Source organism: Nyctereutes procyonoides, unplaced genomic scaffold, assembly GCF_905146905.1.
Source record: "Nyctereutes procyonoides isolate TBG_1078 unplaced genomic scaffold, NYPRO_anot_genome, whole genome shotgun sequence".
NCBI classification, from domain to species: domain Eukaryota; kingdom Metazoa; phylum Chordata; class Mammalia; order Carnivora; family Canidae; genus Nyctereutes; species Nyctereutes procyonoides.
In genome coordinates, this window is record NW_026575049.1 from 29,461,582 (window position 1) to 29,522,529 (window position 60,948).

Consider the following 60,948-nt stretch of genomic DNA (forward strand, 5'->3'; position numbering starts at 1 on the left):
TTGGAATGAGATGCCATCTCCTGAGTAGATAATGTCAGAATTGGACTGAATTCTTGGACCACTGCTGGTTACACAGAATTGCCTGTGGATGTGTGGAGGCCTCCCCCAGTGCATACACATGTGGAACCGAACCCGAGTTCTATCCAGTGCACAGCACAGCCAGTCACTGAGACATGGATTATGCATCAAGGAAAGAGTTTATTCACGAGACAACTAAACAAGCCTCAGAACTGCTACCCAGAGGGTTGGAGGTTGGGCATGTGTAAGGACAAGGGGTCAGCATGTATGTTGAGTGAACTATGCTAACTGGATATAGGGAAATGCAGGTGGCTTCCTTTCTGAGCAAGCACATCTCTTCATGGGATACATGTTCAAGAATGTAAGCATGACGAATTCAGGGAGACCTCGGAGTGTGTCCTCACTCACAGGGATAACTTTTGTTCACTCCCGGTCCCTTCTGCACAGTTTTGAGAATCCTTCCTGGATTACTCCCATCTTAGCCACTCTGGTAGTTGGTCAACTTCTGCAAAACAGGGTCATAAGTCAGTTATGTTAGCCTAGGCTCTTCTTACAGTAGAACAGTCAAGCATTTGCCACCTTACCATGTTGGTCACACACACATACACATCCATTGGAATTGGGTTCAAGAACCCAAAAGACTTAGACTTTCTGGGTCTCCAGCCATTGCTAACATCATGGGAACCAGTCGTCCCAGAAAACAGTTTCCTTCTCTTCCCACTATGGTTTCATTCAGTGGTGAGGAGGAGGCTGTGTTCATTCAAGTGATTTAAGAAACTAAATTAAGACCCAAAGACTAGCGGTTGGTCTTCCTTTGTAAAAAAAAAAATCTGTTATTTTGATGTCAATACTTATCATCTATTCTTTCCATTTCATAAAATAGTAGTGCACCTAATAGAAAACTTGACAAGTATAGACAGGCGGAAAGAAGGAAAACATAACCACATCCCCTCCAGATAGAGGGGGCTGCTGGGGGCCTTACTCTTGTCTCCCCCGCTTAGATACGAGGTGAACAAGTATATATGGCACTTTTATCCTGCTTTTCTCACCAAAGTTGGCATAGATGTTTTCCATACTAATCCAATGACTAGCTCTCGGGAACACCTTTTTGACAGGTACTACCTAAAGTTCTCTCAAGTGGAGGAACAGGTGTCTTTGACCAGTTTCCTAGCGCTGGACCATGTTAACCGTGTCCGGTTTGTCACAACTATAAATTCTGCAGCATGAAGGGATAACTTTCAGTAACAGCCTTTCACAAATCTCTGACTCTTCCTTGCAGGGCTCTGGGGATGGAGGTCGAATCTGGGCGTGAGAAATGGACTGCAGGCCAAAGACCCCTGAGTCTGGGCTGATGAGAGAAGGGGTGAGGGCAGAGGTGAAGGGGGGAAGGAGTTACAAATCAGAGTTTATTTTAAGATTTCATTTTTGGTAATGTCTACACCCAAAGGGGGGCTGGAATTTACAATCCCGAGATCGAGACACATGCTATACCAACTGAGCCAGCCGGGTGCTCCAAGCACAGTTTATTTTAAAATAAAGAGGTTTGGGGGGAGCCCAGGTGGCTCAGCGGTTTAGCGCCACCTTCAGCCCAGGGCGTGATCCTGGAGACCCAGGATCAAGTCCCAGGTCGGGCTCCCTGCATGGAGCCTGCTTCTCCCTCTGCCTGTGTCTCTGCCTCTCTGTGTGTGTGTCTCTCATGAATAAATAAAATATTAAAAAAAAATAAAAAATAATAAAATAAGGAGGTTTGGGGGGCACCTGGGTGGCTCAGTCAAGTGTCTGTCTTCAGCTCAGTTCATGGTCCCAGGGTCATGGGATTGAGCCCTGAGCTGGGCCCCCTGCTCAGTGGGGAGTCTGCTTTTCCCTCTCTCCCTGCCCCTAGCCCTACCCCCCCCCCCCGCTGGTGCACTCTCTCTCTCTCAAATAAATAAATAAAACTTTAAAATGAAATAAAGGGGACACTTGGGTGGCTGGCTCAGCAGTTGACCGTCTGCCTTTGGCTCAGGGTGTGACCCTGGGATCTGGGATCGAGTCGCACATCAGGCTCCTCTTGGAGAGTCTGCTTCTCCCTCTGCCTGTGTCTCTCTGTGTGTCTCTCATGAATAAATAAATAAATTTTTAAAAAATAAAACAAAATAAAGGAATTTATTAAAGTTTTAATTCTAGGAACACTTGGATGGGTTAGTCTGTTAAGCTTCCAACTCTTGGTTTCAGTTCAGGTTATGATCTCAGGGTCATGAGATGGAGACCCTTGTTGGACTCCACACTCAGCTGGAGTCTGCTTGAGATTCTTTCCCTCTCCCTTCGCCTATACCCTTCCCCTGCATGCATGCTCTCTCTCTCTCTCTCTAAAATAAAATCTTTTTAAAAAAGTTTTAACTTTAAATGTGCCAGGTAGTTGTATACAATTTGGAAAAGAGGGATGCGTGGGTGGCTCAGTGGTTGAGTGTCTGCTTTGGCTTGGTGCGTGATCCTGGAGACCCAGGATCGAGTCCCATGTCAGGCTCCCTGCATGGAGCCTGCTTTGCCCTCTGCCTGTGTCTCTGCCTCTCTCTCTCTCTCTCTCTCTCTCTCTCTGTGTCTCATGAATAAAGAAATAAAATCTTTAAAAATAAATAAATAAATAATTTTTTAAAAATTTGGAAAAGAGATATTCTAAATGTGGCCCAAGCTCAGCCTAAATTAGCATGAATATTTAGGCCTTCTTGGCCTCCAAGCCCATCTGTTCACACAGAAAATCCTGTCTCTCAGAAACTTCCCAACCCAAGCGTTTCTGGAGTCCCCAGGGATTGTCCTGGGCCCCTACAGGTCTTCCTTCTATCATCATTCAATCGTTGCAAGCAGAAATCTCCCTACCCGGAGTTTTCGTAGTGGGAGACTTGTATTTTGCCTTTGCTAAACAGGGGTTCCCTGGAGGCAGCTAGACCAGGTCCGGCGGAAAGGAAAAAGAAGTAAGTTTACTCACCATTGGGACCTTCCCGAAGGTTGGCCCCTGGGCGTCTAGACACGTGGGAGCTGGCATTGGTGGCGCTCTTGCTTCCCGTGCCCCATCCTTGTGTGTCCCGTGCGCAGCCAGGCCTGGCGTGCTGCGGGGCACAGAGGTGCTCAGTGAGAGTCTGTGTATCTACCGGCTTCGCGAACGACCCCCCCCCCCGCCCCCGCCCCAGGCTGCAAATGCACCAGCCCGGGTGCGCACAGGGCTCAGGGAGGTGAGTGGCAAAGACACAAGCCCAGGAACGCTTGGAGGCACCAGCTTCCCTCCGCGCAGCCTGCCCACCCCGCAGGTGTGAGAGCCTGGAGGGGCCCCTGCGGTACCCCATTATCTTCGTGTCCTTCCGTTTACCTCTCTTTCTCGTTAATGGCTTGTCTAGGGTCTCTCTCTTGCTGGGTCCCCATGGCTGTTAGAACAGAGACTGTGTCTTCCCTCAAGCTGACCTGAGCTTGTACTCTGTGACAGGCAAGGGGGAAGACAGGCCAGGCCCTTTAGGATATGAATCCTAGGGGATCCCTGAGTGGCTCAGCGGTTTAGCGCCCTCCTTTGGCCCAGGGCATGATCCTGGAGTCCCAGGATCGAGCCCTGCATCAGGCATGGAGCCTGCTTCTCCCTCTGCCTGTGTCTCTGCCTCTCTCTCTATGTCTCTCATGAGTAAATAAATAAAATCTTAAAAAAAAAAAAAGAATTTATGATTATGAACCTTCACACCCTCAGCAAAGGCTGGTGTGTCCCTTTCCAGGATCCCAGGCAGTGGCTCTGCTACCCAGTCCTAATCCATACTCCCTGTAAAATTAAACAGGAGTTTTGAAATTCTCCTTACTTTTCCTGGGAGTGGTTTTCAGTTTCTACAGCTGCATATTTAATGTCCCTAAATAAGAGAGTCTAGAAATAGAAACTGTTTTTCAAATACAAATCCTATCCCAACTCATCTGAAATGTCACCTGTATCCTGGGATGTCGCCCTTGTGCCATTCGAACCCCGTCTGTGGCCCCCCCTGCGGTGTGCCCGGCCCTGCTGGGTGCTGGGGCCGCATCCCTGCCCTCCCAGTGGGTACACCGGACGGGAGGACAGACAGACAGTGATACCTACACGAAATGGGTGATTTCAGAAGAGTGCTGGTCAGCACTTTGAGAGAGAAAGAAGGGATTCTGGAGAGAACAGGAGGGGCCTGGTTTAGCTGAGGGGTGTGGGGACTGTCCTCTCCGCAGAAAGCTCTGATCATACATCTGCTGATGCATCTACCTATTCAGCGCCCCAGATGCTCCGGGGGACCGTGACCACATGGGCCCTGAGCACCCCTTCCTACCTCCTGACTCAGGAGCGGGCTCTTCAGCCGGCCCTGCCCCCGGATGATCAGCTCGTAGCGCTGGGTGAGCTGGTCCAGCTCCTGCTCCAGCGCCCCGGCAACGGCCCTCAGCTCCTCAGCAGTCTCGGCCTTTGCTCCCTCCTCCAGGTGCGTCCAGCTCTGCCGGAGGCTTCTCAAGTCCTGCATAAGGGAGAGGCCAGCCCCAGCAGCACCCAGCAGTCGAGCAACTTTGGTCATGGGCATAACCGAGGCTCCAACAGCTCTCTGCAGTCCTCCCGTCCTCCAGAAGGGGATATGGCTCATGGCCATGAATTTATTGACCTTGGCCACGAAGCCAGAATTGGCTTTGGCCATCTGGTAGGCCCGAAGTTCCTTGAGGTTCTTGAAGGCTCTGACACACTTATCAATACACAACAAAGCAGCGCTGATTTCAGAGCACCCCCTTTCTTCAGAGCTATCATGTACCGTCATGGCTGGAACAGGCACCAGTCTGCTGGCTCTGTCTCTGGCTGCCGAATTGCTGTTCCTTTCTAAGATACTCGTCAACGTGTTGGTGGCAATAGCTGCTACCCCCAGGCCCAGCCCAGCCGCTGAGAGCATCAGACTCCCCCCTACTGTCACGGGTGCCAGGGCAAAACACAAGATGCTCATGACTCCAGAGACAGTGCCTGAGGAGCTGGCCACCAGGTTGGTCTTGGTGAGCATCTTATGCATTGCATCAACTTGGTCTGCGAGAGCATGGAGTTCTCTGATATTCTTTTTCAGCTTATTCTTCTGCAGGGGAAACCAGAAGAGAAATATTTTTTCCTCCTCTGATAGGTTTTCCAGCATGGATGCTTCCTTATTTTGCATCAGCTCTTCCATCAGGATATGGTGCAGCATGTTGGCCTCATCCCTGTGGACAGTCCACATCATGTGATTATTTCTCCTCCTCTGGGATTATTTTTCCAACTCTCACCAGTAAGCTAAAAACTTCTAGGTCATCTGAGTTCTCTGACACATACAGGGAGCAGGGCCCTGAGAATTAAGGTACAATGGGGGAGCATCGTGAGAGAGGGTCCCTCTCTGTGGCCGGAACCCCTAGGTGACCATGTGTCACACAGTTGAAGCAATCCCTCTGCACGTCCAGACTGGCTTCCTAGTCTGTTCACCCATGGGCAGCTCTCCTCTGGCTGATATGGAGAGTAATGTGATGAATACAATAAATCCTAAGAGCATTCCTGACTTTTATAATATTTTCTTAATGAATCTATATGTATATATGTGCATACATATATAACTTATGAATATACAACAGCTTGTGAGATAAGAGTCCTAACAACCTATAGAGGAGATGGCTTGATTTTCCTTTTCTATGTTAAAAGGGGATCTATCTGGGGGCACCTGGGTGGCTCAGTGGTTGAGTATCTCCCTTTGGCTCAGGGCATGATCCCAAGGTCCTGGGATCGAGTCCATCATCAGGCTCCCCTCGAGGAGCCCGTTTCTCCCTCTGCCCGTGTCTCTGCCTCTCTCTATGTGTCTCATAAATAAATAAATAAATAAATCTTTAAAAAACATTTTAAAAAGGCAGGGGTGGATCCACCTGGAAATTGTGGTTGCTTCTGTGGAAAAGAGCTGGGGAGCGGGGAAAAGCTCTGAGGGAGATTTCCTTTTTACTGTTTGCCTCTCTGTTCCTTTGAGGTTTTGTATCATGGGTGTGTATTAGAATTAATTCAGAAAATTAACAAAAGTAACCTACACTTCCAAAGAAAAAGGAGGGAGACCCTCTAAGGGGACCCGAAATATGAAGCCTTCCATAGAGGAGGGCTCATTGTTTGCCAGTTGGTTTGACAGTTTTGTGTCATTTTGGAAACTGAAAGTGGATTTCTAACAAGAGTGGTCATGCCTAGACACAGCAGCTTCTACTCTTTTCACGGACAAGTGGGAGAAGCAGGTAGTCTTCAGAAGAACTGATGAAGAATGGAAAAATGTACAACTCAGAAAATTCCCCCCATTAACTCAAATGTCTCTTATATTTTGGAGAAAAGACCACCATCATTCCATTTTCCTGCGGAATCGGTTTGGTCTAGCTCCTGGAACAGCAGAGTTCTGCAAGCACTACGTTTCAGAATCACTGCTGGATTGGGGGCTTCCCAAGTGGACACGAGGGGGCCGTGCGGGACGCTGTAACCAGAGGCCTACAGCACGAAACAGAATCCCTGTTTTGTATGATTTGTATGACCCTTACGTGTGTTCCGGTCTGTCCAACTTGAGTACCTACCGCAGACCAGGCACAGGCTCCAGGGATACTGGGCTTTGGGAAAGATGGCAGGGCTCATGGGAAAACCACACCAAGGCCAAGCAGCCCCAAGGCCTCCAAAAAGGAATCGTTGACAATGGCTTTAGAGTCCTCTGCTCCCTGAGCAAGGCCATCAGCAGCCTCAGGTGGACCAGCCAACTGACCCCTGTCCAGGGAAGTGGCAGGAGCCCTCGGACATCCCTCCCTGTCACCACATTGCTCTTTAACAAAGACTTAGAGTTTTCTTTGGGACATCTCCATAACCCAGAAGTTCAGCCCACCTCCAACCCAAATCTTAGAGTTAGAAGCAGAAGGCTCCCCAGCTCATCTGGGCAGAGGTGGTGAAGAGGCGTCCAGGCCCCTGCCATAGCTGGGAGAGTGGCCAGACTGCTTTCACAGGAGCATCTCGACACATATCTGGGCTCTGAGAATGAATGCTGCATTGGCCCGTGATGCTCCCTGCAGGTCCACCGAGAAGGCCAGTGGCCAGCTGCCACCTGTGCTCCATCAGTGGGCCCAAGCCTCCATCACTGGGCAGGCCGCTGGCCTCCCTGGGCAAGGGGACTCTCCTACGGGACGATCCAGTGTGTGATGGAAGCAGGGTAAGAGCACAGGACGCCAGCTTCCCAGAAGCCTCTAGTTGGCCTCACCTGCTGGTTGAGGTCACTATTGCCTCAAGAAAGGGAAAACCACCTTTCTGCCTCCCCCAGAGTGGGGAGACCGGCCGGGGCGCAGGCGCAGTGGAAGCGGACTAATCAACGGTGGTCCAAGTTGGGCTCAGCCGCCAGCAGCCAAGGTGAAGGGCTTTGTTCTGAGTGATCCTGGGGATTACTGAGCGCCGAGAGTGGGGCTCTGACGAGTGAAGAGGGGCGGATGGGGGGGGGAGCTGGGCCCAGGTCAGAGGTGCGTGGAATGGACTGCTCCCATCCTAAAAGAGTGGGCAACTGCAGTTTGCACGTCTCAGGAAGATTTTACCACCAAGAGCTTGGGGGAGGTCCTGCAGCTCATTTTGTAGGACTTACGGACACTTGGGCCTCTGCTAGGCCGGCCGCAGGCTCCATCCCAGCCCGTAGAAGGCTGCAGCCCGGTGCTACCAGAGACCCCAGATGCCCAGGCAGAGGCTGTGAAGAGGAGTCCCAGGAGTTTGGGTCTCAAGGCCTCAACGTTCTGGTGACATGAGCAAGGAGGGAGAAAAGGAAACCAATTCTGCTTCTAGGAATCCATTGGCCAAGAGGCCGGGGACCTCGGCACCTATTAATGTGCTTACCAAAGGTTTTAATCAAAGGTTTTAAATTTGCTTTCCTAAGAAAATGTTTTATGAGGATGTGTAAATCCTCCCCCCCCCCCATTTCCAATGGCAAAGGGCGGTACACGAGACAGCATGACCAGCTCTTCAGCCAACTTGGATGGAGCACATTTGCCCTACCGTGGAGCTGGCAACAGCCTAGTAACAGAATCTGGGATATTAACAATCAGATTTCCTTCCCCCATTCAAATATCCTGGGAGTCGGGTCTGTGCCAGACACTATTCTAGAGGCTGGGATTTGGGCCCCGAGCACATCTGCCCAAACTCCTGTCCTCACGTTCGCACGTTCTGGTGATTTCCCCGCCACATCACCGTTCTAGGATTACCTGTCCAGACCACTTCTCTGCACCAGCATCTCCCAAGCCTTTGCATCAAAGAGTATGTAGTGCATTTCTTCTTTAGTCATATTGTCCCGAAAATGTTTGATGATGGGCCACCAAAATGGACTATCTAGTTATAACATTGGGGATAAAAAAAACAAGGTTAGGATACATAAAAGATCTTAATGTCCGGAAAATTTCACAACCTTTTGGCCTAATGATTTTAACCAAACAATTGGTGAAACTGGTGACCTCTTAGGTTTCTAGTGGCAAAGCAGATTGGTGAAGGGCTTTTCAAATTGTGATATTACATGTTAAGTCACCAAGTCTACTGATATCATCCAATAACCCAATGACAATCACAAAGATGATCAAAGTCATGTTATTTTTTAGTGGGTTTCTTTTTTTTTTTTTAATTATGATAGTCACAGAGAGAGAGAGAGAGAGGCAGAGACACAGGCAGAGGGAGAAGCAGGCTCCATGCACCGGGAGCCCAACATGGGATTCGATCCCTGGTCTCCAGGATCATGCCCTGGGCCAAAGGCAGGCGCTAAACCACTGCGCCACCCAGGGATCCCAAGTCATGTTATTTTTTTTTTTAAGTTTTTTTTTAAAATTTTTATTTATTTATGATAGTCACACACACACAGAGAGAGAGAGAGGCAGAGACACAGGCAGAGGGAGAAGCAGGCTCCACGCACCAGGAGCCCGACGTGGGATTCGATCCCGGGTCTCCGGGATTGCGCCCCGGGCCAAAGGCAGGCACCAAACCGCTGCGCCACCCAGGGATCCCAAAGTCATGTTATTTTTATCACAATCTACAATCCTGGCAGAGTTGTCCAGTCTCTGCTTAAACCTCCGTAGCCATGAGTTCATTGGCTGGTTAGTTGTTTTAACCAGGTAGGTGAAAGGTGACAGAAAATGTCACTGTGAGACATGCTGCTTTGGGATATTGATTATTTTGAGCTGAAGGCACTCGAAATACAGCAAATGCAGGGAGAGGCTTTCTATGAACTCCCCTCATCTGCCTAAAAACAGATCCTCCAAAAAGAGCTCAATTGTCACAGATCGCCAGCCCTGGGAGTGTCAGCAGCCTCTTCTCCCAGGAGAGAAGGCTGGAAGTCAACACCCAGACACACTCTGTCACAAACCATCATACCTCCTGCCTGTTCTTATTAGGGCCCATTGGTCTTTCCCAGAAAGCATTTACTCCCCCCTAAGAGACCTACCTCCTCCTCTCCTACCCCCTTTCCTATTAAATTGGTATTTAAGATTGAATTCTAAGCCACACCCGGGAATTACTCATTTGTCCCCTGGATCACTCCCACATGTACATGAGCTATACATGTTGATAAACTTCTGTTCGTTTTCGTCTTGTTAATCTTTTATTACAGGGCCTTGGGCTAAGAACTCAGAAGGGTAGAGGGAAGATGATTTTCCTCCCTACACAGGCAGTGTGGCACACTTACGCTTGTTTAAAGACTCTTATGTTGCAGCTTTTCTTCTGGTTCAAAAATCACTTTAAATATATATTTCCTTTTTTTTTTTTAAGATTTTTTATTTATTCATGAGAGACACAGAGAGGCAGAGACATAGGCAGAGGGAGAAGCAGGCTCCCTTCAGGGAGCCCGATGCGGGATCCCAGGGTGCTGGGATCACAACCTGAGCCGAAGGTGGACGCTCAACCACCAAGCCACCCAGTTGTCCCCAAATAGATTTCCGTGTAATTTGATGAAGATTGCCCCCACTAGTACCATAACATAACTATCGATTTTGTTCATTTACTTCCCATTATTTTCAAATGCATATTCTTTTCTACAGGTTTTTAATAACATGCCATGACTATATGTGTTATAGTTAAACTATACTGTTGTCCACACGGCTACTCCATGCTATTTCATGTGTACCTTCATGTTTATAGAAACAATCCCTTATTGTGGCACTTCGGGGGCTTCATATTTTTGTCATTCATATGAGTCCTTCCATGTATAATGCCACCAACCCCGTCCTGTCCACTGTGGCGGCTCTGGCAGTAACAGGGCCGGTGATGGGCTCCTGTGTCCCCCTCTGCTTTCTGGGTGCAGGAGCTCCCCTGCAGGGACCAGGAGCTATTTGTGTTTCTAGTTCAACTTTATAAAGGATGTTTCCTGCCGTCATAGTAAGTGTAGTATGTGTATATATATATATATATGGGTCATTGAGGAGGCTCAGGATAGATTCCTGATTAAATCCAAGGACCTGCTACTTTCCTGCCCAGCAGCACCAGATGGCTTCCCAGCAGCTCTGTTTTCATTTTTCTTTGAAAAATGAAAGAATTGTTGCCTCTTTGCGTTTTGTATTCACTTATTTCCTATGTACCTCAAATTGTTTTGGTGCTATTAGGAATAGTATCTTTCGATGTCGTGTTTCCTAACTCGCTTTGTTACTCTATATAGAAATATTATGCATGTTTAACACTCCTCTGTGCTTCAGAAGTTTTACTGATTATAATAGTTATTGAATGAATGTTTCATGAATACATAATGCGAGGTTGCTTTCTTATTTTTTCAATACTGATTTTTCTTATTTTGGTTCCATGCCTTGTTGGGTTAGCTTGAATTCTTCAATTATTTAATGTTATGAAACTGGCTCTAGTATTTCACCGTTGCCAGCTGTTTTACAAAAACTGCTCTTCATCATGTTAAAGTTTATGTTTTATTTCTATATTTAAATATTTTTAGTAGGGTTATTTTCAGACTCTAAGGAGATGATCATAATTTCTTTACTATTTATCCCATGAATATAGTGTATTGCATGCATAAATTTCCATATATCGAATTGTCCTTATATTCCGTGAAAACCCCAACTTGGTCGTTGCAGATCTCTGTAACTATGCCACAGATGTATATTCCCTACTGCATTCAATATGTTCTTCTTAGGGTCATAAATATTGAGTTACAGTTTTCTTTTCATGTAATCAAGGCTTATTATTAGTGTTATATTCATTCATTTCATAGGATATACTCAATACATACTGCACTTTCTGTTTCTTAGGCAATTCATATTATGTGAGAATTGCTTGTTTTCTGGAAGCTTAAAAGAACTTGTAGATTTTCTTATGTTTGCCACATCTTCATGGGATGCTTTTGATTTTTATTTTTTATTTTATTTTTAAGATTTTATTTATTTATTCATGATAGTCACACACAGAGAGAGAGAGAGAGAGGCAGAGACACAGGCAGAGGGAGAAGCAGGCTCCACGCAGGGAGCCCGACGCGGGACTCTATCCCAGGTCCCCAGGATCGCGCCCTGGGCCAAAGGCAGGCGCCAAACCGCTGCGCCACCCAGGGATCCCCTGCTTTTGATTTTTAAAGGTTTTTAATGTGATTAGTAAATGTCTCTTCTCCCTGTGCCTGAAACCTGGCCCCAGCCTTCACCCACACCACTTCTTTTTTGAAGATTTAGGGGTAATAACAAAATCCTTGATATTTCAACTTTGGTTCTCATTTTCCATAAGCAAATGTTTCTTATGTTCTTTGAAAAGATGTTTCACAGAGGAAGAACTACAAATGGCCAATAAATATATGAAGAGATGCTTAACATCATTAGCAGCCTCCAAAAATTCACATCTAGACCACAGCAAGATAACCATCTCGTTGACCACTTAGGCGAAAGTTAAAAGAATGAAAGCATCCCTGGGGCACCTGGGTGGTATAGTCGGTTAAGCATCTGACTTGGCTTTGGCTCATGATCTTAGGGTTGTGGGATCAAGCCCCGTGTAGGACTCCACATTCAGCACAGAATCCACTTGTGTTTCTCTTGCTCTCTGCCCCCCCCCCCGCTCTCTCTCCCCTCTCTCTCATTCTCAAATAAATTAATCTTAAAAAAAGAAAAGGGGATCCCTGGGTGGCGCAGCGGTTTGGCGCCTGCCTTTGGCCCAGGGCGCGATCCTGGAGACCTGGGATCGAATCCCACGTCGGGCTCCCAGTGCATGGAGCCTGCTTCTCCCTCTGCCTGTGTCTCTGCCTCTCTCTCTCTCTGTGACTATCATAAATAAAAAATTTAAAAAAAAAGAAAAGAATAAAAGCATCCCATGTTGCTGAGAGAGAGGGGAATATGTATTCTGAGGCACTTATTTGGAGCAGGGAGCAATACTTGGAAGACTGATTTGGAGTATCTCAAAACATGAAGTGCATATGCTGAAGCTCACATCCCACACAAACACAATGGCTTCTGTACACAGAGGAGCGTGTGTAAGGCCTTCACCAGTTCCTTGAGGTGATCAAGAGAAATGGAAACAGTCTGAAATACCATGTAGGGTATTGGTGTTTACATTAAAACACACTGATATAAAAGAAAGACAGACAGGAAAAAGAGCAAAGCCAATCTATGCGAACTGACCTGGAAAGAGATACAGGATTTGTTATGTAAAAAAATAAATAAATAAAAAGTCAAAGAACATGATCTCCATTTTCAAAAAAATTATACGTGGTCTAGGACTAGGGGAAAATTCTGGGAGGAGGTATACCCCGTGGTGAGCTGGCTTAGCCTCAGGGAGAGAGGCTGAGGTTGGGGGGAGGGAAGACCTACACCTGTACTTTTCAATCATCCGTTTTACTGATTTGTTACAGAAACCATGAGCTCCATTCACAATGAAAACCAGTAAAATAAAAACACCTCCATAACGAGGCATCTTTAGTCCTCACCCCCTGGTCACGACAAACTCTCCAGCTAAATAGTAAGCCCTCTAGCGCCCCTCCCTCCTGCTTGTGCTCTCTCTCTCAAATAAATAAAATCTTTTTATTTTTCTGTTTTTATTTTTATTTATTTTTAATTTTATTTATTTATCTGACAGAAACAGGGAGAGCACAAGCAGGGAAAGCAGCAAGCAAAAGGTCAGGGAGAAGCAGGCTGAGCAAGGAACCCAGTGTGAGGCTCGATCCCAGGACGCTGAGATCACAACCTGAGCTGAAGGCAGACGCTTCACAGGCTGTACCACCCAGGAGCCCCTAAATAAAACCTTTTTAAAAAATTAAAATAAGGGCAGCCCGGGTGGCTCGGTGGTTTGGTGCCACCTTTGGCCCAGGGCCTGATCCTGGAGACCCGGGATCAAGTCCCACATCGGGCTCCCCACATGGAGCCTGCTTCTCCCTCTGCCTGTGTCTCTGCCTCTCTCTCTGTGTGCCTCTCATGAACAAATAAATAAAATCTTAAAAAAAAATGATTAGCCCAAAATAAAAAACCCTATCTTAGAATCATTAAAAAAAAATTTAAAATAAAACAGAACTGCTGCTGACTATCTTCCCAGTTCTGGCCTAAAATAGCTCTTGGGGAGATGAGTTACCTCGTTTTGTGGGAGAAAGTGAGAGGGAGTGAACAGGACCAAGGCCCGGTAGTGTTGGGTCTCCTTGAGATGGGCCCATATCTTTCCAGTTTTAGTAAGCATCTCTGAGACTTTGTGATTTATACCTTTAGGATTAGAGGTAAGTCTCATTAATCATCATATTCCATATTCCATATCATTTCTTTTTTTAAAAAAAGATTTTATTCATTTATTCATGAAAGACTTAGAGGCAGAGTCACAGGCAGAGGGAGAAGCAGGCTCAATGCAGGGATCCTGACATTGGACTTGATCCCAGGACTCCAGGATCACGCCCTGGGCTGAAGGCAGGTGCTAAACCATTGAGTCACCCAGGGATTCCCTCCCATTTCTGTAGTTAGAAATGTACTTTCTTGCGGGAGAGCTCAGAATGTCATACTACCTGGGAGGAAGTAGCAACTCTTCTCCCAAAGAGGGCCTCCTCTGATTGACTTAGATTCCCCAACACTGAGGGGCCACGGCTGTGGCCACCTCCATTCAAGGATCCCACACAAATGCACGAGCCCTCTCTCTCTCAGCTTCCTGTCTCTACCCCCCAAGAGTGAGGTACTGGCCTATCCGTGTTGCCCCCTTCTTCTCTCATTGGTTGGGCACTTCCAATTCACCAGCCAGAGGCCAGGGTGCTCCTGAGATCTGGGTTTGAGTTTACAGGGAGAGAGGCTCTCTTGGGTTAAACCACATAATGAAATCTACATTGCCAGAGAATTCTGCTCTGGAGATTCAAGCCCAAGCCAGAGAATGACAGGTGCTGTTCTGCTTTCCCATTGCCATGGTCTCGTGCTAAAATCTCTTTCAAGAATCACTGATTGATGGGTGTGGCTGGACTGAGGCCCAGTGCAGGCATGTCGGGGTTCCTGAACACACAAGGTGACCTCCAAACTCACCACAAAAGCCTACCAGTTGAGAGTTGCAGGGATCAGTAGGGCCCATGCAGACATTGCATCTCAATCTGAATCTATACTCTGATTTGAGGTTCATAAAATATGGTCCCTGTAGCTAAGGGGCCCTGGATGGGATGTCTCAAATCATGAGAGGGGTATGAGCTGGATCTTGTGGGAAAGAGAGTGGAAATGAGGCCTTAGACCCTCACCTTCTCTTTAGGAACTGGGATCACTCATATTGAGGGCCCCAAGTCACTCGCCAATCTCAAGCATGTCTCATTGTAAGTTGAGACTGTGCTGTGAGCAGAAGAATCTACTGAGGGAAGGGGAATGTTGCCTGGGCAGATTCCAGGGGATGCTGTAGTCAGGATGCTCTGATGGCTCCTTGGCACTTCTCTCTCTACAGATGATAAAGGGTCCTGAGCCAGAAGTGATGCAGCTTTACCTCATAAAGAAAAAAATAGACCCCACAGTCATTCAGAGGGGCAATAGCCAGAGACGGCACCTAGGGAGTCAGACCTAGGAATTTGTAAACATATGGCATCCATGGAAGATGGTGAGCCAAGAAGCAGGGAGAGAGACAAGGATGGAACCTTGGGAGCCTCTAAAACTCAGGGGAAGTTGCCCAAGAGGTGGAAGTAGAGGGAGGGACCCAGAAATTTCTTTTCTGTCTCCATTATCCTGCGGTGGTGCTGGACTTCTGGATAAATGGATGCTAGATGAATGGATCAAGTTGTCAGCTTCTCTTGGCAATTATTCAAAAGCAACAAGGAAAGGATACAGACATCATCTATTAGAAACTATGGAAAATACTCCCTACTCAGCGGGGAGTCTACTTCTCCCTCTGCCTGTCCCCCTGCTCATGCTCTCTCTCTCTCTCTCAAATAAATTTTTAAAAATCTTTAAAAAAAGAAACTATGAAAAATAGGTAATATTTTTCCTATTTTTCTAAAGGATGCCAAAGCCAGAAAAATAAGTAGGACTTTGGCAGGAAAAGGAGAAGTGATGCCAATAATTGTAAAAGAAGAAGAAAGAGAAAGAAAGAAAGAAAGAAAGAAAGAAAGAAAGAAAGAAAGAAAGAAAGAAAGAGAAAGAAGAAAGAAAGAGGAAAGAAGAAAGAAAGAAGAAAGAAAGAAAGGAAAGAAAGAAAGAAAGAAAGAAAGAAAGAAAGAAAGAAAGAAAGGAGTCCCTTTTCAAGGTGAAGGGCATTCCCAAAGTGCAGAAATAAAATCCCTCTTTAAAATAGTGAGAATATGGGCAGCTCACGTGGCTTGGTGGTTTAGCACCGCCTTCGTCTCAGGGTGTGATCCCAGGGTCCTGGGATCAAATCCCACATCGGGCTCCCTGTGTGGAGCCTGCTGCTCCCTCTGCCTGTGTCTCTGCCTCTCTCTGTGTCTCTCATGAATAAATAAAATTTTAAAAAATAAAATAAAATAATGAGAATAAAGTGTACAAGTTGGCACCAAATTCGAATGGATCCAAGAATCAATGGACTAAATGAAGTAACACAGTGAGACCAGCCGTATCTGTAGGAAGCAGTTTGTCCTCAAAATGGAGAGGAGAAGAGAGTCTGCATCGTGAAGTTTGAAAACTACCTGATTCCACTGTCTGCGGGAGACAGAAACAGGAACTTATGTAGAATGCCCACATCAGAAAGAACTGTTTCCCTGGCATGGAACAGTCCTATCCTCTCCCTTATCTGAGTCTCCCATAAACAGCTGTTCCATGAAAACAGGCAACCAAAACAAGGTCTACACACAAAAAAATTATTAACTCAACGACAAAAAACAATCAGCCTCCCATGGGCAAAGGACTTGAGTAGCTATCACTCCAGAGGAGACATGCAAATAGTCAAGAAGCCCATGAAAAGATGCTCAAGTCACTTATCATCAGGGAAATGCAAATCAAAATCACAATGAGATACCATCTCATGCCTGTTAAGATACAGATTATTAAAAACAAAACCAGAAAAACAGAAAACAAGTGTTAGCAAGATTGTCGAGAAATCAAAACACTCGTGCACTGCTAGTGGGAATGTAAAATGGTGCAGCCAACAGCTTGTCAGATACCCTAAAGATTAAAAACAGAATTACCATATGGGATTACCAGCAATTCCACTTTTAGGTATATATGCAAAAGAACTGAAAGCAGGGACTCCAGCAGACATTTGTACTGGCATGTTCATAGTAGCACCAGTCACAATAGCCAAAAGGGTAGAAACAACCCAAATGTCCACCGATGGATGAATGGATAAACAAAACATATGGGATATGGAATAGACATGCAGAATGTATACAATGAAATATTTTCCAGCCTTCAGAAAGACCGTGAAGTTCTGACATGTGCTGCAACATGGATGAACCTTGAAGACATCAGGCTCAGTGAAAGAAGCCAGACACAAAAGACAAATATTGTACAATTCCGTTGGTATGTGGTTGCGAGAGAAGTCAAATTCATAAAGATGGGAGGTAGAAGAGTGGTTGCTGGGACCCGAGGGGCAAAAGGGACGTCGGTGCCTAATGGGCACAGAGCTTCCCTTTGGGAAGATGAGAAAGTGCTGGAGATGGCGGCCGAACACTGTGAATGTACTCAATACTGCTGAGCTGTACATCTAAGAAATGATGAAAATGGTCTGTTTTATGTGACATATTTTACCACAATAAGAAAAATATGTTCAAGGGCAAATTGGAAACTGTAAAAACAAAAGCAGAAACAAATGGCAGATAAAGAACACTCTCCAGAAAGGTGTTGCCCAAAAGATGATGAAGATTGTGAACAATTAAAAACAAAAAAAAAGAAGGCGCCTGGGTGGTTCAGTCAGTTGAGTGTCCAACTCTTTGTTTTAGCTCAGGTCGTGATCTCAGGGTCCTGGGACCGAGCCCCACATCCTTCCTGCTCAATGGGGAGCTTGCTTCTCCCTCTTCCTCTGTCCCTCCCCTGCTCATGCTCTCTCTAAAATAAATGGATAAAATCTTTATAAAAAATGCAATAAAGGCAAAACTCCAACTTCTGCTAATTGGAATTCCCAGAGAAGACTAAAAACCATGAAAAGAACAAATATTTGAAGTTAAATTGCAGGGGGCACCCAGCTGGTTCAGTCAGCAACTCTTGATCTCGGTCGGGGTCGCGAGTTAGAGCCCCACACTGGGTCTGGAGACGACTTAAAAATAAAACCTTTAAAAAATAATACTTACAATTCAAGAAATCATTCTGGACATAAAGGAGCAAGCAAAGTAATCAGACTCAAATAGAACAAAGGGACCCCTGGGCCACCAAGCATGTGGGCTTCAGCCTTTCCATAACAGCCCTCAGGCCTAGAGCCACGGAGCGGGGCCTGCAAGCTGTTGGTGACGATCTGAGTGTGTCTGTGTGGGACAGTTTTGCAATGTCTATGTTGTGGTTACATATACATATATTTTGGCATGTTATCCCTTCTTAGGAGCCCAGAGAGGAACATTTTGATTCATTATATCTTAGGTTTACTTCTTAGAGTCTACCCAGAAACTGATAAACCGTCTATCCTTTTAGCCTTTTATTCAAAACCTACATACTTATACGTTTTACTTGTAAGAAATGCAGACGCTTCAGATGCTTAGAATAAACATCAGAAAGAGAACATGCGGCATCAGGGGGGCTCAGCGGTTGAGCGTCTGCCTTCGGCTCAGGGCGTTATCCTGGGGTCCTGGGATCGAGTCCCACATTGGGCTCCCCTCGAGGAGCCTGCTTCTCCCTCTGCCTGTGTCTCTGCCTCTCTCTATGTGTCTCTCATGAATAAATAAATAAAATCTTTGGGGGATAAAAAAGAGAGAACACAATCCCTCTTGATGCTGCCACCCATGATAATCACCATGCAAAGCAGTATCTTGACTAGTGGAGTGTTTCACACAGGCCTTCCCATGCATTTTCTCCCATGTGGCCTCAAGCAATATTTGTAAGGCAGGTGTGTTTCTGTTTCTCACATTTTACAGCCCAGGGAGGTATATAGTTCAGTCTGGTGAAGTACTTACTCGGGCTTGTCTCGCTATGCGCAGAGCAGAAGAGTCCAGGTTCGTCATCTCCAAGGTTAGTCTGCTCTGAGCCTCGATGCAGGGTCCCCATAACTTCTAGGACCTTCTCTCTAACTTTGCAATTGTAGGCAGATGAGGTGAGGCACCTTTGAACTGGGTTTCCAAGGGTCCCAGGGAGCGGCTGACTCCTGTCCGCTGTGCCACCTGCGTAGCTGACAAAGAGCTCAGTGACTATGTAGCCATGTATCACACCAGGCTGGGAGGTGCATAACTATTTTGGCTCTCTCCTCAGGAAAACACACACACACACACACACACAGGAAAACACACACACACAGGAAAACACACACACACACACAAACCCCTGTTATGTGAACACCTCAAAGGAATGAGTGTATTTACCCTGGAGCAGAACCGGGACGTGGATGGATCCCGAGGCTCCGTCCACCAGCACTTCCCAGGCTTGAGCATGTACCCACGTCCCCATGACTCAGTTTCCCTCATCTCAGACAGGGCATGGAGCTCTGCCTTTCTAACCAAAGTCCCAGGGAGCGCTGAGGCTGCCGGCGCGAGACCACACTCTAGTCCTGTGGTTCTCAAGTCCAAGTTCCAGCTCTTTCCCATGGCTCCAGGCCCAGTCGGCCTCACCCTATTTCCTGCCTCCACCTCTGTGTTTATTACTGCACAGTATCCCGATCAACAAAAGGCCCATATCCAGAAAATATAAAGAATGCCGATAAATTAAAAAGAAAGTGACACAGGGGGGCGTCTGGGGGCTTCCACGGAAGGAGTGTGCCCTGCGTGGGGCACTGGGCTGCCACGTGTCCCCAGATGTGGAATCCACGTGGCACATCCTCCTCCATCATCACTGTCAGCTCTCCGTCACTACCCTGGGACCGGCCAGTTTCCCTGGCCTCTCCTCCTCCTCGGGCAGAGGGCCTCTCTCTCTGCAAGACTGCGCCTGGCAAAGTAAGGAGCAGCTTTACTCCTTCATCTACTGACTCTCAGGCCTGGGCTGTCCCTAAGCTCCCACTGCATAAACGGGCAGGACTCGGCCTCTGTTGGCCCCGGCTTGTTTATTTCTCCACCACAGGCTGAGATCTGTTAGCTCCAAAGCCCACTGGCAGCAAACTCGAATTTTTACACATCCAGTGATTTTTAAAATAGCCCAGACAAGCAGATTTTTCACCATTTAGGGCCTGCCTACCTCGTATGCCCTGTGAAGCCTTGCCAAACAGCTGTGATCTATTGGCAACACGGGACCTTGCTGCTATAAGACCCCCAAGCAGCTGCAGATGCCCCCCCACCCCACCCCCTGGGGGTCCCCTTGCCCTCCTTTCCTCCCACATGGGGCCTACCCCCTTGCCATGAGCCTCCATAGAACAAATATTTAAAGTCATTTAATAAAATCTAAATAAAAACTCATATTCAGGGCGCTTGGGTGGCTCAGTGGTTAGGCGTCTGCCTTGGGCTCAGGTCATGATCTCAGGGTCCTGGGATCGAGCCCCACATCGGACTCCCTGCTCCGTGGGGAGCCTGCTTCTCCCTCTGCCTTCACCTGCCACTCCCCTGCTTATGCTCTCTCTCTGTCAAATAAATAAATTAAAATCTTAAAAAAAAATCTTGTATTAAGCTGGAAAAACAAGGAATAACTATCACTAAATATATCTGAAACCAACAGCAAAATCACACTTTCACATAAGACATAAAAGCGTAAAACATCCGAAGAATATTTTTCATAATGTTGGATTCATAAAGGCCATTCCTAGCATGGCATGAGCTCTAGGTACCTGGAAGGAAAATACTTGACTATGTCAGATTTTTAGCACTAGTCAAGTTCAACGACAAATGAGTTTCTGAAGAATACGTTTGTAGCACATTTCATTCCTGGCTGCTAACAACTTCAGTGGACGCCACCCAGTTTAATCAGGAAAGCAACGTAGAGAAGAATATGAGCCATCTCAGGACTAAAGAGAAGGACATCAATCAGGAGACCCCCAGTACCCAGGACAACAGTCCCAGGATCACCTGAGGAGTGGGCTGGCCAGAAGGCCCTCACACCGTGCTGGGATCTTACTTGCTGGTGGCTCTGGATGCCCAGTGGAGCTGGTGCTGTTATCCTCAGAACGCCTTCTGGATGGATCTTACAATCAGAAGTCTAGCGCCGGTGCATCAGTTTGGTGGACTCTGCATGAAGAGAGGCTGGGAAAGAGTGTCTGAGGTCTGCGGTGTGAGGCAATCTCTCCAACCGGAGTGTGTTCACGCAGGGAACTCCCCCAAATAGAGGCAAAGTGTCTAAGAGGCAAAAAGAATAACAAATGTCCACTATGGCCAAATCCTTTGGCTGCCCAGTGTCAACACAAAACACACACACACACACACACCTTTAAGTAAACAAATTCACAGGAAAAATGTTAGATGCTTTTCTTTTATATGCTGCTTTTATCCTTCATACAAAGATTTTCTCTTTTCTTTTAAAGATCTTATTTATTTGACAAAGAGAGAGAGAGAGAACACAGGCGGGGAGAGCAGCAGAGGGAGAAGTGACTCACCGCTGAGCAGGGAGCTCAATTCGGGGCTTAATCCCAGGGTCCCGGGATCATGACCTGAGCCCAAGGCAAGTGCTCAACCAACTGAGCCATCCAGGTGCCCTATAAATTCCCTCTTTTCACAAGGTGATCAAGACTCATGGGTTACTGCATCCAGCTCCAAACCAGCTTGCAATTCCAACCCAGCGTAGAGCACCCGTCTCCACTCTGGCTTCTGGGGAGGCTGAGAAGTGAGGGTGTGGTTCCAGTGCTCAGTGGCCAAAAGTTATGCAAATATCTACCAGGGTCAGTTTCAGTTTCCTTTCCTCCACCCTGTCCCCCCGCCCCCCATTTCCTTCTCTCTCTCCCCCTTCCTTTCTCCACAGGGCAGTCGCCACTCTCTCTTAGAGATATCAGAGAACTCTGTCCTGCTCAAGACAAGAAAACAAAACACAAAATATCTCAACACAAAATATCTCCACAAACAAACAAAAAAGCCCTGCTCTGGTCTCATTCACTTGCCTTTCTCATCCTTAGGAATTAAGAAAAAAGGAAATCTCCAAATCTGCTGTGCTTTGTCCCACCATTGGGTCTGCCTCTATTTGGGGGAGTTCCCTGCATGAACACACTTCGGTTGGAGATTTGGTCTGGCTTCTGGGGGTGGGAGGGATGGCCAACAGCCTCTCTCTAGTTTCCTGCTTGCTTTGTGGCGGATCCCGTCACCGGTGATGAATCACTGTGAGGGGCTGTGGGAAGAGTCCGTTTTTTTTTAAAGATTTGTTTATGTATTTATTTGAGAGAGAGAGAGAGCATGCAAGTCATGAGAGGGGCAGAGGGAGAGAGAGAGAATCTCTAGCCGACTCCCCAATGAGTGTGGAGCCTGATGCGAGTGCTCGATTCTCTGACCTGGAGATCATGACCTGAGTTGTAATCAAGAGTCAGATGCTCAACTGACAGAGCCACCCAGGCCTTTGGGAAGAGTCCGGTTTTGTTTTCCTGAAGTCCTCATTTTGAAAAGATGTTTTCACAGAATATCAAATCCTAGGTTGACAGTTCTTCTCTCTCAGCACCCTGAAGTCCTCATCCTAATAATAGCAATGTTCAATAAATACTTCATCTGCTCTATATGGCTTGGCCCCCCACAGCTGAATGGACCATATGATTGTTCCGGGCCAAGGAAATGTGAGCTGAAAATACACAGATCACCTCTAGATAAGAGCAGTGGATAGCCCAGGAGTGAGTTTCCAGCTGTGGCAAAAATTTTCACTCTTTGCAGATGATATGACATGATATGATATAATAGCCCATCAGCATATCACAACATGATATAGATATATATGTAGAAACTCCAAAAGAACGAACAGGTAAACCAGGAAAATTAATAATGAATCGAGTAAAGTTACTGGATATAAGGTCAGTATGCAGAAAGCAGTTGCAACTCTTTATACTAAGAAATAAACAATAATGGATGAAGTAGACAATTTACAATAACATCTGAACGCACCAGATACCTAAGGAGATAGGCAGCGCAAATGTTGCGACCTCAACACTGAAATCACAAAGCACTGCTGAATTAAACGAAACACCTAAATAAATGGGGAGATACCAGGATTTAAATAGTCAATATTGTTAAGAAGTTCATTCTTTCTAGGTTGATCTGTAGATTCAGGGGCGCCTGTGTGGCTCAGCCTGTTAAGTGTCCAAGTCTTGGTTTCAGCTCAGATCGTGATCTCATGGGCCGTGAGACTGAGCCCCACGTTGGACTCCATGCTCATCGAGGAGTCTGCGTGAAGATTCTCTCCCTCTGCCCCTCTCCCCACTCCCACACACGTTCTCTCTTTCTTCCAAATAGACAAGTACATTTAAAAAAAAAAAAACAACCAAACTGATCTATAGATTTAATGCAATCCTAAAAAAATCCCAGCAGGTGTTTTGTTGAACTGGACAAGCTAACTCTAAAATTTACATGGAAATGCAAAGGCCCTAGAACAATAAAGATCATCTTGAAAAAAGGACGAGCTGGAAGACTTGCAATTCCGTCATCACAGTTTGTTGTGAAGCAACAGTGGGGTATTGCACAAGGCTAGACAAATAGACCAAAAGAACAAAACAGAAAATCCAGGAAGAGGGGTGCCTGGGTGGCTCAGCAGTTGAGGGTCTGCTTTCAGCTCAGGGTGTGATCCCAGGATCCCGGGTTTGAGTCCTGCATCGGGCTCTCCGCGAGGAGCCTGCTTCTCCCTCTGCCTGTGTCTCTGTCTCTCTCTCTCTCTGTGTCTCTCATGAATAAATAAATAAAATCTTTAAAAAGTCATCCACAGGGATCCCTGGGTGGCGCAGCGGTTTGGCGCCTGCCTTTGGCCCAGGGCATGATCCTGGAGACCCAGGATCGAGTCCCACGTCGGGCTCCCGGTGCATGGAGCCTGCTTCTCCCTCTGCCTGTGTCTCTGCCTCTCTCTCTCTCTCTCTCTCTCTGTGACTATCATAAAAAAAAAAAAAAAAAGTCATCCACATGAATCATACAGCATCCAGTCTTTCCTACTCAGAGGTACATCTGCGAGGTGGCATGTAGCTAAAGTTCATTATTTTTCACCTCGGTGATTATTATTCCATTATATGAATACATCACCATGCCTTTATCCATTCTAATGGACACGTTTGGGGCTGTTGTAGATAAGGCTGTCATGCACATCCTTGTTGACATGTGCCTTGGTAGACCTATTTATTTAGGTATCTATTCAGTAGAAACCTTGCTGGTTCAGGCTACGTGCATGTTTACTTTTATTAATATGTCTGAACAATTTTCCAAAGTGATGGTGCCAATGGTCTTTCCCGTCGATAATGAGTTAGTATTCCAGGTGCTTCACACCCTTGTCATCTCTCGAGATGATCCCTTTTTACATTTGTAATATTTTGCTGAGCATGTAGTGGTATCTCTGTGATCGTTGACTTTAATATCCATTTCTTTGACTAGCAGTGGTGTTGAGGACATAGGCACGTACTTTATTGACCAGCTGGCTCTCCCTTTATGTTTTACCTTTCTTGTTGATTTATAGGAGTTCCTTATATTCAATACAGAAAAATCTTTTGTTAGGTATATTTATCCACAAATACCTTCTCTCATGTTGTGTCTTGACTTTTCCTCGATTACTGGGCTGTGTATGTGGGTGTGTAAATTTTTTAAATTTAGTTTTTCAGTTGTAAGATATACATAACATGAAACTTACCATCTTGGCCATGTTTAAGGGTGCATTAAATACGTTAGGTGCATTCATAATGTCTTGCAACCATCGCCATCACCCATCTCCAGAACTTTTCCACCTTGCAAAACTGAAACTCTGTGTTGATTGAACACCAACACCCCATCCCCCCACCCCTCAGCCCCTGGCACCCCATCCTACTCTCTCTACCTCTGTGTATCTGGTACCTACTATGAGTGGAATCCTGTGATATTTGTCCTTTGTAAATGGCTAATTTTACTGAGCATAATGTCTTCAAGATTCATCCATGCTGCAGCAGTGGATTTCATTCTGCCTGAAGGCTGGACAATATTGTATGTAGGTACCACATTGTGTTTATCCATCCATTGATAGATACATAAATTTCTTCCACTTTTTGGCTACTGTGAACAATGCTGCTATGAAATTGGGTGTACTCTTGCCAGTATTTTTTAATGTGCAGGAGTTCTTAATGTTAGTCAAGTCCAAGTTATAACATTTTTCTGTTATTATCTGTGGTGTTTATATTGTATATAATATTTGCATTCCCGAGATCATGAACGTAGCCTATGAGGATTTTTTCCTGTAAGTTTTATTGTTTTACTTTATCACTGAAGTCTGTAATCCTTTAGGTATGATGTGAGGAAAGCATTGAGATTCATTTTTTCCCCATATGGGTAGCCAATGGATCATCACCATTGGTTGAAAAGATCCTCCTCCCCACTGCATTTCAGTGCACCTCTACTGCCAAGGAGTGATGGCACCAGCCCAAGGCTAAGCAAATAGATCAGTGGAAATTACACAGTTTCTTCCTGGATTTTCTTTCTTTTTCTTTTTTTTAAGATTTTATTTATTTATTCATGAGAGATGCAGAGACACAGGCAGAGGGAGAAGCAAGCTCCCTGCGGGGAGCCCGATGTGGGACTTGATTCCGGGACCCCAGGATCACGCCCTGAGCCTGAGGCATACGCTCAACCGTGAGCCACCCAAGGGCCCCATCTGGATGAATTTTAAGGGCAGGCAAGACTCATCTATGGGGATGGACACCAGAATAGGGATGTGGCAGGCAGAACAATGGTCCTCCCTCAGGCGTCCCACCTTGATCTCTGGAAGAGATGACGAGGCTATGTTACATGGCAAGAGGGCCTTGGCAGATGTAATGGAAGCTACTTATCAGTTGACCCTGAGAGAGAGACAGGGCAGCTCTGATCACATAAGCCCTTAGAGACAGCGGAGTTTCTCTGGCTGGGAGTACCAGGAGGTTGGACAGATTCAGAGTGTGAGAAGGATTTGGATCTCCGTAGAAAGTACGAGAAGGAAATGAATTCTGCCAAAACCATGAATGAGCCTAGAAGTGGACTCCCCAGGAGCCTCAGCTTGGCCTTGTGAGACCCTAAGCAGAGGCCAGTCAAGCTCCCCAGACTGCTCACCCTCACAGCCGTCCTAGGCAACACTGCGTGTTGTTTTAAGCTGCTGAGTTTGTGGTCATTTATTATGAATTTTGGATAGCAGCCACTACTGATGCACCGAGTAGTGACGGGGATGGAGAATTAGGGAGCCTTCTGGGGGCCACAAATAATCCGTGTCTCGATCGGTTGGTAGTTACATGGGAGAGACGTAGGTAAAATCCATTAGGCTGTACACATGCTATTTTCAAATCCAATTGAAAATAGAAAATGGGGGGCAGCCCCGTTGGCGCAGCAGTTTAGTGCCGCCTGCAGCCCAGGGCCTGATCCTGGAGACCTTGGGATCGAGTCCCACATCGGGCTCTCTGCCTGGAGCCTGCTTCTCCCGCTGCCTGTGTCTCTGCCTCTCTTTCTCTCTGTGTCTCTATGAATAAATAAATAAAATCTTAAAAAAAAAAAAAGAAAATAGAAAATGGGCCCACACCCTTATCTCATTTCAGGGGAAAAAAAAAAAGGAAATGGGGAGTTGAGTGGGGGATGGCTGAAGCAGGTGATGGGAAGGAAGGCATGCACCGGGTGTGATGAGCACCAGGTGAGGCCTGGACGTGCCGCGTCACCTCGTTCTACCCCTGACGCTGGTGTAACACCTTATGCCGACTCACCGGAATTAAAATTTTAAAAAACAGACAACGTTCGGTTACAGCTTTATGGCGCTTCGGTCATAGAGTTCAGCCGAAGTAATTTCTTTCTCTTTTTCTTCTACTTTATTGTGACTTTCTCTGTAGGCAAGCACTTGCAATATTTTTACAAATGTGTCCAAAGCCATTGGAAAAGCTCCATGCTCTGCTTGTTAGGAGCAAAATTGTGGGTGCACATCAAGTTTTTATTTTTATTTTTTTAATTTTTTTTTTCATATCAAGTTTTTAAATTGCATTATGTGGGAGGAAAAGCTTCTTTTTCCTTTTCCTGTGTGGAGGCAACTCTGTGAGAGGAATACCCGGGGCCTCTCTTCATCTTCTCCCGGAGGAGTTGGAGGAGGAGAGGAGGAGGAGGAGGGGAGGATGGGGAGGAGGAGGAGGAGGAATTTTCCTGTTAATTTGTGTGGGAGTGGGTTCGCGCGTAGCTCCGCCCTCTGCTCACCACCCTCCTCGGGACCCGCCTGCTTGCAAGAGAGCAGGTGTGGGTTCTGCTCCTGCGAGCTCCCGCAGCGGCCTGCGCCTGGCCCGGAGGGCTGCCCACCTGTGGGGTGAAGGCCTCTGAAGCCCACATGCTTGCCGACAAGGCTCGCCTCGCTCTCCCACAGCTTCAGCGGTAATGAAGTCTTCTTCTGAGCTCCACCCGCCTGGTTCTGTGTCCCTCTCTGGGTTGGTGCAGTGGATACTCTGAGCATCCAAGTATGGCCAGAGGGGAAGGGGCAAAATGACACACACAGACTGTGTGGCGAAAGCCTACGTTTAGGCCTTTGGGGTTGGTTGTGTAGGTCATGTGTGGCTATGACCTTGGCAGCTCACAGAGGCAGGTGGCCTTGTCCTCACGGAAGGTGGCTCTCTCTCTCTCTCTCTCTTTCACTGGACCAGGTCTTGGTTGACGTACTAGCCCCCTGACCCTTAGTGAGCCGTGCGGCTCAGGAAGTAGATCAATTACAGGAAAGAGAAACTCTGCTTGCAGCTCTTTGGGTATTGATAGATGGGAGCGGGAGACCATTTTTTCTCTAGACGAGGGTAGTTTGTCAGCCAGGCTGCGCGCCGCAGCTTCAAATCGATGTCGACCGTTAAAAATTCATGATGTTAAAAACTCACTGGGCAGTGATCTGGAGTAGACATTCATCCCCAGAAGACATACAAATGGCCAATCAGCACAGGAAAAGATGCTCAATCACTCCTCATCCGAGAAATGCGAACCTGAACCACGAGGAGACGCCAGCCCACACCCGTTAGGACGGCCACTGGGCCACGCCAGGAAGCAGCACCTGGTGGCGAGGCTGCGGGGAAATCAGAGCCCGCGGGCGCTGTGGGTGGGATTGCAAACTGGTGCAGCTGCTGTGGTTTCTCAGAAAAAATGAGAGGGGCGCCTGGGGGGCTCAGTCAGTTAAGGGTCCAAGTCTTGGCTTCCACTCAGGTCATGATCTCAGGGCCCCGGGATGGAGCCGGAGCTCCGTGCTCAGCGCAGAGTCGGCCTGAGTGTCTCTCTCGCCCTCTGCTCCTCCTCCTGCTCACTTTCTAAATAAATAAATAAATAAATAAATAAATAAATAAATAAATAAATAAATAAATAAATAAATAAATAGATCATCTCTAAAAAAAATTATAGATCTATCATTTAATCAGGCGGCTCCATGTCTGGGGATATACTCAAATGAATTGAAAGCCGGAAACTCCCACTGCATTTGCTCACAGTAGCCAAAAGGTGGCGACCCCCTGGGTGGCCACAGGAGGGGGAATGGGTAGACGTGGGTGATGGAATGTTCCTCGGCCTTAAGAAGGAGGGAAACTCTGACACCTGCTACGACATGGAGGGACCTTGAGGACATCATACTAAGTGAAATGAGCCAGCCACAAAAGGACGAATATTGTGTGATTGCACTTAAAGAAGCCACCTAGAGGGATCCCTGGGTGGCGCAGCGGTTTGGCGCCTGCCTTTGGCTCAGGGCGCGATCCTGGAGACCTGGGATCGAATCCCATATCGGGTTCCCGGTGCATGGAGCTGCTTCTCCCTCTGCCTATGTCTCTGCCTCTCTCTCTCTCTCTCTCTCTCTCTCTCTCTCTCTCTCTCTGTGACTATCATAAATAAATAATAAATAAATAAATAATAAATAAATAAATAAATAATAAAGAAGCCACCTAGAATAGTCATATGCAGAGAGGCAGGGAGCAGAGCACTGGTCACCAGGGGCCTCCGGGAGGGGCTGCTGAGTCCGTTTTAGTTTCGATTTCAGATGATGAAACATTCTGGAGATGGACACTGGTGATGGGGGCACAACCAGGTGAACGCACTTCAAGCCTCTGAACTGTACACGTAGAAACGGTTTAAACGGTACATTTAATGTCATGTACATTTCACTGCAATTTTCAAAAAAGAGAAAGAGAATCACCATTTACCCAGCTGAAAAAAAAAATCTGGTAGTGTCACACAGGGGTAAGCTGTGTTCGTCCAGCTGCCCCAAACTCTGTTCCTCTTTCCTTAAAAATATTATTTTGATCCACCTTCAGGACTAAGAGAGGGTACAGGGAGGGGCCAGCCCTGAATTTCTCAGACTTGTCTCTGGGTTCCAAGGCACACCTCACCACCATCAATGTCTTCTTCACAGGAACGTTCCCATGATTTTAGAATTCAGATACCCAAACTGTAGCTTCACCCAAAGAAGAGTGTAGGTTTTATAAATAATAATTTTTTTAAAGATCTTATTTATTTATTCATAAGAGACACACACGGAGAGGCAGAGACACAGGCAGAGGGAGAAGCAGGCTCCCTGTGGGGAGCCTGATGCGGGTTTCGATTCCAGGACCCTGGGATCAGGATCTGAGTCAAAGGCAGATGCAAAACCACTGAGCCACCCAGGCATCCCTAAATAATATTTTTTTTAAAAAAAGGAATGGAGGCAGAGGAGTTTGCTGAGGTGTTACTGGCCAAGGCTAGAGGAAGGCACCTGCCCTCTGGGGTGAGGCCCAAAACTCACAAGGTGGTGGTCGTGGGGGTGCTGCTGACCTCCTTGGGAGTCCAACCGGGCAGGGGCCGCCTTCAGGGAAAACCTCAGCTGGGAATCTGGGGGTCGGGGGCCCTTGGAGCTCCCCAGAAAGCTGCCTCTAGGGTGATGTTGGGCTCCCTGGGATCCCTCCCCACCGGCTTCCCGCGGGGGCTGAGCTCCCCAGGACCAGGCGGAGAAGTCTGCAGAGCGCCCTCTGCCGGACAGAGCCTTGCGCGCAGCCTCCCGCCGAGGCGACGGCGGGCTTGGAGCTGAGCCTCGGGATTGGTAACGGGCCCTGGACGAGACGTGGAGAGCTGCGAATCTGGCCAGAGGTTTATGAGAGTTTTTACTATTCTGGGACTCTCCTGTATGTTTGGAATTATTCCTATGTTTAAAAACTTAAAGAACCCTTTTAGCCAAAGAGAACCAAAAGAAGACGTCGGGGAGGATGATTTTTTTTGACTTGAAGAAACTGCATCAGACTCTAGAAGAGAAACTGATTTGGGGCTTTGATTCCTTTGGACTTTAAAAGATTTTGATCTCTTTGAACTTGTATCTCCTGAGGGCAACACAATTTGATTTCAGACTGACTCTTTTAAACTTTAATTTGCAAGGAGATCAAATTTTAATATTTTTTTTCTCCTGGAAATCTGCAATGGAAAGGGTGAGCATTCTCCTTTCAGCTTTTTTACTGTTGGACTATCCTTTTGCTAAATCTTGATCTCATTGCAAAATCTTTGAAGAGCTCTATTCAACACGGTTTCATATCATTTGGGAAGGGAAATGGGAGAAACTGGTTATAGCAAGACCTTGGAGTTCATTAATTAGTGTTTTGATCTGATCCACTTCAGAACCTCTTGGAAGCAAACTTTTTACTGCCCAACAGCAGACCCAGGACGATTCAGACAGAAGTGCTTGGTACAGACGGAGCAGCCGAGTGAAGGGCGGAGCGGGGCTGTTCTACTAGATGGTTGATTGTCACCTGCTAACTGCGGGCTTTCCATTGAAGGTTAGACTTTAGACTCATGGGACTGATTTGTAGATGACAATATTTTGCATTTAATCACAGATTCAAGGGCCACCTGAAGCTCATGGTTGAGGATGGATTTGGATGAGCTGAAGACACGGGAAGGGCCCTTGAGGCCACCCACCGTTAGTCAGGTGCTGATGAGTCTGGGTACATGAGGCTTCTGAAACCTAAGCAGGGCCCATCCCGCTTCCCCCAGCTGATCTGGGGTTTAGCTTACTGACTGAGATTCCTAATTTCCTGCTAGTATGAGGGGCAGGGCATGAGCAGGACTATTGACCTCCTGTCTGCTGCTATCACAGACCTCAGCATGGGCAGGACAAATTCACTGGCCACTGATCAGCCCAACACTTCGGAAAAGCTTCCAACTCGTGTAGGTTGTGGCGTCATGGGGCACCTGACAGCTTGCTCCCCTCTCAGTGCAGCACGTGAACGTGTGTGTCTTTTCACCTCTGAACCCATAGGCTTCCCAGAACTCCTGACCCACCGTGGTGGGCAGTCATGGGGTCCCCACAAACAACCACCCCCAGACTGGAAGAGACAGGTGGGTGGTTAGGGTGGGGTTGTCCTAAGTAGCACTAAGGGTGGAAGGGCTTCCCTTGGCGAGGAGTGCAAAGTCTTAACTGGCGGGGAGGTGCAATGAAGGAGGTGAAGGCACCCATCCTGCAGGATTCCGGGGGGCAGGGGGTGGAGAGATCACGCCGCAGGGAAGCAGATGATGATGCTGGGCTTGGAGGCACAGTGGGGTGCAGGGTGGGGAAGGCCACCGGGGCTCTGAGTCAGGGAGTGGGGTGCAGAGGCGGAGCAGCCGAGAGCCCAATCGGGAGCCCTGCCTTCAGGGAGGAGAGGCCGAGGCTGAGAGCCGCAGGTGAGGCGGGCAGGGCGGCCTCTCCGGCCCCCGGATGCTGGCGCAGCAGCCTCAGGAAGGAGCAGCATTTTTGCCATTGAGAGTGGACACCACACACCCATGGCGGAAGGGAACCCTGGATTTCACTCCGGTTACACTTACCTCGGGGCTCGAGCACCAGTGGAAGCAGGCAAATGAGTGTCGGAGGTGGCTCTCTGAACTCCACTCTCATTCATTCTTCTACATTTTGCTTTCAGACATTCCGCAGAAGAAACAACACCCCGCAGGTAGGGACGATCTCCTCTGTGCTGGGTGTTTTTTGTTTTTTGTTTTATTAAGATTTTATTTATTCATGAGAGACACAGAGAGAGACAGAGACACAGGCAGAGGGAGAAGCAGGCTCCCAGTGGGGAGCCCGATGTGGGCCTCGATCCCAGGACCCCAGGATTGCGACCTGAGCTGAAGACAGACGCTCAACCACTGAGCCACGCAAGCGCCCCTGTGCCGGGTGTTATTATCCATAGAGTTTCTCTGGCACCTTAAGGATGCTCGTACACCGAGCCAACAGTATCAACTTATCGTGGACCCACAATGTTTATTTACTTATTGTTTATTTATTTATTGTGGACACAACAACGAACACACCTTTTAAAATCTCTAAAAGTAAGAAAGAGCTCAAGTCAGGAAGAACAGCTGCCCGGGAACGCACGCCCTTCCCGGGGAAGAAAATGAACAATTTGTACAGGGTTACAGCCTTTTTTACATCTTGTAAAAGCTCTAATGATTATAGATTCGCAGGCCGGCAGACAGGGATGCAGGGCCTAGGAGCATTGATTGACGTCTCAAGGACAGGATGGTTCCCTTGGGGCCGCTCATTCACGAAGCAGGTGCATGACCCATGAGCGTGCCGGGCCCTGAGTCAGGCTTTTGGTCCGAACAAGGTTTACACGCGGCCCTGTTGATCCTTAAGTGGCTTCCGTATTATATCAGGCCTTCAGAGAGTTTTTCTGCCATCATTCTGCTTGTGAAGAACTTCGGACGAAGAAACAAGACAGCAAAAGCAGAAAGCACAGTGGCATGGCATGGCAAGCATTTCTCCCCTCGACGGCGGGGTGCGGACAACGGGACTGTCGGGCTGTGGACCGAAATGAGGATAGTGCCTCTCTTTCCCCTCCACTCTAAATCTTTCCCCGGCTTCCCATGATGTATTTCACTACTGTATTGGGGGGTAGGAGGAGACTCCTCCTTTCCCTTCATATGATCCTTCTTTATTCAGGACACCTCAATTCATGGATTCTATTTTAAGAAAAAAAACATTGTAATAATGATGCAACAAGATTTTGGCACGCAGATATCATTGTACCACTGTGCATAATAATAAAAAAAAAAAACACGAAGTCATCTAAATGTCCCTGAAAGAGGAGGGCAGCTACTGTACCACTTGTGGCTTTTCCTCTTTGGACTCCTTTCTCCACTCACGTACTCCGTAGCATCCCCAGCTCAGACCTGCAACCGGCACAGGCAAAGGCACGTGACCCAGTCCTGACCACTCAGAGTGGGCCCTGGAGGTCTGCCCTGCTCCTTTCCCCGGCTGAAGGGGGTGCAGCGGGGTGTGGAGGAGTTGGGGGGCGTGCCTCTTGTCTGAAGCTCGTGCAGGCCTGTCTGAGAAATGGAAAGACAAATGCCTGGTGACATCATTTTTACTCTCTGGGTCCAGATGCACCTGCAGGCCGCTGGATCCCTAAGCTTTTTAAGCCCATGAGTCAATAAATTCCCTTTTTTGTGTAGGCCAGTTTGCCTTACTTTTGGTCACTTAAAACAGAGAATGATGACTAACACATGTCTACTTTAAAAGATCATATATAGGGATCCCCGGGTGGCTCCCTGGTTTGGCGCCTCCTTTGGCCCAGGGCTTGATCCTGGAGTCTGGGAATCAAGTCCCATCTCGGGCTCCCTGCAGGGAGCCTGTTTCTCCCTCTGCTGTGTCTCTGCCTCTGTCTCTCATGAATAAATGAATAAAATCTTTAGAATAAAATTAAAAAATAAAAGATCGTATATATAATCAAGAGACTATTTTGTGGGGATCCCTGGATGGCTCAGCAGTTTGGCGCCTGCCTTTGATCCAGGGCGTGATCCTGGAGCCCAGGGATCAAGTCCCATGTCAGGCTTCCTGCATGGAGCCTGTTTCTCCCTCTGCCTGTGTCTCTGCCTCTCTCTCTCTCTCTCTGTCCCTCATGGATAAATAAGTAAAATCTTAAAAAAAAAAAAAAAAAAAAAAGAGAGAGAGACTATTTTGCAACATTAAAAAAGTCTAAAAATGAAGTGAAATATAGAATGGTTGGAAAATATCACTAAGTGAAAACAGCAAGATGGGAAGTTCTAGAAGGAATGGAGAATGAGAGGGACAGAGAAAACTCTAGGCCGCAGGAAAAAAATCTATCATGTATCACAGCCTCGAGGGAGGGTCTCCATTGGGCAGTCTCATGACAAGTCAGCAAGGCTGGCCCTCTGACACCCCAAGGCAAGAGAAGCACGGGGTGGAAATTCTACGCCAAACTGCCAACAGGAGCCACCCTTGATTGCTGCCTTATGTCTAACCCCTGTGTCTGACTTGCCTGGATTTTAAAAAGTTGCATTTAATGTCCATGCATGGCTTTCAGAATAGCAGCTGAGATGTAAGAAAGGAGTTCACAGGAAGACAGGTGAACCGGGAAGCCTGGAGAGGACATCCTAAGTTGCTCTGAACTTGCGGGGAGAAAGGGCCCCTGGGCCTCTCTCCTTCTGATGGAATCCGGTCGAGCAGGTTCCAGTGACATCTTTTTGTATGCAAACCCCAGAGAATTACTGGGCATTCCTAGAGGTGGGGGAGGAAGGGAGCAGAGCACTGGAGACCCCTCACCTTGGGGACCCTCCTGGCTCATCCTCTGCATGTATTATAGCCCCCGCACCGATCCACATGTGCTTCCTGTGGACCTAGTGGGAGAGGGAGTGACGGGGACACGGGAGAGGCAGTGGGAATGAGGTGCCCCTGCCCCCAGCAGAGGGAGAGGGAACAAAAGGAAGCAGGCTGGAGAGGGGAGGCAGGACGGATTGACCTCACCATGCTCACTGGCTCGCAGCACCCTCAGGACCCAGTGGGCCCTCCCGGTTGCTAACACTCCAGGCATCGCCTCTGCCCACAACCCAGCCTGCCCCTACCCTGTGCCCTTCTTTCTGCCCAGTGACCTGTGGGCTCCACCTGCCCTCATCCTCTCCTGTCACCTGGGATCCTGCCTTGTCACGTCTGCCCACCTGCCTGGAGGCAGGGGGGATGAGGGGGCAAGGCGGAGACCCCTTGGCTCCACCTAAGATGAGCTTCTGGGAAAGAAAAAAAAAGAAAAAAAAGAAAAAAAAAGAGAATAAAAAATAAAATAAAATAAAAAAAATGAGCTCCTGGGCCTTTGCTCTTGCAACAGTTTCTGTAAAGAAACAAAAACAGCGGTCAGAGGAGGGCTTCGGTGGGGGGGCCCCCAGCGGTCGGGCTTCCTGGCTCTGCCACCCCCTAGCTTCGAGAACTTGGTTGAGCTACCTTCGCTCCCTGTCTGAGTCAGCGGGGGCTGTCCTAGCAGAACAGCACAGGCGAGGGGGCCTTAAATAATGGGACTGTGTGCTCCCCTGGTTCTGGAGGCTCTGGCCCATTGGGTTTCTGGCGAGACCTCCCTCCTGGTCACAGATGGCCACCTTCTCGCCGTGTCCTCGCAGACTGTGCAGGCGGAGACGGGGTCTCGTGTTCCCTCCTGCTCTCTCCTAGGTCACCCCTTCCAGTGGCCTTATTCAGCCCCAGTTGCCTCCCCAAGCGCCCCACCCACCCACCCGTAGTCACACTGGGGCTTCAACCTATGAAGGCTCAGAGACACATCCCGTCCACGACACTCCCAGTGGCCCAGGGCCTCTTCTCTGCAGCAGGGAAGAGCCTCTTCCCAGCACAGGGACCTCAGGGAGGCCTGCGAGGGACGGAAGGCGTGACCAGGTCTGCCCCCAACAGGCGCCCTTATCCTCCAGATGCGCCTCATGCGCCTCAACATCCAGGCGGACTTCTCACCCACACGCGGCTCCCTTAAGGCCCTGCCCATCAACCTTGGTGCCGGGAGCCCCCCGTAAAGCCTCCCAGCCCGCTCCAGCCTCCCGAGAGGGAGAGGCCGGCCTCACCTTGTGCCGCAGGCTCTCATAGAGCTGGGAGAGTTCTGTCAGCTTCGTTTCCAGCTCCCAAGCCTGGGCCCTCAGCTCTTCTGCAAGTGTGCTGCTTGCTCCCTCTTTCAGTTGCTTCCAGTTCTTCAGGAGGGTGGTCAGATCCGAGTGGAGGGAGAGGCCAGCCATGACACTCCCCATCAGGCGAGCACTTCTGGTCATCAGCAGCGTGGTGCCCTTGAAGGCCCTCTGCACCTGCCTGCTCCTCCGGGCCGAGACTTGGCCAGTGGTCATGAGGCGCTTGGCAGCAGTGACCAGACGCGGGCGCTCCCTGGCTATCTGAAGGGCATGGATGGTCCTCTTGACGTCCTTGATTTTACTCCTATAATCATAGGCCATCTTCCCGACTGTCATGGCGCAGACCGCAGCCTCCCGGACGTCGTGGCTGTGGGTAGACACTAGGCTGCTGACCTGAGCTTGGATGTCTTGATTTTGCAAGTGTTCCACAACATTGGTGAAGATGCTGGTGGTCGTGGCTGCTGTTCCCAAAACTTTACTAGCAGCAGAGAGCATCAGACTTCCTCCCGCTGTTACTGGAGCGAGGGCCAGACCCAGGAAGTTCATGGCTCCTGAGGTCACCGCGATGGAGTTGGTCACCATGTTGGTCTTGATCTGCATTCTATGAGCTGCGTCAGCGTGGTCTGCAAGGGCATGGAGTTTTCTGATGTTCGCTTCCAGCTCTTCTTTGATGATGGGATACTCTTCCAAAAACCTTATTTCTTCAGCAGACAGGTCCCTATCTTGTTGCTGCATGCCCTCCCTCAGAAGGATGCCCTCCTGGTCCCTGTGGGTGAACAACATAAAGGTTTCGCTTAAGCTCCCCAAAAGGGGAAGTCACATTCTTTGTCAGGCCCACTGTGGTTTCTGCATGTTCTTGCCACTCCTGCCTCTGAATCCTTCTGCATCTCCCTGACACCCCTGTGAACTCTGACCCGGTCACGGAAAGTGCCAGAACATTGTTGGGAGCTTCTGCTTCCGTGGAGAGAAGAAACACATAAGAGGAGCTTCTGGAGGGACAGGTGGGAGAAACAGAGCCTTGGCTAAAGAGATGGAGAAGGTAGATTAGTTCCTGAGGGACACGGTCAGCCTTGCGAGCGGTGAGGGAATGCTAAGTTCTGAGTCAGATAAAGAGCCTGGGACTGATGGAGGAACAGGTGTGGGAAAAGCAGGAGAAGGAGGAGACCAGGTGGAGGGTCCTGTACTTGTAGAGGCGGGTCAGAGGAGGAGGCTCCACATTGTACAACGCAGCCTACACTCCCATGACCTTGAGTTTGGCTGCCGTGGTGGCCTTCGTTCGCCTCCATCAGGAGCTACACACCGAGAGGGCTGAAGTGAATTATCACTAATATTCTGAAGGTTCTCCTTGGTCCGGGGCCAGGTTTATTTGACCACTCAAGCAGATGGGATTGGTGCTTCATAGAAGATGTCAGGGACAGAGGGGCCTCGGCCTCTCCTTTCCAGTATCTCACAGTACAAAGTATTAAGGCATCCTCGTCACCCTGGAGGAGTTTGGGCTTTTTGGGAAAGCAGTATCGGGAAAGAGCAATCCCTCTCCTTCGGGCACATTCTTCGTGCCAAAGGCCATTGGTGCATCTCCTTCAGGGTGAACTTAGGAGGCCAGGGGATGGCAGATGCCCTGGCCCAAGGAAGAGAATCAGAACTGGAAGGAAGCCTGGCCAGGATCCAAGTTGCCACCTTTACTTTTCAGCGGAGGGAACAGAAGCCCGGGAGGAAAGAGGACTCGCCGGAAGCAATGCATGAGGTGGAGAAGGAGCTCAGAGCCCACCGCTACTCTGGGCTGTTTCTCTCTCATCTGTCAGCCCCTGTTAGGAACTCCCTGCTGACGTATCTACACAGATGTCTTTTAATACTTGTCTCTCTCTCTCTTCACACACACACACAAAATTTCTCCACTGAAAAGGTGAAAAACCAAATATGCTTCCAAGGAAACCCCTGTGCATTAACAGTTAACGAATTTAAGCCCAACCATCAGTTAACCAGCAGCTGTAAATCAGGTCTCAGAGCAGAAGGCGGCAGGGGGCTCACCAGGTGAAAGGGAGACGATGAAGGTGAGGAGTGGGGGGGCATTGCTGAGAGTCCCTAACCTTTGTGGATGCCGCAATCCAGCCCTCCCTGCCCTGCTGTGGACAGGGGAGCGGGAAAAGGAGGCGACAGGACAAGGAGCTGCAGAGGTGGACAACCCCACTTTGCGCCCACTACTGAGTTTTGTCTTTAATGTGGTGGAGAAAGAACTGAAGTTTGGCTCCTTGAGCTTTTGAATGAACCAGAAAGTCTCTGATGCTCTTGCATCCTCAAGAGGCCACGACGCACCCTGGCAGGTGTCCAGTGGCGGCCCTGCGCTAGGAGGCACCACGTGTATGTGGCTCCCCTGGCTCATTCAGAGAACATCTGTTGACTGTCCACATTCTGGTGGAAGCCAGTGGGGCGACGTCTGCTGCTTAGGGGCTCATTGGGCCTGGATTCTTCAATGCAGTGACACTAACGGGCTCTTTTGGTGATGGGTAAGTCCTCACGGGCCTCACCCCATGAGCGGGGCAGTTTCTGGTCTTCCATGCCTATTGCCCAAGGTCGGGCACCTGACCTCACCTTCTCTCCAAAATATTCAGTGTAGGCCGTGGAATACTTTTTTTTCCTGTCACCCATCAGGATGCCTTGAGCATTTCAGCAGGACCCCTCCCCTCCCCAGGGACAAAGCTCTCCCCCCTCCCTTACCTCGAGCATCTTGTCTCTGCCTGGTTGTCCAGCGGCTCCTGTGGCCCCAAAACTGACCTCGCTGTGCCCATGGGAGAATTAGAGGTGTCTTCGGGAGGCACACCACGTTCTGGTTGGACACATGGAAAACACGGTTAGTGCAGGTGCCAGGAAACCTTGTGAAATTCAAAGTCTACGGCGCAATTTTAGGTTACATAAAATCCAAATAATAATGCGATACTGACAATATGCTAAATATTGTCAAACCTGTGCGGCTTATATTGCCGTGTAGCTTCTATGCAGATCCTCTGCATGTCTACCGAGGCAAGTCCTCGGCTCAATAAACTTTCATATATACACACCCAAGTAATCACCCTCATCACGACAGAGAACAGCAGCTTTCTTTGAACCACTCGAAGTCAGTACTCGCTCCATCCCAGGGGTAACCACTCTTTACAACCATTGATCAGTTTGCCTCCTCTGGACTTCATATAAATGGATTAATTTGTTTGGCTTCTTCCACTCAATAGAATGTGTGTGAAATTCACTCATGTTGTGGTATCACTGGTTTTAAAAATGATTGCTGTGGAGTATTCCATTGTATAAACACACTGCAGGGCGCCTGGGTGGCTCTGTTGGTTAAGCGTCCGACTCTAGTTTCAGCTCAGGTCGTGATCTCAGGGTCCTGCATTCAAGCCCCACCTCAACTCTGCACTCAGTAGGGAGTCTGCTTGTCCCTCTCCCTCTGCTCCTCCCCGATTCCGCACCCCCCAAATAAATAAATAAATAAAATCTTAAAAATCAATCAATCGATCAATCAATCAATACACTGCAACTTGTTGATCTATTCTTCTATCGATTGGTATGTTTGGGTTGTTTCCAGTCATGGGCTATTATAAATAAATTGATTATAGTAATTAAAAGATCATGTCACAGGACAAGGCAACAATTTATAAGGCCCCTTGGCATAAATTATATTCCTATGGACATATTAATATTATGAGAACAGCAAAAGGGCCTGCGGGAACATACAGGTGGGGTCTGAAATCCAACCCAGAATCTACTTGCCAAGTGTTGAGACCTGGGGGCCAGGGATGGGGGAGGTGCTGTGTCTATCTGGAGAAAGGAGCACTGTGGTTGTGTGCCTCCTTGCACACGGTTGCTATCCAGTTGTAGGGTACGCCTCCTCCGAGCTAGATCCACTCACGGGCTGGGTGGGCTTTGTCTAATAAGCCCCAGGGCACCCAATGGGCTAGTGGTGGCCCTGATCTAACTTATATGTTAAAATGATCACTCTGGCTGGAAAAGAGATTCTGGATTTGCAAGAGAGGAAGCAAGGAGACCAGTTAGAAGTTATCGTGGTGGTTAGAGCAAGAGAGAACGGCTGCTTGTACTAGGTTGGTGGAAGTGGTAAGAGACATTGTATTTACAGGAAATCACAGGATTAACAGAGAATACATTTCTGTTGTTTCCATCCCCCCAGTCGGTGGTGCTTTTGTTTCGGTCCCTAGGAAAGAACACACTCTCTCTCATTTCTTCTTCTATATTTGGTGCTTGGCCCCAGAGTTTTGGTCAGAAATGCTATGGTCGAGATAGGCCTTCTCTCTCCTGGTCATCTTCCTCTCCCTCTCTATTTCTGAAAGAACTTAGGAGAAAAGTCCTCCCATACATATTTTGAAGGCACAAAAATCCTTGCAATGTTTTTTTTTTCCTTCTAATGATTAAAATAAATACAGGTTTACTGTAGAAAGTTTGGAAATAAAGAATACAATTATTCTGTATTCTCATCACACAAAATAACCACTGGGGACATTTTATTTACAAGCAAAACAAAGTGTAGACTCATTCAGTTTTGTGCGAATTTTTGTCACTTAACATTACATCAACGTTATGGTGCCCGGTATTATTAAATAGTTTCAAACAAGCTATTTAAAGGCTGTGCAACATTCCATTAGATAGATGTATTATTATGTATTTAATAACTTCCCTACCATTGAATCTTTGGGTTGTCTTCAGTTTGAGCTTTGTTTTTTTTTTTTTTTTAAAGATCTTATTTATTTATTCATAGAGACAGAGAGGCAGAGACACAGGCAGAGGGAGAAGCAGGCTCCATGCAGGGAGCCTGATGTGGGACTCGATCCAGGGTCTCCAGGATCATGCCCTGGGCTACAGGCGACGCTAAACCCCTGCGCCGCCACCGGGGCTGCCCTGAGCTTTGTTTTTGTTTGTTTTTATAGTCTTTGCTTTATAAATACTTTTGGATCGTTATATAAAAGTTGGTCTACACATTTGGTTATTTCTTTGGGATTGTCTTTGAGGTAGAGTTACTGCATCAAAGATAAAAAATGTGTTCTAACTGGCTTATCAAGCTAAGTTTCAGGGGTTTGGCTCCAGAGTGAACGTGACCTATAATAGGAGGCACATTTTTGTGCTTAATTGTGTCAGACGTGCATCTACCTACTTTATACACCTTTAATCCTCTCAATGGCTCTCTGACATAGATGCTAATATTATCCCCATTTCCCAGATGAGGAAACTGAGGCACAGGACACCAGTGCCATGCAACTGGTAGATACGAGAGCACAGTGTGATTCCAGCTAGGTCTGCAATACAAGCCTAGAGCAGCAGACCTTAATCGCGGGTGAGTTTTCTCCCCGGAGGGTGTTGGTAATATCTGGAGTCATTTTCAATTGCCATACAACTCTGGGAGAAGCAGGAAGTGCAGCTATTGGCCTTGAGTCGGTGGAGGCCAGTGCTGTTTGTAAACGCCCTGTAATGCACAGGACAGCCTCACAACAAGGGACGACACAGCCCAAAATGTCAGTGGGGTTAAGGTTGAAAAACCTCAGTCTTGGGGTGCGGGGGTGGTTTATTCCGTTGGGCATCTGATTCTTGATTTCAGCTCAGGTCCTGGGATTGAGCCCCAGGTCAGGCTCCAGGCTTAGCAGGGAATCTGCTTGAGATTCTCCCTCTCATTCTGCCCCCACCCCTGCTCACTCTCTCTCTCAAAATAAATAAATAAATCTTCAAAAAGAAAAGAAAAACCCCTATTCTTTGCCGGCCCTGTGATATGCGAAGGTGACCCAGGGAGCCCTTTGGTCCCGCCCAGGTCCCCCCCCCCCCCCATTACTGACCTTCTCTTTTTCCACTTGTGAGCTTGTATTTATGGCAGTTGTTCTTTGCCTGCCTGGGGAGCCTTCAGCCTCATTCTGCTGTCCAGAGGCCCCTGTCCTGCAAACCAGCTCCCTCATAAAGGCAGCTTGCTCGGAGAACATGGCTTTGAGATACTCCCCGAAATCTTCACCACTGTCTTCCCCCACTTCCCAAAACCTCCCCCCAATAAACCTGCAATCCTGGGAACATGAGATGGTTTTGCAGTTCAGGGACAAGCTGCTGAGCATCTTTTTGTTCTGTGAGGATGACATCCCCTCAAGGGAAAAGCCTGTCACCAGTGAGGCCTCCTATGTTCCAGGGGCTGGGCCCTCTTGTCTAGGGCTTGGGGGGGGGGTTCCCCAGCCAGTGGAGGGGAGATGTACCTTGGTTTGTCTTCGCACCTCTTAATCCTGTTTCCATTTAAACTTCAAACAGCCCAGGAGAGAGTCCTCCCCTGATATACCATCAAAGAGGTTGAGGTTTAGACCTTTCCTGAGGTCAGATCCCTGGCAGGAGGGGTTTGAACTCCGGGGACCCTGGCGACAGCTCTTTGTCCCAAACCAAGTGCCTTAGCCCAGTCGTCAGGGCGGGAAGCAGCCTCCCTCCCCTGCCTGCTTTCACTGTGGCCTCGGGTGCCTGGGGAGAGGAGCCCCCTCCCCCCAGTCCTCACCTCTTGGGGGGCCTCTGGCCTGATGGCGGGGGCCTGTGGGAGGCCAGGCAGCAAGGGTGGAGTCTCTGACCGGAGCTGCGGTCCAGGAGAAAGCCTGAGCCCCCCGTGGCCTACTCCCAGGGGCCGACAGGCTGGAGCCGAGCTCAGAACAGCAACTACTGAAGCAAAGCTTCTGGGAAAGGCGGGGCTTGAAAAATGGGTTTCGCTTTTCCTTTCCTTTTCCCTTTCTCTACTAGCGTGTGGTGACAGGTTAGCAGCACCGCAGGCAGGGCCCCGGGCCCCCTCACCCTGTCCTGGCTGTGCGCCGGGCAAGAGGACACTGGCTAGGAAGGCAAGGACTCAGGCCAGCGGACCCCGGGGGGGGGGGGGGGCGGTCGCGGGGTCGATCGGCCCCTGGCCTCCACTCTCCACCTGGGAAATGGGTATAAAAATAGCTCCTGTGGCACAGAGCCATGGTGAGGAGTGAGGCCCCTGGGGCCCAGGTGGACAGGGTGCCCCGCTAGCGCTTCGACGGTGGTCACCATGGGTGGGCTGCCCTCATGTCGCTTCCTCGCCCCTCTGAGCTGGGTGACGGGCAAGGTCTGACGCCTCCCATGTGTAACTGGGGAGTGCAGAATTCTCTGAAGACCCGGTGCGTTTCTGTAATTCATTTGATGGTGGAACCTGACCCCGCCTCTGCAGGGACCTGGTTTTTATGTATCCCACTTCATTTGCATATTCATTGTTTCCCTGCAGAAGTATTAGGGTGTGACTAAACCTTTCCAGGGACACCTGGGCAGCTCCGCGGTTGAACAGCTGCCTTCAGCTCAGGGCGTGACCCCGGGGTCCTGGGATCGAGTCCCACATTGGGCTCCCTGCATGGAGCCTGCTTCTCCCTCTGCCTGTGTCTCTGCCTCTCTCTGGGTCTCTCATGAACAAATAAATAAAATCTTTAAAAAATAAATAAATAAAAGAAAAAGAAAGACCTTTCCTCTCCCCACATCCAAACCATTGGAAACTCTGGAACATATCTGGCCCCGATGGTTTGAGATACAAGATTGTGGTTGTGGCTCTCCCGTTTGCAGATGAGGAAACTGAGACCTCAGGCCGGCGCAGGGAGGGGGCAGGGGCTTGCCCGTGGTCGCACAGCTAGGACAGGGTGAGGGACCCTGTTCTGGGCTCCATGTCTGTGGGAATGGCCTGCCTCGCAGTCGTGGGCTGAGATCTGTGTCCCCGTACGAGGGCCACGTGCTCTGTTCCTGTGGATCAGGCCGGGAGCCCCAGGTCCTCTCCGCTGCCCTCCTGGAGGCCACACTGGGGGCTGGTGCTGGCACACGGAGTGGCCCGGCCAGACAGCCTTGGCTCTGCGGGCGTCCCCCGGGCCCTCTAGCAGGGAGGAGGGATGGGAGGCTGATGAGCTGCTGAGCTGCGACTCGGCGAGGCCTCCAGGGCACTGGTGTCCTGGCCTCCTGTGCTCAGGGGCCCTTGGAGGCCGTCCTTGCTGGAGGGCTGGTCAGCCCAGGCAGCTGCCATCCAGCCCCTCTGCTGCTTCTCCCCTCCCCCCAACCCCCCCCCCCCAACATAGACCTGGATGCTGAGGCCTCTCCAAGGTCTTGGGAGCCTCAGGGGCCAGGCTGGCCATCGGACTGAGTGGTGCTCACCCCGATGGCCCTTGTGAAGCAAGAGCCCCAAGAGACTCAGCTTGCCTTAAAGCTCCCTCGGTCTCTTGTGATTTCAGGCACACTGTTTTGGGTGAAGTCGGCCGGTGGGGCATGTTCGGGTACATCCGGACCTGAATTTGGCATCAAGGCTTTTCTTCTCCCTTTGAAAGTTTGCAGCCCACTGAGAAGGCAGCTGGGTGGTCCCTCTGGGGTCTCACTGGCCTACTCAGAGGCCTCCTGTGTCCCACTGTCCACCTGGTGGCTGTCTGCTGATTTGCTGGTGGTCCCCGGGCTCCGAGGAGCTACAGATGCTCTGGTTTCAGCTACATTGGCATCCTGCCCCCAAGGAACAGGCTCCATGCCCTAGGCCTGGGTCCTGCCTTGCAGACCTCACTCAGGCCCTGGGGAGCTGCAGGGGGCAGTCTAGGGGGAGGACTAGCCCAGGAGGCCTGGGGGTTGGGGAGGAAGTGGTCAAGCCCCTTTCTTTCTTTTTCTTTCTTTCTTTCTTTCTTTCTTTCTTTCTTTCTTTCTTTCTTTCTTTCTCTTTCTTCTCTTTCTTTTTAAAAATATTTTATTTATTTATTCATGAGAGACACAGAGAAAGAGGCAGAGACACAGGCAGAGGGAGAAGCAGGCTCCCTGTGGGGAGCCTGACGCAGGACTTGATCCCAGCACCCTGGGATCACGCCCTGAGCCGAAGGCAGACACTCCACCACTGAGCCACCCAGGGGCCTCCAAGCCCCTTTCTTGACCCAAACACACCACAGAGTCTTCTCTGGCTCCTGCTCCTGCCCCGGTCCTCTCTGCTCCTGGCTGTCTCCTCCCCCGACACAGAGTTTTCAGGCCACTCTGCCAGAGTCTGACCATCCGGGGAGCAATTGCTGTTGGGACACTAACCCTTGACTTGTGACTCTTGATCCTCCATCTGCCTGCCTCCCTCCCCATCCTGGAAGGGTTCTCCCTCCACCCCTCTCTATAGGGACTTCCCTAAGGTCAGGTCTGCAAATTGCCCCCATCCTGAGGACTTCTTGTCTTTTGCCCTTGTTCCTTGAGAGATTGATGGTGGAGAGGGTTGGGGACAGGACGTCTCACAGACCAAGGATACTATCCACAGGGAGCTATTTCCAAAAAAATCCCCTTTGCTCTTGTCAAAGGCTTAGAGCATTTCTATGTCACCAAACAAACCAATAGTGCCTCCCTTTTGTAACCTAAATGAGGATGGTAGGAATGCCAACCAGTTCGCCAGCCTGAGGCTGGAGGTCAGACCCTCCTTGCTGGGGCTTGGCCACGATCGCTGTTGCTAGAGAATTAGGGAGCTGACTGCCAGGCACCTCTGTGCTGCCTGGAGCTGGACTTTATTCAGTTTTTTGAACTCAAGCCCCAGAGATTGATTCACACTTACATAACTTAGGAATTTTCTGGCACACCCCCGAGGCAGCTCCAGCTTCAAAGGTGCAGCAAAACCTCCAGGCCTGGGAAAGGACAGGGAGCCAGCAGCCAGCAGCTCATCGAGAGCTGGGGGCAACTCAGGAGGCTGGTTTCATCACATAACTCAGCCACCTGCCCCTTCCTGACTGTTCGGGTGTTGTGATCCTTCAGGAGGATGTGGTTGACCTAGCCGGGGTCACAGAGTGTGTTTTGGGGTGTGTCCTAATCTTAGTCTTGTGGGGACCTATAACAAAAACACTGCAGATTGGATGGCTTCTAAACAATAGACATTTGTCACAGTTATTGAAGCCAGATGTCCGAGATCATGGTGCCAGCATGGGGGTGGGGGGTTCTGGTGAAGACCCACTGCGGGGTTGCAGACTGCTGACTTCTCCTGTGTCCTCACACGTGGAAGCAGCCAGGTTGTTGTGGGATCTTTTAGAAGAGGGCACCAATCCTGCTCCTGAAGGCTCCACCCTCACTACCTAATCAATCACCTTCCAAAGGCCCTACCTCCAAATACCATCACCTGGGGCGTAGGATTCCAGCATATGAATCTGGGGTGGGACACACAGACACGGGGCTCTCAGAGGCTGAGAGGCATGAGGTGGGGCTTGGTGGTTGGTGCTCCCACCAGAACCACATGGGGTAGAGGAGAGGCAGTTACGCAAAGGAAGGGGGCGCTCTTCCTAGAATTGGCCAAGAAAGGATGTTGGGCAGGGGAAAGTAACAGTGTCCTCTGTGCCTCATCCTTTGCACTGCCCACCCCCACATCCTCCTTCCAGGTATAGGACTAAAGACGACCTTCCTTAGGAGATGCAACAACCCAGATAAAGCACTGGATGTCTCTACTCCTCCCCAAAGGTCACACACCAAATCACACCCAGAGGTGGTATCTGCAAGGCAGCGGATCTACCCAATGGAGCTACCAGGCTCTGAAGGCAGGGGTCTGGTCCTCTCTCATTCTGTCACAGCCCTTATTTATTTTTTTAAGAAGATTTTATCTATTTATTCATGAGAGACACACAGAGAGATGCAGAGACGTAGGCAGAGGGAGAAGCAGGGTCTCTGTGGGGAGCCGGATGTGGGACTCGATCCCAGGACGCTGGGATCACGCCCTGAGCTAAGGGAAGATGCTCAACCACTGAGCCACCCAGGCATCCCGACAACCCTTACTGACATTCTCAGATCTGTGACCTCAGTGGTAAATTTAACCACCCCCAGTAGTTAATAAAGGCAATAAGGAGGAAAGGGAAGGAAAATTCTGAAAAATCATGCTGACACAGCAAGCAGGCAGTTACAATCCTTTGGTTATAATCTTTTTATGAAACTGGAATTACTGATATTATTGCCAGCTTCAAAAATATTAGTAATCTCATGGCAGTAATCATCATAGCTAGAATTTACTGAGTGCTTGCCACATGCCAGGTACGGTTCCAAGGGCTTCACAAGAATTAGCTCAAGGTCATGGCGGGTATTTGTGACTTTCCTCTTTATCCCCTTGCCTTCGGCCAGCTCCTAATCAGGTTGGAGTCCTTTCCGAAGGGCAGACTCTAACCTTCACATCTTCCAGAATCAGGTGGGGGTAGCCTTCTAGCGGCCTTTTCCCCTGGCCATGGTAGGTCAAGCAGACACAGATCCCCTCCACTGCATCCAGTGCATGTTGGCAATACTACGACTTCCCTTTTATGAACATGACCAACCATCTTTATCAACAACCATCCCCCTGACAGTCTAGAAGTCCCCCCAAAAGATAAATATACTATCAGTGGATGAGTAGATACATACATCATGGCATATACATTTGATGGAATTTTATTCACCATAACAATAAATAAAGTACCAACACATGCCACAGTGAAAATGAACCCCAAAGGCTTCTGCTAAATGAAAGAAGCTAAGCACAAAAGATCACATATTTGGGGCACCGGGTGGCTCAGTAGGTTAAGTGTCTGCCTTCCGTTCTGGTCATGATTCCAGGGTCCTGGGATTGAGCCCTACAGCAAGCCCCACATCTGGCTCCTTGCTCTGTGGGGAGTCTGCTTCTCCCTCTCCCTCCTCCTTCTCGTGCTCTCTCTCTCAAATAAATAAAACCTTTAACCAAAAAAGAAGGCCACATGTTGGATGATTCCATTTACATGAAGTATCTAAAATAGGTAAATTTATAGAGATGAAAAGCAGGGTGGTGGCTGCCAGGGACTGGAGGGAGAGGGCTCAGGGAGTAACTACTTGATGGGTATGGGATTTCTTTTTGGGGTGATGAAACCATTCTGGAACTAGGGAGAAGTGGTGGTCATACATCCAACTGTACTAAACACTGAATTATTCACTTAAAAAAAGCTAATTCTGTGTGTTTTACTTCAATTTTTGAAAAGTCAGAAAAATGAATTTGGGCCCAAGCAGGTTAGGATTTTGTTAAGTAAATACATCCTTTTGCTGGGTGGGGAAAAAAAAAGGGTAAGCATGGAATTCCCATATAATACCACAATTTCAATCCCAGGTATATACCCAAGAGAAGTGAAAATGTGTATCCCAAACTTGGGCATGAATGCTCACAGTGGCATTATTCATAAATAGCCAAATAGGGCAAACAACCCAATGTCCATCAACTGGTGAATGGCTACATAAAATGTGGTCCAGGGACCTTGGGTGGCTCAGTGGTTGAGCGTCTGCCTTTGGCTCAGGGTGTGATCCCGGGGTCCTGGGATCGAGTCCCGCATTGGGCTCTTCGCAGGGAGCCTGCTTCTCCCTCTGCCTGTGTCTCTGCTTCTCTCTCTCTGTCTCTCATGAATAAAGAAAATCTTAAAAAAAATAAAATAAAATGTGGTCCATCCATACAATGGAATATTATTTGGCAATAAAAAAGAATAAAGTACTGGAATGTGTTACAACATGGATGAGCCTTGAAACTACGCTGAGAGATGCCAGTCACAAGGACCATGTGTAGTACGGTTCCACGCATGTGACACTTCCAGAGCGGGTATATGTATAGACACAGAAAGTAGAATGGTGCCGCCAGGAGCCGGGGGAGGGAGGAGTGGGGAGTGATTGCTAACGGCTGCGGGGTTTGTTTTGGAGGTGATGAAAATGTCCTGGAGACAGCCTGGATTGCCCAACTCGAGGAATGTACTGAAAACCACTGATCTGTCCGTTTGATGGGTGGAATGTATGGTATGCGAATCATAGCTCACTAAAGCTGTGTGTGTTTCAAACGGCCAGCTCACACTTCCAGCTTGAATTTCATAATTATTAGGTGAACTGGTGGAAGTATTCCCCTTCTGGAAAAATACCAACATTCTGGATAAGTAGCACCTCAAGTCAGGCGACAGGAAGCGACATTTTGGGCCATGCAGTAGAGCTGCAAGAGGTGCCGCTTCCTCTCCACCTGCTAGTTTCTGGGCTCCGTATTGTGGGTATTGGGAGAAATGGCACACGGGCTGCTGCTCATATGGGATCCTCAGGACAGCAATCCACCCTGTCCCTGCAGGAGTCACTGGCATCTCAGTTCCCGCAGATGAGCAGGGGGACAGCCGGGCTCCCCCTCACCGCAAGGCCCTCCCCCCTTTCACACCTGTTCAGATGTCAGGGGGCACCTGGTGGCTCAATAGATTAAGCAACTTCCTTCAGCTCAGGTCATGATCTCGGGGTCCTGGGATCGAGCCCCGCATCAGACATCCTGCTCAGCGGGGAGTCTGCTTCTCCTTCTCCCTCTGCCCCTTACCCCTTGCTCGAGTTTCTCTCTCTCGCTCTCTCTTTCTCTCTCAAATACATAAATAACATCATTAAGAATTTTTTCAGAAAATAAGTGTTGGCAAGGATGTGGAGAAATTGGAACCTTTGCACATTGCTGGTGGGAATGCAACATGGTGGAGCCAGTATGGAAAACCACGTGGAGGTTCCTGAACAACTAAAAATAAAATTACCATGGAATCCAGCAAATCCACGTCTGGTTATATACCTAAAAGAACTGGAAGCATGATCTCAGAGATATTTGCGTACCCGTGTTCACAGATATTTATTCTCAATATCCAGGAGGTGGAAGCCACCCAGCATCCATGGTAAACAAAATGAGATAGATACACACACTGGAATATTGTTATTCAATGCATGATATATTCAATATGTAGGATGGACTATTATTTGACCTTAAAAAGGTGGAAAACTCTGAAGTGTGCTGCCACATGGAATAACCTTGGAAACACTCTGCCCAGTGAACTAAGTCAGCCCCAAAAGGACCAACACTCTGATTCCACTTCTATGAGGTACTCACAGGAGTCAGATTCGCACAGAGTGGGACGGTGGTTGTCAGGCTGGGGGAAGGAGGGAATAGGAAGTGAGTGGTATATTTTCAAGATTTATTTGTGTATTTGAGAGAGAGAGAGGGAGAGAGCACAAGCGGAGGGAGCGGCAGGCAGAGGGAGAGGGAGAAGCAGGCTCCCCATTGAGCGGCGAGCCCGATGCGGGGCTCGATCCCAGGACCTTGGGATCATGGCCTGAGCTGAAGGCAGATGCTTAACCAGCTGAGCCACCCAGGTGCCCTGGAAGTTAGTGTTTAGTGGGGACACAGTTTCTTTCGACTTTGCAAGATGAAAAGCTTTGTGGGGTAGATGTTGTAGGGAGCGGGGTGATGGCCGCAGGACAATGCCGACAATTATTGCCACCAAACAGTGCACTCAGCAGTGACAACCACGGCAGATTTTGTGTAGCTCTCCTAGAACTTGCTGTTCTTTGCTCCGAGGTCCCTTGTCAGACCTGGGCCTGAGCTGCAGACAGGCTCTCTTGCTTCCCTCCCAGAGCTGCCAGGGAGGCCCCTGGGATTGCACATAGAAGAACAGCCAGGCTGCTGACCGGCTCCTCCAACCCCGAGGCAGCTGGGCCCCTCAGGGCGGGACACTTTAGGGCCACTGTTATAAAAACCCCACACCACTGCTCCAGTGCTCACAGCCCAAAAGGCATCTTGTGATCCTTGGGCAGCCATGTGCTCAGGGGGTGACAGTCATGCATCGGGGAGAAGGAGCCTTAAGGAATACTCTGACCCCGAAATTCTTGGCTTCCAGGAATCTCTTCCCTCCCCCCCCCCCCCCCCCCCCCGTGCCTGGGGAGCGCAATTTGCCAAATGTAGTGAAATTTCCACCCCTGCCCCCACAGCTTTGGCTGCAATCAGCCCCGGAATTCCTGGGGCCAAGTCTGGAGGGGAGCAGAGAGGCAGCGGTCACAGGGGAGAGGGCGCTGAACCCTGTCCTGGCTGCTGGTCCTCATAATCTGCCAGAACCGTTTCCTGGGCTCCTGCAAGGGTCCGATGAGTTCATCTTGGCTGTGGCAAGACCATCATCAGGTACGCGTGTCACTGTTACAGCTTTATACACACACAGGACTCAATTTACCTTTTATAGGATATTTGAGAGACTCTGGAGGGCACGCTCCCCTTCCTTCTCCTACCCTGCATGGAAAATCCAGATTTCTGTGATTGTGGGGTTGGAGGGATGGGAACCGCCAAGTGCAGAACATTGCATCAGAGCCCTGTGCGGGGAGCGTACAATTCTGCACCAGCTTCCGACGAGCACGTTTCCCCAGCAAGCAAAGGTCTCTGTCACCAGATAAGTGACTATGACAACTTAATTCAGTTCCAACACATCTCCCCAGAGATGGCATCAGATCCCATAGGTCAGGGGCCCTATCCTGCAAGTGTGTCCCTGCTCCCCGCCCCCCCCTGCAGATGCGACTTCAAGTCCAGGTTGTCGCCTGTGCTTCTGATCTAGGGGCTATAGATCAGAGATCCCTACGACCTCCTCCTTGGGTTCAATTAATGTGCTGCAGTGGCTCACAGAACTAGAACTCCGGTTTATTGCAAAAGGAAGTAAGTCAGGAACAGCCCAATGGAAGACTGACACAGGGCCAAGTCTGGGGCAAGGGCATGGAGCTGCCATGCCGTCTCCAGGAGCATCACTGTGCCCACTGCTCCACGTGGCCACTCACCTGGATGCTCTCTGAACCCTGGCTTCTTTGGGCTTTTATGGAGACTTCATTTCATAGGTGTGATGGATTAAATCATCGGCCATGGGTGGTCAAACTCCAATCTCATTTCCATCCTCCGCCCCTAAGTGGGCAGGACACTGTAAGTTCCAACCCTCTAATCACATAGTTGGCTCCACTGGCAACCAGCCTCTATTTTCAGATGATGCTGGGGCATTCGAAAAATCACCTTATTAACTTAGACAAAGTCACCTTCATCACACTTGTCACTTTGGAAATTCCAAGTGTTTTAGGAGCTCTGTGCCCAGAATGGGCTTGAAGACCAAAAATATCTTTCTTTTTTTAAGAGAGATTTATTTATTTATTTATTTATTTATTTATTTATTTATTTATTTATTTAAGAGAGCGAGGGAGGGGGAGAGGGAAAGAGAAAGAGAATCTCAAGGAGACTCCATGTTGAGTGTGGAGCCTGATGGAGGGCTCGATCTAACAACCCTGAGATCATGACCTGAGCTGAAACCAAGAGTCTGATGCTTAACTGACTGAGCCATCCAGGCGCCCCAAAATTTCTTATTATAAATCACGATGTCACAGAGAGCTTCACACACGAACTCATTCTAACCACATGGTCTGTCTGAGAGGCAGGGAATACAAGCCCAATTTACAGCTGCCAAGACCGATGCTTGAGCGTCTGGGCGCCTTACCCAAGGGTATAGTGTCTAACACCATGAAGTGCCAGGGTTGGTGTTAGACCCGAGGTCTGCCTAGGTCCCTGTTCTCCTGCCACTAAAGCACGTCCCTGAAGCCCCCAGGGCACAACTACGGATCAATATATGAGCGAGGCTAAAGATTGCATTCCTCGAGGTGGCCTGGCCAGGCATGGGGGTGGACTGGGCTGGAATGGGGGGGCAAAGACATTTAAGGTAAATTTAAGCAGCGTTTTCTTGGGTTGCAAAGTGGCAAACCCAACTTGAACTAATATTGGCAAGAACATGGATTTGTTGCAAGACTATTGATGGTTTTTCTACTGCATGGATCACAACCCTATGGTGTGTCGTGAAAACAGTTTAGTGGGTCTCAGTTGATAGGAAAAGCAAATGGCATGAAATAGATGGAACGTATCAGAATGAATCATACAGGGGCACGTGGGTGGCTCAGTCAGTTAAGCACTGACTGTGGTTCAGGTCATGATCTCAGGGTCCTGGGCTCGAGCCCCATGTCAGGCTCCCTGCTCAGGGGGGAGTCTGCTTCTCCCTCTCCTTCTGTCCCTGCCCCTGCTTGTGCTCGCACTCTGTCTCTCTCTCAAAGAAATAAATAAAATCTTAAAAAAGAATGTAACATACGTAATAAAGATATGAGTATTATTTCATGAAAATTATATGTGTTTCATCATGTGCTTCTGTGTGTTGTGTGTATGTGTGTGCTCTGGATTGCGACGTGAAATGGGTCACAGGTGGAGTGTTTGAGAGCTACTGATCTAGCTCATGGAACCAAAGGGAGATTTACAGGTTTCAGGCCACTCCTGGACCTTTAGGTCCTGAGATTAGGGCCCTCATCATGGTCATAGGTCTCTCTCTCTTTCTCTCTTTCTCCAGTTCTGGGTTTCTTTTGGGGGGCACCAGCCCCACTCAGCCCCAGTATACAGAGAGAACCTAGCCTCAAGCCAACTGATGTCCTTCTGGTTCCAGGACTGTAGATGTTAGAGTGTTTCTCCTCCAGATCCAATAAGAAGATTCCTTGTGTTCTACATCCCCCTGGTCCCTTGTGGCCAGGAGAATGAGGTTCTCTGATTCCCCAGACGAGGTCACATCCCTTATCCCATAGCAAAAGCAATGTTCTGTTTCTGGAAGTCCTCACTGGAACAGTGAGATTGGAGGGGGAAAGAAATAAGACCAAACAATGGGGGTGCTCTTCTGGCCGAGTCAACTGATGATTGTTCTCTATGAAGGGGTCAGGTGCCAAGGAGGGGCTGCTACTAATTTGACCCAGGGACCGCCTGGACAGCATTTTGCGAAGTGTCAGTTTGCCAAGCAGTTCATCCCCCAAGATGGTGGCGGGTGGGATGTGGGCATCCTGTGTGTGGGTCTGCAGATCCCTGACTGAGCCCCAACTTGTGCTCCAACAGAACCAACCATCTCAGACGTCTGCTAACCTCTCCAGACTTGGGCTTCTGGAGAAGACAGCCAGTGGACAGTCTTTCCAAGTTGCTTACAGAGGGGCAGTGCCTCTGGCATCAAAACTTGCCTTCCTGCTCTGTCAGAGGTGGTGACATCTCACCCAGAGGCTTTATTTACATATCCAAGGAACTGTTGAGGGTGGCTCCAGGAAGCTCTGCAATGGCCCAGTGTAAAAACCTGGAGGCTGCCAGGGCCTGGCTGGAGGCCAGTCATCCTAGGTCTGCTGGCTTCCTGCAGTGGCTGTGGGCATGCCTCTTCCCCTGCATGGGTGGGCAAATTGGCCCTCGCAGCCTGGCCAGGGGGATTGGGCCTTGAGGGGTCAGGGGTCCCCTGTGACCTCACAGGCAGTGTCTTCCACAGGGAGGAGCCCGTACTTCAGGAATGAGTATGAAATGTGGTGGGCTGCCCCTGAAACTGCCAGATTCCTGCCCACATCTGTAAAATGAGGACATCCCACGGATGAGCTAGGGTTCTTTTTTGGGCTGTGATCCTTAGAACCTAACATTCCATGCTTCTGAGATCCTAGGAATTGAGAAATCTTGATTATTTTGTGTACTTGACTATGGCTTTGGATCCCCAACACCTTGGATCTTTCCAGACCCCCACTTGCACCCAAGAAGGCCATCCACACAAAATGTAGGTTGGTCTCTCCCTGGTCCTCCCGTGATGCAGGCCTCGTCAAGGGGAGGGCACACTCTCACCTGGGGCCCAGATTCAGACAGGAGCCTCCTGCCGTGGCTTTTCAGTGGGTCCATGTTTACACCCACCACTAGGGGACACAGGACAGGGCCTGCACCTTTGTCATGTTTCCTCTTTAGCCATTAGCTCCGGTACTGTGAACCTTTGTTGGCCTAACATAACCAAAACCCTACAGCTCACAGTACATGTGGCTCCGATCTGGTGAGATGTAGAAACGTTCTTCACAGAACTCTGGAGAGGCTGGAGTAGGCCCAGGCACAGGACTAGACTCAGTCCCTGGAAGAAGCACATTTTGAGGCTCGTGGGATCTGGTGACGGAGATGTGGAGCTGGGAGGGGCCAGAAGGAAAGGATGGGTGATGGGGTTTAATTTCTGCCGCTGTGCCCTGTTGTGCATCAAGACCACCCCACCCCTATCCCCCAGTCCCCGTGACCCCCCAGGTCCCCGTGACCCCACCAGTAAGGATGCTGCTGCTCGCTCTTCCTGTCTATGGGTCTGGAGCTCCGCTGCAGTTCTCGGGAAGCGCCGGCAGAGTGAGGCCCACGGCTGCCAGGATGTCCCACACCGCTCTGCATTTCAGGTTCTAGATTCTTGTTCTAGATTCTGAAATTCCATGGGAAAGGAAGCAAGTGTTTGGCTTGATTCAGAACAAGCTCACGTCTCATCCTGGGCTCCGCAGAGCACAAGGGCCCCTGGCCAGGGGGTGGGCAGATTTGCAGAGGGGCCCCGAGGTCTTCCGGGAGAGAGGAGCAGGCCCCATGAGCATGACCAGCACCGAGGGTCTGACGCCCATAAGGAGACCAGCTCCCACCCCCCACCCCCCCATCCTACCGCCGGCAGCTCGGCCCCCAGATCTGGCCTGCTGCCCTGTGCTCAGGCCGCCCTGGGATGCGGGTCCTGCATTAGGAGAAAAGGTGGGACCACAGGATTCTGTGTTGGCCACAGGTATTAGGGACCAATGTTAGGCTCTTTTATTAAGGCCAGAAAAGACCTCTTTTGTCTCACAGGTCCCGACCAGCCCTGAACGTGTCTGACATCAGACTCCTCACGGCCCTGTCCACCTCTTTCTCTTAGAAGTTCTTAAAACCAGGCTCAAACAGCCCGTAGCCATTCGCTAGAGGTGGATCCAAATCGTGATTTTCACAGAAGAGCAAACCCCTAGGACTAGTGTGATGCCTGGGAAGAGGAGAGAATCTTCCAGCAAGGAAGAGCTGGGAGCTAGAAGTCATATTAATGGGATCCCAGCTGACATTTGACTCTACCTGTCGCCTGAGCTCAGGGTCCATGGCACCCGCGGTTCATGCACGATGACAGTAGCAGCCTCTCCTCCCCTAACTACGGGCTCTGTGATGATGGTTTTCTGTGTTTAGGTTAATCCTTTTCATAACTGCATAGGGTCAGCCTACTATTGTCCCTGCCTTACCAATGAGAACACAGAGACTCCGAGAAGTCTGTGATGTGCCCAAGGTCACACGTTCAGCCAACGGCAGAGCTGGGGCCCCAGGGAGGACGCCTGGGCTCTGAGGCCAGAATCCTGATCATCAGGCTCTGCAGCCTGGAAGGGCTGAGGGTTTAGCATCGGAATCATCAGTTTAAATTCTATACAGGAGGCACCTGGGTGGCTCAGTGGTTGAGTGTCTGCCTTCATTTCAGGTTGTGATCCCGGGGTCCTGGGATCGAGTCCCCTATTAGGCTCCCCTCAGGGACCCTGCTTCTCCCTCTGCCTGTGTCTCTGCCTCTCTCTGTGTCTCTCATGAATAAATAAATAAAATCTTTTAAAAAATCCTATACAAGGTTCCCTGGCTCTTCCCAATGAGAGCTGGAGTCATCTCCTGGAAAGAAAGGGGGAGCTCATTCTGCTTGCCTCACCCCCTTCACCGCCCCCGCACTGTGACCAGAGTCATCTCTGGCCTCCGCAGAGAAGGGGATGGGAGCAAGGACCCCAGCACGCAGGCCTGCTGTGGACTCTTCTCTGGGACAGGGCCTGTCAGCCAGCCCAGGCCCAGGCACAGAGCCAACCAGGAAAGGAAATTCCCTCCCACGATCATATTCTAGGCCATTCTGCACAGGAAAGGGCAGGCTCCCCCGAAGCCCAGACAGTCTCCAGATGGTTTTTCACTGAAGACTTTCCCAGAGAATCTTAAGAACCCGGTACAGAATGTGGGCTTGGTCAGAACTCTGGCCCAGCGTCAGAACAGGCAGTCCCTTGGCTGCCCTGATGGACTGTGGGATCCCAAGCAAACCCCTCTGCCTCTGCGCCTGTGTTTCTCCATCTGCGTGGACTCGTGACCCCAAAGAGTCCTAAAACCTGGTTGGTACCTGTGAATGTGACTTTATTTGGAAATAGGATCTTTGCCAATGTCATTAAGTGAAGGATCTCCAGACGAGATCCTACTGGATTTAAGGTGGGCCCTGAGCCCAATGACAGTGTCCTTAAAAGAACAGGGGAAGGCGCAGAGACACAAGGAGAAGGCCGCATGAAGAGCCAGGCAAAGATGGGGGTGATGCAGCCACACACCGAGGGTGGCTGGCAGCCGCTGGCAGCTGGGACAGAGGCAGGGAACAGACTCCCTCAGAGTCCCCAGGAGGAAGCAGCCTGCCGACGCCTCGATCTCAGACTCGAGGTCTCCAGAACCAGGAGAGGGTACGTTCCTGCTGTTCTAAGCCACTAAGTTGTGGTCATTTGTTAGGGCAGCCACGGAACCCACCACGCCACCTCAGAGCACTGATCGGGCCAGGAAGGCCCCCAGGGGTTAAGGAAGGTCGAATTAAAGCCTCAACCGTGGCTCCCACCCCAAGAAGCTCACAGCTGAGTTGAGAAGCCAAAATCTGCACTGAATTACTGCATTTCCAGCTCCAAATTGAAGTACCTTCCATATGTAGAATCTAGACTGCCCAGGCCCACAGCGGGGCTCTGGACCCGGGGGAGCGGACGGTGGAAAGTCAGCCCAGAGGAGGATCGGCCCCCAGGAACCAGAGGAGGCACAGCAGGGCGCGTGGGATGTCGGTCCTGGCAGGACTGCCTCCAGGGAGCACAAACTTCCAGATGTGTGGGGAGCCAGGATGAAGTGCAAGGGCCCCTGTCTTGTCTAGGGGCTGCAGTGGACCGGGGAGGGGCTTCTGGACTTCCAAGGGCTCAGCTCAGGGGGTGCCAGTCTGCTCAGGTCAGAGCAAGGGGTGCTGATGGCAAGGCCTGGCTCAGGGCAGAGGGCTTTGCAGGCCTCGGAGGAGAGAATTAGGAGACTGTGAGAAGCAGGAGCCAAGGCAAAGCCCCCCAGGCTGACTGGAGAGGTTGGGCAGGGTGGTCAGGGCCTCACTTTCTCGCCTGGAGCTGGACACAGTGAGCCTAGCCTTACAAGGGGTGTAGGAGCTGAAATGGGCTGAGGTACATAAGGATGGTCAAGGCACCACTGTCCTGTCAGGAGCCGTTGCTTGAATGGCAGATGAGCTCCCAAGGAGAAGCATTTGCTACTTGGAGGTGATCAGGGAAGCGATATCTGTAGGAAGCTTTGTATTGCAAGTGACAGAAATGCAACTCAGACTGCCTTGTGCACAAATCAGAATGTTTGGCTAATGTAACTATATCACCCTTTTTAAAAAAAAAAAAGATTTTATTTATTTACTCATGAGAGACACAGAGAGGCAAAGACACAGGCAGGCTCCATGCAGGGTGCCCATTGCGGGACTCTATCCCGGGACTCCAGGATCACCCCCTGAGCCAAAGGCAGACGCTCAACTGCCGAGCCACCTGGGCATCCAGTTATTACCCTGTTTTGAATAAGCACAACACACGCCTACCTCAGGGCCTTTGCACTTGCCATTCCTTCTATTAGAATACTTTTCTCCCAGATATTTTCATGGATCTCTCCTTCACCTCTTCAGATCGTTATGGAATACATTTAAATTTTAAAATTTAATACAACCAACACTCTTTATGCCTTTTCCTGGCTTTATTGCTTTACTTTGCTCCTAGCATTCATCATTTAATGTGCTATTTTTATCATTTATTTTGTTTATTGTCTTTCTACTCACGCCCCCTTTCCCACTACCATGTAAGCTCCACCAGGTAGGATTTTTGTCTTTTTTTTTTTTTTTTTGACTACTGTAATTCCATCACCTAGAACTATGTCTTGCATGTAGTGGGTGTGATGGTGAACTTTATGTATCAACTTGACAGGGCCACAGGGTACCCAGATATTTGGTTATCTACTTGAAAGAGAGAGAGACTGCATGAGCTTGGAGGGTGGGGCAGAGGGAGAGGGAGAAGCAGACTCCCTGCTGAGCATGGAGCCAGACTTGAGGCTTGATCCCAGGACCCATGAGATCATGACTTGAGCCAAAGTAGACGCTTAAGCCTCTGAGCCACCCAGGTGCCCCCATATTTGGTTAAATATTACTTCGGGTATGTCTTCGAGGGTGTTTCCAGGTGATGTGAGTGTTTGAAGTCACAGGAGGAGTAAAGCAGATTGCCCTCCCCAACGTGGGTGGTTCATACCCAATATGTCAAGGGCCTGAGTAGCACAAACGGCTGGAGGAAGGGGGAACTTGCTCTCCACCTGACTGTTTTGCTAGGCCACTGGTCTCCTGCCCTGGGACTTACATTATTAGTTCTCCTGGTCTTCAGGCCTCTGGGTCTCCAAATGCAACCACAGCACCAGCCCCCCTGGGTCTCCAGCCTGCCAACTGCAGATCATGGGACCTCGCAGCCCATATTCGTGTGAGCCAATTCCCTACAAGAACTCTCTCTCTCTTTAAAAAAAAAAAAAAAAAAAAAACTCTCTCTCTCCCCACACATATATATACATATCTCCAGTTGGTCCCATCTCTCTGGAGAACCCAGACTGCCACAGTAGGCATTCCTTGACTATTTGTTGAAAGAAGAGATGATTGAACACACACAATTGGGAGGTCCAGAGGATGAGTGGCTTCAGGCATAGCTGGATCCAGTGACTCAGGTGACTCATCAGGGCTCCAACTCACTATATCTCTTGGCTCTCTGGGCTCTAATTGATTTTGTTCTTCAGGCCAAGAGTCATCTGTGGCTCTAGATCCACATCCACCTTACTTAGCAAAGTCCCCCAGAGGGTCAGAGAGAGAGGCCCAGAGAAGAATCTGGTTTGTCTAGCTTGGCTCTCTCTCTGAACCATTCAGTGTAGTCAAAAGGCAGGGTTAGTCAAATGAGATGAGTTCCCAGTAGGAAGAAAGGGGGACGGCCCTAGGAAGACAAAACAATGGAAGTCTACCACAGAGGACTTCCTGGAGGAGGTAGCCTTTGAGTCAGGCCTTGGAGAATTATTAGGACTTGGCCATGATGTCAGAGCTTTCTACAATTGGACCTGCCCACCTGTCCAGCCTTTTCCTCCTGTTCCTCACTACCCTGTGCCCTATGATCCAGCCACTCCCTGCTCCCTAAATGTCTCCAAGTCTATACTGCCATGTCTTTGCATATCTTCTTCAGAAACCAGCATAGTGCTCCACGCTCTTAAGTGTCGTTCCCTTACACAGTCGCATGCAGGACCCCAGGCGCATGCAAGACTCCAGGAGCATTCTTGCATATGCATGGCCCCCTGCCTTTTTCTCTCTCCCTCTCACACCAACTCTCCTCCCTCCCTCCTTATGAACCAGAAAACAGCACCACCACCTTTCACCTGGTAACATGTATATCAGCCGAGTCAGTAAGAAACCCCCAAATATCTCCTCCACGTTTTGGCCTCACTACCTAAAATTCAGCCATTGTTCCCATCTGATGTGCTGGCCACTGTGCTAGGTTCTTTGGAGAGGATTTAAGAAAAAAAAAAAAAAAAGCTGTAGTGCCTGATATGGAAAAGATACTCAACAAATATTTTTCTTTTTTTTTTGATACTCAACAAATATTGAGTGAATTGATGAGTTACTTAATTCAATCAATCAATCAATCGATAGATAAACTTCATTTCCAGGGGCCAGAGCAAGGGCCCCCTATATTGCTCCACCAGGAAGAATGAGGTGAGGGCCTGGAGGGAGGTGTCTAGGGCATGTGGTGGGGCTCTGCAGGGAGGCCTTCCTGGAGGAAGTGCCACTTGAGAAGAGTGGGCCCTGCACAGCAGGGAGTGGGGGTGAGATGAGTCTACAAGACAGGATGCAGGAATGTCACTAGAAGCCAGTCTAGGGTGGGATGGGAGTAGAGAGTCTTTCTTTGGGGTGAGACATCAAGCTTGTGTGGTCTTTGTTGAAATAAAGTCCCTGGGGGCAAGTGGTGGGATCCTATTTCGTGACTGTTAAGACAAGGTGTGTGTGGGGGTTCAGGATGGCTACATTTTGACTGAGGGGCAGGTGATGGAGGGAAAGTTCTGGAACCCAGGGTATGCTCCCCGAAGGCACCCCAGCTAGGCCATAAGTAGAATGAGATCCTAAGCCTTCGGAGAGGAGGTCCTAAGTGTTTACATCCTCACAAGTTGGGCACTTTCCAGTTTACAAAGCATTTTTCCATCCATTATCTACCTGGTCCTGAGTGGTAGGAATTTCCTCCTTCAGCAAGTATTTATAGAGAACTTCCTGCTTGAGAGGGTCTCAAGGACCAGTGGTCCTCTGCTGACGGAAATTAGGGCCCCCCTGCAGAGCCCTGCCCTGTGTGGGTTTCCGTGCTGGGTGGGGGTGGGGGTGGGGGTGGGAGTGGGGCAAAGTCCACATTGTCAGCATGAACCTGGTACGAGAGGGACCCAGCACCTGCTCTCACGGGCCCACCGTCCATCAGGAAGAGGGGCGTTATTCACTAAGTATAGACATTTGGGTCCAAAGTCTAGCCATGTCAACTCAGATGTTTGAAAAAGGCAGGGTATTTTTCAAGAACACTGTTTCCGTATTAGCCCAGTGCCCCCAGCGTATCGGGTGCTTGCTCCGTGTCAGGCCTAGTCATAGGTATTTCACTGAGTTTGAATTTCACAACCTCCTGTAAGGCAGGTGCCCTTCTGATTGCCATTTTGTTGGCAGAGCAAGAAACGAGGCCCAGAGAGGTTAAGTGACTCCCTTGAAGCCACACAGCTAGCAAATAGCAAAGCAGAGTTCAAACCCAGTAGTGTGGCTCCAGAATCCGCACCCTTGATCCCTGTACA

General features: G+C 49.2%; 2 protein-coding genes across 4 annotated transcripts; both read right to left on the reverse strand.

The window, feature by feature from the left end:
* Positions 1-178: 178 nt before the first annotated feature.
* Positions 179-21,252, reverse strand: APOL5 (apolipoprotein L5). 2 transcript variants are annotated; one of them, XM_055329363.1, is made up of 7 exons: positions 21,023-21,252; positions 20,548-20,765; positions 18,471-18,674; positions 8,230-8,353; positions 4,320-5,214; positions 2,984-3,104; positions 179-523 (listed from the first exon to the last, which is right to left on the reverse strand). In XM_055329363.1, exons 3-7 carry the CDS (start codon positions 18,559-18,561, stop codon positions 486-488), a joined length of 1,269 nt encoding a protein of 422 aa, XP_055185338.1. In that variant the 5' UTR covers positions 18,562-18,674; positions 20,548-20,765; positions 21,023-21,252; the 3' UTR covers positions 179-485. The 2 variants fall into 2 exon arrangements, with proteins under 2 accessions (XP_055185338.1, XP_055185337.1); XM_055329362.1 differs by having other exon boundaries at positions 18,471-18,682.
* Positions 21,253-31,770: 10,518 nt separating this feature from the next.
* APOL6 (apolipoprotein L6) lies at positions 31,771-42,087 on the reverse strand. Of its 2 annotated transcripts, none has more exons than XM_055329491.1 (4): positions 41,941-42,087; positions 38,139-38,247; positions 35,367-36,189; positions 31,771-34,636 (listed from the first exon to the last, which is right to left on the reverse strand). In XM_055329491.1, the coding sequence occupies exons 2-4, from the start codon at positions 38,207-38,209 to the stop codon at positions 34,523-34,525; spliced, it is 1,008 nt and encodes a 335-aa protein (XP_055185466.1). In that variant the 5' UTR covers positions 38,210-38,247; positions 41,941-42,087; the 3' UTR covers positions 31,771-34,522. The 2 variants fall into 2 exon arrangements, with proteins under 2 accessions (XP_055185466.1, XP_055185467.1); XM_055329492.1 differs by lacking the exon at positions 41,941-42,087 and adding an exon at positions 41,252-41,402.
* Between the last annotated feature and the right edge of the window lie 18,861 nt (positions 42,088-60,948).

What these genes read in the sequence shown, in the direction of transcription:
- APOL5 (XM_055329363.1), bottom strand. Translation starts at nt 18,561, where the DNA reads ATGGGGACCCTGCATCGAGGCTCAGAGCAGACTAACCTTGGAGATGAC. An exon ending in GCCCGCTCCTGAGTCAGGAG is followed by an intron (nt 3,105 to 4,319) that starts GTAGGAAGGGGT and finishes TGTGCCCCGCAG; the next exon opens with CACGCCAGGCCTGGCTGCGC. An exon ending in CCTTCGGGAAGGTCCCAATG is followed by an intron (nt 524 to 2,983) that starts GTGAGTAAACTT and finishes CCTGTTTTGCAG; the next exon opens with AAGTTGACCAACTACCAGAG.
- APOL6 (XM_055329491.1), bottom strand. Translation starts at nt 38,209, where the DNA reads ATGGGCACAGCGAGGTCAGTTTTGGGGCCACAGGAGCCGCTGGACAAC. An exon ending in GCAGAGACAAGATGCTCGAG is followed by an intron (nt 36,190 to 38,138) that starts GTAAGGGAGGGG and finishes GTTCACCCACAG; the next exon opens with GGACCAGGAGGGCATCCTTC. An exon ending in ATGAGAGCCTGCGGCACAAG is followed by an intron (nt 34,637 to 35,366) that starts GTGAGGCCGGCC and finishes GTTTCTTTACAG; the next exon opens with AAACTGTTGCAAGAGCAAAG.